The sequence below is a fragment of the Eutrema salsugineum genome, unplaced genomic scaffold (genome assembly GCF_000478725.1).
Source record: "Eutrema salsugineum unplaced genomic scaffold, Eutsalg1_0 scaffold_17, whole genome shotgun sequence".
Classification (NCBI taxonomy): domain Eukaryota; kingdom Viridiplantae; phylum Streptophyta; class Magnoliopsida; order Brassicales; family Brassicaceae; genus Eutrema; species Eutrema salsugineum.
In genome coordinates, this window is record NW_006256852.1 from 1,606,403 (window position 1) to 1,678,491 (window position 72,089).

General features: G+C 34.4%; 3 protein-coding genes across 3 annotated transcripts; 1 reads left to right on the forward strand and 2 right to left on the reverse strand.

The window, feature by feature from the left end:
- Positions 1-7,961: 7,961 nt before the first annotated feature.
- On the reverse strand, positions 7,962-9,460 carry LOC18020532 (RING-H2 finger protein ATL16). The gene has a single exon (XM_006403176.2). It carries the CDS (start codon positions 9,311-9,313, stop codon positions 8,180-8,182), a length of 1,134 nt encoding a protein of 377 aa, XP_006403239.1. The 5' UTR covers positions 9,314-9,460; the 3' UTR covers positions 7,962-8,179.
- A 26,391-nt stretch (positions 9,461-35,851) lies between these two features.
- Positions 35,852-36,322, reverse strand: LOC18020534 (defensin-like protein 122). The gene is made up of 2 exons (XM_006403178.2): positions 36,221-36,322; positions 35,852-36,081 (listed from the first exon to the last, which is right to left on the reverse strand). Exons 1-2 carry the CDS (start codon positions 36,267-36,269, stop codon positions 35,909-35,911), a joined length of 222 nt encoding a protein of 73 aa, XP_006403241.1. The 5' UTR covers positions 36,270-36,322; the 3' UTR covers positions 35,852-35,908.
- A 28,433-nt stretch (positions 36,323-64,755) lies between these two features.
- Positions 64,756-65,160, forward strand: LOC18020536 (ethylene-responsive transcription factor ERF096). The gene has a single exon (XM_006403180.1). It carries the CDS (start codon positions 64,756-64,758, stop codon positions 65,158-65,160), a length of 405 nt encoding a protein of 134 aa, XP_006403243.1.
- Positions 65,161-72,089: the final 6,929 nt, after the last annotated feature.

The following is a 72,089-nucleotide window of genomic DNA, read 5'->3' on the forward strand; positions in this document are numbered from 1 at the left end:
CTGGAGGAAGCAAAGAGAGCCAAAAGCGCAGAGGTGGCGTTGCTTAAAAGGCGTATTGAGGCCAAGGATGCTCTGTTCGAAGCCAAGGTCAAACGTGCGAAGAAGAAGGCGAGGCGAGAGCTGACCGCTAAGTTTTAGGAGCGCCTCGCCAAAGTAGAGGAGGGTCTGGCCAAGCTCAAGAAGGCCAAAAATGACGAGAACGATCTGGGGAAAATCAAGGGAAACCTTGCGATGATTGCCGTTCTGAAGAAACCAGACGCCCCAACGCTCGATGATAGGAGGCGCAGCTAAAGAGCTGGGAGAGCGAATATGCCGACGACGACGCGTATGAGCGCATCGCCTCCGAGATTCGAGGCGAGCTGGTTTTCTCGCCCGTATCGCCGGACTCGATCGACACCAGCCTTGGTAACGAGCCGCTCGAAGAGACAGCGGCCAACTTAGGCGTCGTAGATCCGAATGGATCGAACGCGGGTACGCCAGTCCTCTCGAACCTCCTTGCCGAGCGTGAAACGCGTTCCACGGCCTTATACTCTCTGCTTTCTCCTATTTTGTCTCACATGCTTCTGTAATTTGGATTTTTATCTGCTTTTTGAACTCATATGTTACTGGTGCCTGGATGGCTTTATCCACCTGACAATTGTTATTTTTTTGGCATTTAGTTATGTTATTCTTTTCCTTAGCCGTTTTCGGATTCAGTTGTTTCCGTGAGAATGTTTACGAAAACTGTTGGCTTAGAAAAAATTGTCAAGGATGAAAATTGCTGTGTCGAGAACGATTTTGATTGCTTCCTTAGCCGAAATTTTTGAAATTGATAGAAATACGGGCTAAGGGGTGAGTTGTTTTGAGGATCCCGTTTGGATTCTTAATCCCGAGCTGGGAGGTAGTTTTGTAACGCGTCTTTTAGGTGATTCTGGAAAATTTTTAAGTGATAATGTCGAGGCAAATTTTTGCTGGCAATGCCGAGCCGTAGTTAACGACAAGGCGTTTTCGCTGTGTATGGTGCCGAGCCATGTAAACGACGAGGCGTTTTCTCTTTGCGTGGTGCCGAGCCGTGTAAACGACGAGGCATTTTCGCTTTGCATAGTGCCGAGCCGTAAGAACGACGAGGCGTTTTGTCTTTGTTAGCCAAGGATGATTTGGTAGTCTCATTGAATTTGCTATGGACCGGCGTTTCCGAGATGATGAGTATTTTGTCCGGGTTTTAAGAGTTTACTTCGGTTTTTGAGAAAGCAATGTAGTCTCGACTTATAATCTCGTGTGCGATAATAAACCGTGGTGACCTGATACGTTTTTGGTCTGATATTTGTATAGCGCGCTTAATTTTTATCCGTGGAGGATGTAACTTGCACCCTCGTCCTAGGAAATGTGGTAAAAGTCCGTTTAGAGAACTTTGTATTTGTTGCCCCGTTGTGGCCAGCAACGAGACGAGGCGTTCGGAGGCTTAGTTTGCCAAGCTGAAACTGAGGACCAATAAAGGTCCGAGGTAACTAGGTCATGATATCATGCCGAAGTGGTATGATCACTCGCCGAAGTGATGAGTGAAAGAATTTAAAAATCCGAGCTTGTTAAAATAAGTTATTGATTCAGAAAGAATGAGAAACTAGCCGAAGCGATAATGAACGAACTAGAAATCCAAGGTAAACATGAAATAAGTAGATGATTCAAAACGAACTGAAAATGGGCCGAAGTGGCGATGTTCCTAAGTGAGCAAGCCAAAATTGTAAAGTTAAAGGAAGTATGTGTATACGTACCCACTGTAACTTTGGCAACCCTTTGCAGGGCTGCCTACGTACGGATCAAGCCGTCCCGTAGTTCATGCTGGCCGTGTTGTAGCTTTAGTGATAATACTTCTTTAGATGCATTGCGTTCCATGATCTTGGAATCGCTTCGTCAGCTAGTGTCGCGAGTTCGTAGACTCCTGGACGAACCACTTTTGTAACCTTGTAAGGACCTTCCCAATTTGCCCCGAGCTTGCCTGTGTTCTTCTCGGCAGTGTTTTGGAAGACCTTTCGGAGGACGAGCTTCCCTGCTTTGAATCTTCGACTACGAACGTTTTTGTTGTAGTATCGCGTCGTTGCTTGTTGATAGTTCTGGATTCGAATTAAGGCTTGGTCGCGCTTTTCGTTGATTAGGTCGAGCTCATCTAGCATCATTAAGTGGTTCAAGCCCTCCTGTCCTGGTAGAAGTCTTCGTCGAATACCTGGGAAATCCACCTCGGGGGGAATTACGCACTCTATTCCGTAGAACAAAGCGAATGGAGTTTCCCCGGTGGCTCGGCACGGAGTTGTCCGATGAGACCAAAGGACTCCTTTGAGTTCGTCTGCCCACCGTCCTTTTTTGGCGTCGAGCCTCTTTTTCAGACCGTCGAGGATCGTCTTGTTGGCTGCTTCGGCTTGCTCGTTTCCTTGACGGTATCTTGGCGTAGATTTGCTTAGGCGGATTTTCCACTTCTCGCAGAAGGCTTCAAAGCGTGTTGAGATGAACTGGGATCCGTTGTTGGTGACTATCTCGTAGGGGACCCCGTGTCGGCAGATGATATTTTTCCAGACGAAGTGTTCGACTTGAACATCTTTTATGATTGCGTAGGAATCGGCTTCGACCCACTTGGAGAAGTAATCCGTGAGGACGAGCAGAAAACGCTTCTGCTTCGAGCGATGTAGAGGTCCGACGATGTTCATCGACCATCTCATGAACGGATAAGGTGACGAAATTGACGAGAGCAACTCCGTAGGTTGATGAATTGTTGGAGCGTGCCGCTGACACTTCTCGCACTTCGCCGTAAATTTCTCGCAGTCCTTACCAGAAGTAGCCGTGCCGTTTTATCTTGATTTGTGTGAGCCAAAACTCGCACAACCAGAAATTTGTTTAAGGAAAACTAAGGGATCGGAAACTTCTAGGGTTTATCGTCAAGAACAGTAAGATCGAAAGAAAGTTTTTCTTGCTGTAAAAGTGTTTAGCTCTTATCGCTTAGGGTTGCCAAAGTTACAGAATGAATTGTATACATTATCTATTTATACTAATTCTCCGAACCGCCTAGCCGAGAATCTCGGGAGAGATTTTCGGAATATTTCCTTAGCGTCTCGTGCGTCTCACCGCCTTTGTATTTCGCCTAGGGTTTTTATGGGCTTCGTCTCTCAAGGCCTTGGTTCAGCCCATCTGAACTTTTCCACGGCTCGGCCCATTTAACTTCTCCACGGCTCGGCCCACTTGCCATTTTAGTCGAGACATGATCTGGTCCACCTCACCGAGGCGCGGCTCGGCCCAAGCATGTTGGAGTGGGGCTCGGCCCATTTTTTACGATACGGCTCGGCCCATCTATCTTTCTTCACGGCTCTCCCACTTGGTGACCGCGGCTCTCCCACTTGTCTTGGTGAGCACGGCTCTCCCACTTGTCTTGGTGAGCACGGCTCTCCCACTTGGTGACCACGGCTCTCCCACTTGTCTTGGTGAGCACGGCTCGGCTACTTTGTCTTGGTGAGCACGGCTCGGCTACTTTGTCTTTCTTCCATACTTAGTCATTTTGAGATGGTTTTATCTGCTTGGGATGAAAACCGACTCCAACACCTTCAAACAAAGGAGTCAAGAGCTTATGTCAGCACTACATCTGGTACATCCAGGGCAGAGAAATGGTTCCACATTCGGTACATCCAGTGCAAGAGGCATCCAGGGCAGAGAAATGGTCAACACAACAAAAGATTCAAAAGCTATTCAGGTACATGCAACACAGAAAAGTGCTTCTAGTGTTGATGTCCGCAATGTAAGAGAACTTGCAAGGCACGGGAATGATGTCAGAGAATGGTCAACACAAGAACACTTGAACAAGTTGTGATTACTTGAAGTTTGTTTCAATATATTTTCATTGTGTATTATTGGCATTGTTTTGGTTTATTTTTTTTTTTTTATCTTTTCTTCCTGTCATTATTATTTATCCTTGAGATGTGTTGTTTGGCCTGTGTAAATTAACTTCGCATTAAAATGAGTTTTTTTTTTCTCTAATTAGTGTATTTTATGTTATTGGAGTTTATCTATTCAGCGGCCGGAAAATTGAAAACTGTCATAAAAAATATATATATCTATGAAGCTCTTTGTTTCAAAGTATCATCGTATTCTACTTGCATTCTCGTTTGATAAAAAATAAAATAAAAAGCATATGCCAAATCAGTTTGGATATTGATAAACTTATACATTACAATATACCATTAGAATATAATACAATCAATGTTATCAAATCTTAATAGAGAATCAAAACAATGCACTATAAAAACAGACTTGAATCCATTGTTGAATGGAAAAAAAACACTAGTCTTGTTTTCTGTTTTAAGTGTTTCCTTGATCAGCCTGATTAGTTTCTTTTTCTCCGGTTTCAGCCTACGGGTCCGATTCAATCCTGATAGTAAAGAAGAAAGAAGTTTCCCACTAAAGCATTCTAGTGATTTCTAATTGAATACTACATTTATGTCCACGCTTGTCTTTTTTAACTATGCTTTTGACTGAACTCATTAACATATAATTTTAATAGAAAAATCACTAAAAAGTTGTATGGAACTTGAATTATTGACATATTACCTAATAGATACTAAAAGTTCAATGTACTTTAGGAGACTTTAGGAATGGAAACGGTTTGAAATACATACTACTATAATAAATGTTTGCACAAGTGATGTACAAAATGGTTTTACATAAATCATGACGCTTGGCTCTTGTAAAATGCAAATATATTTGCAATGATCATTACGTTCCAATAAAAATGACTAAATGGATTTATATTGTCTAACGACAAGAACATATTGATTGAATGGATTTATATTGTCAACGACAAGAATATATTGCTCATTTTGAATGAGCAGACCAAAATGATTTTTTGTCGTATGTACGTTTTGCCCAACTTGATATGAAAATATTGACACAATTTATAGGAGGAGTGAAAACAAAAACAAAACTAAGGTCAATAACTTTCAGGAACATATTAAGACAATGAAATAATTTTCAAAAGATCTAAAGACAAACCAAAACATAATTGGCTATCTTCAAAAAGGTTCCTTTTTTCATCATTTTATCACAAAACATTAAATTTTTCCATGATTGTGAGTCTATCTTTGTCGCAATGACCGTGATCAAATACAAAATAGGATCAGAAGGTACTCAAGAAGAGCAATATGCATTTGATTCGACGGCATTTCTTAGTTTAAATGACATTGAACAAACTCTTTAGTTCTATCTTTAAATTTCCCTTAGAAAATTATGTATCTACAGTCTACATATCGTGAAATATATGAACTTGCTTCCTTTTTTTTTTATGGTAACGCCGATAATTGTAGGGGATGGATAGTTGTGGTATATTGGGTTTGGACAGAACCAGATTTGAGTTTTGGATAAGCTGCGAAGCAAAAGAAAAACATTGGCCGTTTTTCGTTACAACATGATTCTAAAATATAAAAAATAAAAACCATTTTGAAGTTCAATACTCGATGCTTATTTAAAGGGGTCATATTGAACTCAGTAGTAACAAAAAGCCAGTTGTTTTCTTTTTATTAAAAAACAAAACTAAAAACTGCGTGTGCGCAAACTCATGCTTAGACTCAGAATTAGTTAATTACTAGTTAACTTTCTCGCACCTTGTGCGGACTGATATAATTTTCCATTTGGTTGTTTGGAAATCTAATAGTACTAGGGATTCATTTGTTTTTTTATTCTATTGTTGAATATATTTATTTGTTAAATTTCCTTGCATTTTAATGTTTGAAAACATGATCATGAAAACAATATAAAAGTGAGTAAATAAAATATATAAGTATCTAAATAATTTAGTTTAAATAGTTTGAGATCTTTTGATCATTGTTCTACGTATTTTAGACGTAGTTTTTTAGTACCGTAAGAACTTATTCGATTTTGATTACTGTTTTATGTATTTTAGACATCACAAATATTATCATTTAATTAGACATTCTATTGATTGATTTTTTTTCGTTAAATTTAACTAAATATCGGTTTTATTGAATTTGAAAAACGATATTGACCATAAAGTGAAGTATTAAGCCATAATAATTTAGACCGATGTGATTTAAGTTATTTTTTTATTTAATACTTGTTTAGAAAAATATTAGTATATATTTACCTGATGACTCTATGAGTTTTTAACTAGAACGAAAAAGAAGGAATAAGTTAGACAAATTTGAAAGTTGTGAGAGAATTAGAGAAAAGTGGCTGATATTTATACTAAATCATAAGAAATCTAAAACCCTATAAACATAAGAAATTGTAAGCACTAACCTATCTATTATAATAATTAGCGATATTCTATTAGTTAGAGATGTTTTTTTGTTTTTTTTTTTAAACAAAATTCCATTAGTTAGATATATATATATATATATATATATATATATATTCTTTTTTTTACTTTTTTAATTAGATATATTTTTTTTAATTTTGATTTTTTTTTTTAGTTTTAAAACGATAGTCCATTACTTTTTAAAAAGATTCCATTTTTGGTTTCTTTTAACATTATTTGTTAGATTTTTTTCTAAATTTCGAAAACATAAGAAATAATAAACACTAACCTATATATTATAATTATCGAGAACACTAATCTAGATCTAATTTTTTAAAAATGGTTGATAGGCTTTATACACCATTCTATAAGATATATAGATTCCATTTTTTGTTTTTTTAAGTTTTTGTTAATTTGTTTTCTAAATTTTGGTTTTATATAATTTGAAAACGGTTTGATTGACTTTGGAATTAAGCATTAAATCATAATAATTTAGATTGATTTGTTTTAAGTTTTTTTTTACACATCATCAGATAGATAAGAACCAATAAAAAATGACACATAATTACAAAATGGAGTTAAATGGTCTTTTTGTAGCCGAAACTCATTCGGGAACTACACATAAGCGAAACGTTGTAAAACTTACTGTGAGCGCAACACATCAGCAAATCACTACACAAATAAGTATATAATAATAAATAGATGGTAATCTGATGCAAAACAAAAACAAAAATTCAATGATATGGTCTCTTTTTAAGTCCGCCCATACCATAACTTTTTCTTTCTGTTTAACTACTTTTTGGATTCTTATGGTCCCTTAAGTCTCTCCACTTCCAAGTCTCTCCACTTCCTCTGACCACTCTTTGTCCCTCCCTTTTATTTGGCTGGACATTTGGTATTAGGTTCGGTTCTCGATCTGGTCGGAATCTTTTGGGTATCGAGATTTTGTACCCAAATAGAAACTGATAGATTTTTGGTTTGGTTTCAGTTTAGTACCAATCTGTTCCTGATTGGTTCGGTTTCAAGATTTAAGAACCCATAAATATCCAAAAACATTATGATTTTAAATGGTTCAGATATTCTTAAGACTTGAAAACCCGAAATAGATCCAAAAACCCAAAAATATATCCAAAAACCTGAAATTATATCAAAAAATCTGAAAAATATACCCCAAAATCTAAAAAAATATACTCAAAAACTTGAAAATATAATCGAAAACCCGAAAATGTAACCGAAAACCCAAAAATTATATATATATATATATGAAATACCAAAAATATACTTAAAATCACGTAATATATTTAATATTTTTTAGATTTATAATTATATTTCGGATAATTTTGGATATCCGATCGGATATCGGTTCGGTTTGGATATTATCCGATACCCATGAGTATTAATGAGGAGGAACCATCAGGTATTTATAGGTTTCAGTTCGGATTCGGTATCTCTATTTTGGTTCGGCTCCAGTTCAGATATTCGGGTCCGAGTTTTTTTCCAGGCAGATATTTATGTTTTTTTTTCCTTGATAACTTTGGATCACATACATATGTACAGATTTGGTATACAATACAGCTACAAAAATACGATTGTTGAAAAGTTTTGCAATATGATGTAACATCTTGTTATGAAATTAATGTAACACTAATAAGTATGTTCATATTCTGTCATTGACTAAGTGAGATTTTTTGAGTTTTTTCAAACTTAAAAAGTCCAAAATATATACTCAATGTCACAATACAACTCATCAACTCTTTGACTTCTCAAAATCTCTACCCACACCTATTTTTCTCTCCTACCTCACCGACCAAATAATTAAAAAGATCCATCTCAAAAACATTGAAAAAATAATAAAAAAAAACAAATGTAGAAAGAAACAAGAAAAATAAAACAAAAAAACAAAGCCGTCCATTAGGGTTCAAAATAAAGTGGCAATATGGAAGAATTTCTAGAACGTCTACTACTCCCAAAAGAGAAGAAAGATCTCTTCACTCTGTGATTACTAACACTGCCACTACTACTGCAACATCGTCCTTCGTCTCCGACCACCAGAATTTCATGGTTTTTCCGGAAAATCGCCTCTTGAACTGCCATGTAAAGTTGTCGATCTGCAGACGAATCCATCGAGATTGATCTCCTGATGGGTTGAACACTACCAAACTGCTCGTCTTTGTCTCTTCTAATGTCAATATATTCGTCACCCATACTCGTGACCTTGTGAAGCTTTCTTCCTTTTCTCTGAAACCCACCTCGGTCAAGCTTCCTCGAAGATGGACTGATCGAATTTTGAGGGTTTTCAGTTAATACATGACCCGAATTTGACCTTTCTTGAACCACAAGTAACCTTCTGTCTCTCGGACTATCTTGATCACTACTGGTGCTATTATCATTCCCTAGACCTAGTTCAATTACCACATACTCATTCTCGCCTCTAACTACGGTGGTATCCGAGTCTAGAACTTGATTCTCCGGGGAAGAGCTTAGAGCAGAAACTCGATCCGGAGGGAAACTTACGTCACAAGAAACCCTAGTTCTACACAAAGGGCAATTGGCATTGTTCTGAAGCCAAATATCTATGCAATCGATGTGAAACAAATGATAACAATTTGGGATAATCCTCAGCTTCTCCTCTTCTTGAAACTCATTCAAACAAACAGAGCATTCTTGAGAGGTCTTCTCTAGTCCATCTTGTCTCTCCTTGAATTTGAAGATTGGGATTGCTCTAATGACGGATTCATCGAGACCTCGGTTCCTGAGCTCTGGAGAGTACACCATTAAAGGATCTTGCTCGTTGCGTCGCCGTCGAGATAAAGAGAATCTTCCAAGAATGTCGATTCTATGCCAGTTGAGACAGCATTTGATAACGAAAACATAATAGCTAACAAGTAAGAAAGCTGTAGCTAAGATTCCGATCACGGCAACGATTATGATCGGAAAATTCGTTCCCGCTGAGCTAGCACGGTGGATAATAGGCATTGGTGGTGGCGGCAGCGGCAGAGGAAAGGCCAGATCCCTGAGAGGGTTGTGACGGTTTGATAGATCCATTAACTATACGAATAAGCTCATCCTCTAATAGAGAAGAAAAGAGTAAACTTTGAAGATCTTGAGTTGTTAATTCGAAAATATTTGGGGAAAAAAATGATTGATAGTGAAACAGAGGATGAGAGAGAAGATCAAAATCGAAACTTTGACGTAATATTGAATCTAGTTTCTTCTAAGAGAGAGAGAGAGAGAGAGAGAGAGAGAGAGAGAGAGAGAGAGAGAGAGAGAAGAAGAAGAAGAAGAAGAAGAAGAAGAAGAAGAAGAAACAAAGATTGGAGTAAAATGAAAGTTCTGTGAGATTTCTAAGCTCTTTATATGATTATTTTAATTTTTTTCTTGATCAGAGTGACTCGTTTACTGTAATATGTTATATTGAATATAAAGTATTAACCATGATTGGTGGAAAAATTGAAAATTTGTTTGTTCATTTGTTTGTTTATGTACTAGTGGGAACCTTTTTATATAAGGAAAAAACCTGACACATATTCGCATTAGTTATGATTTATAATTTGTTTGCATTAATCATCATTATGTAATTTGATCTAACTTTTGGTGTTGGAGTTAATCTGATTTGATCTTCCGATAGAAAAAGTTCTCTAAGTAGATAAATGCGATGGGAATCATGATGATATGATCTGCTTTACTAAATGTATTATTCAATCGTAAAACCCATTTATGATTGTGATTTATGATCTAACCATGATTGTCGGTAGCAATTTATTTGTTGTAGTGAGGTCACTATTATTGTACCTTTCAATTTTCAAGTGAATCCCACGTACACAGAATTTTTTTTTTTTTTTGTAGTGGATGGAGTCTATATGCTTTCTCCGTATCCAATCTAAGCGGCGTTAATTATGAGATTGATGGGTTTTCTTTCATCTGATTAAATATTAATTTAGAATGGTTTACAATATATATAAAAGAGAAGCAATAACTAAAAACTCGAAAAACTTAATTCTTCAATTTCATAAAAATTGTTATTTTGACTATTTCACCTGTATGAAAAAACTTTAAAATTAGATTAATATATCCGATTTATTCAGAAATATTTAAATAAAAAGTTATTAGTTTAGGGTAAAAAGTAAATTTGTGAATTAGTTTTAAATGTTCTAATAAAATGTGAAACGATATATTTTTTGAAACAAAATGTTAACTCTAAAACGACGATCTCTATGAACAGAAGAAATATTAAATAGAGGATGATATTTAGCATTAATGCGACATAAGCTTGATGAAAGATTTTTTCGAAACTCTGATATTTGTAGCCTGTAGGCATTGTGCACAAAAAAATGGCTTGTAGGCATAGATTAATGATTGGAAACGTTAAAAGATAAAAGGGTTAGGATGACTTTTATAACACGTCCATTTCTAGTCAGCATCTAATTACAAATTCAATAACAGAAGAAAAAAAACAAAAAGTAAACTTTGCGCACATGCATTCCACCACGTCCATAAATATATATACAAATTACATAATAATACATACAAGTTATACACTTTTATTTCATATTGTTGGTTTAATTTTAACAATAAAAAATTGTTGGTTTAGAAAAGTAAATGACAATGGCTATGAAGTATGAACGATGACATGATAAATTTGATGTATGTTAAATATTATATAAATCAGCTGTTTTTTTTTTATAAAAAAAGAACGGTGACATGATACCGTGTGGAGCGGTGTGAATGTGTGATTAGACGGCACGATTTGCACGGTGACGAGTTGGCCTCAAATTTTTTTTTATGAATTGAGACGGTTATTTGTTTTTTCTTTAAAAGAAATTAATATTATCAAAATTAAATTACAAAATCATTCATTTAAAATCTTTTTTTTGCTACATGTATTCAAATGCTCAATCAATATCAGTTATCATTATCTTAACATTGGATACTATCTTTTAGAAAAACATATAGGACATTTTTGTTTTCCGTTTTATAAATTAAGGCAATGATGCAGTATTATGAAAATAACTCATATAACTTTCTTGGTGGGGTATAAAAAGGAAGACCATAAAATTGGCTAATTCTTGGGGGAGAAAAGCAAAGAAAAGTCAAATCTACCAAACGAGTCCAATCTTCGTTTCCTTTTTGATTCTCACCTTTTTCTATCTAATTTAACAGAAAAAGCAAATGAAAAAGAATATAGACCGACACTGTTTCCGTAGCCTGTCGTGTGGGTATGTTCTTATCACACAGCACCGATAATAAACCATTTTCTGCATAGGAATTCTTGTTTTTTTTTTTCGTTTCATACTAGTTACGGCTTGTCACAAAATAAAGTTTAACTTTTGCTTATATGACCCGGCAGAGGAATCTTAGGTTCGTTCGTTCCACATTAGATAAGGATTAGATGGATGTCCAAACTTGAAAGTAATCCAAATAAATTAGATTGCTCGTACATTAAAAAAGAACATTGCCCAAAAGAAATATCGAAAATAAAAATGTTTGTTTGTTTAATAGAGCTGAAAATATAAAACTATAAAAGTTTCATATGCATGTATATCAGTTATAAAATATTGATTCACGTCCCCAAACATAGTATTGTTTATATTTTTCTATATAAATTAGAAATTTTTTTTGTAGAGATGCAGAAGGAGTTTATGTAGACGAAAAGAGAGGTTGCCCAGATGAGATCTATAGTCAAACACACCTCAATTTATTGTAGTAGTGTCATGGTACAATGTTTTCCCGACCACATTCTAATCCAAACCGGAACTACAAAGACAAACCCAATTTTTCAATTCTTTTGAACTGTGATTTTCTATGATATTTATATGAGATTTTTGCTAAAAATAACCTAAAACTTTGACTTTGAATACAAAAGTAGATCCCTGAAAAAACATTTAGTAGAAATAACCTAAACGGGTAGTAAAAAGACTATTTAATCATTTATGAGTAAACAAAAAATAGATGTCCTAATTACCGTTTACACCCTAACAAAGTCTACTAAAGGAAGAAAGAAGTCTAATAGTAGACTTCTTTTTTCGAAATGAAGTCTACTAAATAATTAAATCTGGAAATTTGATTTTAAAATTTAGATAAAATTATTTTGGTATCAAATTTACATTTATAAATTCCGTAATTGTAACCCAAATATACATAAATTATTTTTTCATATTTCTAAATAGAAATTTATGTTTTTAAATTAAGTAGAAGAAAATTAATTATTTAGGTTTTAAAAGTTGTAGACTTCTATATTAAAGTCTGCTAAACCGAATAAAACCAAGATTTAATCCGAAATTGAGATTTAACCGAAATTGAACCACACTAAAAAAAAAAAAATTCTCTATCATATAAAATGTATTTTACTAAAGAGAAAACATTGTTGATAAGAAACCCTAGCGGTTTCACTCAAGCTGTAACAGGCGATTTCTTTGATGTCGCCGAATTCCTCTGGTATGCCGGAATGTTAGCTCGCCGGCGCAAAACGGTAACTCCTCACATGTCTTCTTTTCACCGCCGATGAAAACTCTCTCAAGATCTGTTTTTTTTTTGTAGATCTGCTTGCGGCCACAATCGTTGGGTTTGTTCATGACCCAGATTCTCCCCGAAGAACAAACACAGGTAAATCCATTACCTAAGAACTTTAAGAACGATTACTCTTCCTCTTCTCACTTCTCTTCAGCGTCTTCTTTTATCTCCTCTCCTCTACAAGTCTCTTCAAAGTTTCTTGGAAGTCTCTTGGGTTATCGGATAAAGTCTTTGTTGCTCTTCGAGATTCTGGGTTCGATCGACCATCTCTTACTCAGGTAAAGTTTTCAAATTTCGAGTGTTTGACAGAGAATTTGTGAACTATTTGTTGATTGTGAAATAATGTGTCGATTTTGCTGTTTTTTTTTTGAAGTTTTGGATTTTAAAGTTTTTGATAAATTTTGTATCTTGAAGTTTTGAGAAATTGGTTTGGTTCTCAAATGTTTTATCGTGAATCTGAGAGCTTGGTGAAGCACTTGTTGATTGTGAAATGATGTGTTAATCTCTGATTTTGTGAAATTTTGGATTTTTAAGTTTTGAGAAATTTGGATTTTGAAGTTTTGAGGAATTGGTTTGGTTCCCAAATGTTTTATTGTGAATCTGGAGACTGATTCTTTTTACCGCCTAAAGTACCTATCTTTACCTCTGTAGGGACTATCGTAGATAAGTTTGGTGAGGAGATGGCTCCTTATGCTTTTGGATTATGCCAAAAATCTGGTAAGAAAATGGGCTATCTCATGTGTCTAGTTCTCTTTGATGGCAAGATATGTCTTTGTTTAGACGAAAATATTTGTGTAATAGTAACTAAATTATGTTGTCTTGTAGTAAGTTCCAACGATCTATAGTTTACACTAGTTTCTTCTTTTCTTTTTCTTTTTTCTGTGTGCAGCTTGTTGATTTGGGAGGAATGCTACAATGAGACTGCATCGACGAGCTTCCTCGAAGAGGTTCCAGACTCGGCACTGATACCCAAGGGAATGAGAAATTGAAGACATTGAATCTTAACAGAAGAATGAAGTTTAGTTATTCTTCACTGATGTAAGTCATGACCTGATGTTAGTCATGATCAGTCATGACCTGATGTTAGTCATGATCAGTCATGACCTGATGTTAGTCGTGATCACTGTATAAAGAAAATAATAGTTTTGAACATTTGTAATGGTCATAAAGTGTAATGGTCATATTAGTTTTGTGGTTATCAATTGTAATGGTCATAAACTCGATCTGTATATAGTTTTAAGTGTAATGGTGATACTATTTTATACAGGATGTTTCATTTTTCTTGTTATAGTCTTTAAGCAGAAAACATTTTTAAAAATCAGTCACAATTCAAATACAAGTTAAAAGGCCAGACACAATTCACAAGAGTGAAGAAAGATAAACACAAGAGTGAGTTTGAGAATAGGATAAAAACAAGATGAGAATAGGATAAAAACAAGACTGAAGAAGAATACAAAAGCACTGCACAAAAGACAAGTTTTTTTTTCATTCTCAATTGAAATATTCTCTATAAGAAAACATTAAAAACACAAAAAATCATATTAGCAAATGTAATTACGAACCACATTATGATAAACACATAAGTAACAAACACGCAGACTTCTAGTGCAGACTTCTCGTACAGACTTCTCGTGCAGACTTCATCCGTATACTGTAGAGAAGTCTACTTTTACAAGCTAACTAGCTTATAAATCAAAAAATTTAATTCTAGAATAAATATCGATTTAAATCAAATGAAAATCACTGGGTAGTTCAACTACTTGCTAACAAACATGTCAAAACCTAAAAATTAAAAAACAACATTATAACTATTTTAGAAAAGTGTTTTTAAAATAAATACAAATAGTAGACTTCCCATTTAGACTTCAATAGCAGACTGCTGCAGAAGTCTACTTTGATGAGCTAAGTAGCTTAAAAATCAAAAATTATGATTCCGCAATAAATATCAAATGAAATGAAATGAAATTCACTGGATAGTTCAATCACTTACTAACAAACATTTATAATCAAAAAATTTGAAAAAATACTTTATAAATTTGCCTAAAAACGCGTTTGTTAAAAAAATGCAATAAGTAGACTTCTACAACAGACTTCAAACGTAAACTGGAGGAGAAGTCTCTTTTGATGAGCTAAGTAACTTAAAAATCAAAAATTCTGATTCCACAAAAAATATCAAATGAAATGAAATAAAATTCACTGGATAGTTCACTCACTTACTAACAAACATTTTTAATCGAAAAAATTGAAAAAATACTTTATAAATTTGTCTAAAAACGTGTTTGTTAAAAAAAAATGCAATAAGTAGACTTCTACAACAGACTTCAAACGTAGACTGGAGGAGAAGTCTACTTTTTCCCATGAGAAGTCTGCGAAAGAAGTCTACGTAAAAACAGGTTATTTTTGCAATTGACCAAACCGTTGACTTTTTCTTCAGTAGACTTCAAAAGTAGACTTCCGACCAAAAAGATTACTTTAGCATTTGACCGAGCCATTGACTAACAAAGTAGACTTCTATAGTAGACTTCAAGTAAGAGTAGACTTCTCTGACAGTCTACTTTTGAAGTCTACTTTTGTAATAGAAGTCTACAGGAAAAAATATGTTATTTTTGCAATTGAATTTTTTGAGTAGACTTCACTGTGAAGTCTACTCAAAAATAGATTCCTTCTAAGTTTGACCGAAAAATATAAGTAGACTTCCCAAAGAAGTCTACAGGTTTTAGACTTCTTTGGGAAGTCTACTGAAGTTTTTCGAAATTTTTTGAAATTTTTATTTTTTAAAAAACTTTAGTCAAACACTAAAATGACCTATACGTTTTTGGTCAAACTACAAAAATAACTTAAACGTAGACTTCTTATGCAGACGTAAACAGTAGACTTCATAAGGAAGTTTATATTAAAAAGTCAAAATATGGTCAACTACAAAAATAACCTCTTTTCTTTCGTAGACTTCTTATGCCTTCAAACGAAGTCTACTAGGTTTTTTTGTTTTCAAAAGATATTGAGTAGACTTCTCGTGCAGTTTAATGAAGTCTACTTTTAAAAAGTCAATTGCAAAAATAACCTTATGTTGACTAGTAGACTTCTAAATGAAGTCTACTTTCGCGATACATATATAGATATTACCAAAATTGAAGTGTATCATTACCTATATCGGTTTTGAGTTTGTTTTTAGGTCTCTCATGCACCCCACAACTCTGAATTTGACCAAAGAAAAACAATCCAGGTCTTGATTAAGTTGAAATCCCCAAAAATGCATAACTTTTGACATTGTAACTCAGCCTAGAAATTTTAGAGAAGAAATTAGGAAAGAATATAAAAGGTTATGAGTGTATGAGCTTTCATATTAACTTATTACAGCTTTAAAATTGGTTGAGAAGCATTTATTCTATTTTTTGGGTTGTTCATGGTGGTTGAAGGTATTGAGGAAGATGACATTATTGTAATAAAAAAGGTTTTAGGATGTTCAAGGAGACTTTAGTCAATATTTAAAAAAATCGAAATAATGAGTCTATAATGGCATTTTCGTTAATATATTGAGTGAGAAGGATAGAATTGTGACAAAATGGCTAAAGTTGGAAAGAGAAAAAAAAAGAGGTTAGTTTGGCGTTTGACTTTAACATTCAGGTTAAATATAAAATTCTCCTTATTTATATTAATTATTCCACAGTTTCATTTACTTCTTCGTTTGCAAATCTTTAAAACTTCAGATTTTGGATTTACATATTGATTGATGTTTACTATAATTTTGTTATAACTGTTTTATTATTATTTTTTGCATTATATATTTAAATTTAATATATATTTCAAAAACTATTTAAAAAAAATTAAGAAGTGTTTGAATCAAAAGCCTAAGAATTTCCTGACAAATTTTGAAAATATTTTATTATAAACAATTTATCTCTTTTCTCGAAAGTTTTCTAGTTATTGGCGTTGGCGATGGATTTCTTACACACAACGCTGCTGTTAGATAATTTTGACAAAAAAGTCATCGAAACTTTATCTGAGTTTACTCAAGAAATAGGACTAATATTATTGTCTTTAAATGCTTCATATTCCTAAAACTTTATGATAATCTTTTTCTATGATTTTCCGATGACATATTCTGTCAATAACTTTTAAAGAAATTTTCATAAAAAAATGTTTTCTCGAAATGCTGCTTTCAAACGATTTTGTGTTTCTTAAAAGTCTAGCCTCTGACAATATTACAACGAGACTAGCCGTCGGTATATCTGTAATTTCTTGTAGTGATCATATAATGATGTTTTATACAAATATTCCATCTATATTATTTTTTTCTCTCTCTGTTCCTCAAAGATAAATTTTTAGCATTTTTTCTTGTTTCTTAAAAGAGAAATGTTTTTACGTTTTCAATACTTTGTATTATATCAAATTTTAGTTTTCAAAAAATATTTACTGAAATTATTATTGATTTAAAATCATAGGAAATTGTTTAGTCTCAAAAAATTATGCGTTTATGTTTGAACATTAATATACTTTTTAATATGTGTGAAAATTCTTTTAAAAACAATATCTCTAAAGAGCAGAGGAGTAGTATTTATGTTTCAGTTTATGGTAATTGGCAGCTTTCCTTTTCATTTTGGACTACAATTGGCGTATAGCTTACAGGTGTCTTTTGGGCATTTTAATTGAACGTATTGGTCATATACTCACAATTAATAGGACGCACTAGAGACCAAATATGTCATAGATTCAATTCTAATTTCCAAAAAGGTCTCTCGCATAGTCGCATGACTCCTTCACACGGTCAAAGAAATGCGCAGAAGAAGCTTCTCCAAAAAGTAGGATAAGCAGTGTCGACAGTCGACTAGTTCTGAATTAGGACATAAAATAAGCAAATTTTCTGCAAACTTATGTACTGTCAGAGAGCACATAATAAATTACTTACACGTAGACAATGAAATTAAATCCTAGCTTTGAATTGGCAACCTATAATGGGATTTAGATTTTTAACAATATTCATTAATGTTTATCCAAAAAGCTAGAAAATGGGAAATCTTGAAATGAGTTTATTGACTGAGTTGAAATTGTACCAGTCGTTGCATGTTAATACAAGAGAACGTTTCAAAACAACTGATGATTTGGAGCTAAAGCGTAAGTTGAATTGGGCTTAATAGCTGACGTGGATGAGCCTAGAGACGAGTCAAAGAAGCGATAGCTGAGCTGGACAAACATCTTGAGAAAGATTTTGTTTGAGTGGCGCATCTGGTTAGCGATGAAGATCTTATTGATAATCATGATGAAAAAAGTTTATGTGTTGTGTTTAGGGGTGGGCACGACATGGAATTTTAGTGAACCCGGCCCGGATCTGAACTAGCGGCCGAGCTTGAAAAAAAATTACAGGGATCAGTTTTAATTTATAATTTAATATGAACAAATTTTACAAAGATCATTTAGATAAATTATCAATATTTTATCTAATTTTTTCATAAAAATACAAGTATATATAAAAAAAATTTGGATTCACCTGGGTCAATTGACCCCCTCCCAGCATACTCCCTCCACCACTGATCTGGACCCAAAAATCTATTATCTGATCTGAAACTCTCAATATCTGCATTATTTGGAAAATAATATTATTAAAAATTTAAAATAATCAGTTAAATTTAAATATTAATAAATAAATTGAAAGTATATATATATATATTTATCAAATCATATTTACTAATAAAAGTTGAAGCTAAATGTCTCTAAGGATATCCACATAAGATTAAAAAGAATAATTTTATTGTTCCACATCAATATTCTAAAATTAAGAAATTTTCCAAAAATTAATATTATTGTAAATAAAATATATATAAAATAATAAAGAAATTATGTATTAAATTTCTATTAACAACAAAAAACTAAAATAATATTAAATTTAATTTTTTTAAACAAAATACAAATTTACTTAGATATAAAATAATATGCAATCAATTAAGGAAAGAAAGTAAATTTTTAAAATTATTTTTCAGTTTTCTTATAAAACTGATATAAAAAATGAAATTGAAGATGATGAAAAATCTTATTTTTTTTAATTAGAAAAGAAACATATACTAATTTTTTCGTGTCAATACTATTTGTATTAAATAATAATTGATTATTTTGTTATTGTTTTTAGTTATCTTTTTATTATATTAGCCTAAAAGCATTAGAAAAATTTAAAAATATTTATACAAGTTGAAATTATAAAACAAATTAAAATAATATTTACTATAACATAAAGAAACAACTTATATATTAATATGTGTATTGGTGGTTTAAACATAATTTAAGGGTAACAATGAGTTTGAGAAATCTATTTTAATATATACCCAAAAAAAAATTTCTTTCTTTCAATAAAGGGTAATTAAATACTATCAAGTACAATTTATACTCATTAAAACAGTAAAATAGAAGAAATTTTTTGCCCTTCTTGGTTGTCAATAAAAAATCATTTAGAAGTTATCACACACAATATGTTACTCGACAAAAGGTTTGGTATTTACCAATTTAAGATAAAATTGACTAAAATTTATATCAAATTCATCGATTTTTGTGATTTGAAATTAGTTTTAAATTTTATTTTATATTTATTTACTGAAATATATGAAAACAAAAATTATGTATATTAGTTCATTTTTTAATTTAGAATAAATCAGAAATTTGTATCGACTAAACTAGTTAAGGAAAGAGAATAATTTTTAATTTTATCATTTTTGTCCATAAAAAGCATACATAACAAAAATGCAACTGATGAAAAAAGCTTATTTTTTTAATAAGTGATGTATAGTACTGTATTTAAGTCTTAATACTAACTAAATACTACTTCCTCTGTTCAAAATTATTTGTTGTTTAAGGTTTTTCACACAGATTAATGATACATTTAATTTTTTTCTACACTAAAAACATTATTTATAATTCATTTAAATATCATTCAGCTAATAAGAAAACAATCTGCAGAATATAAAAAAATTAAAAACAATAAAAATTCATTAAATTTTACATTGAAAAATGAAAACATCAAATAATTCTGAACAAAAAAAATCTCCTAAAACATCAAATAATTCTTAACAGAGGGAGTATTTAATTACTTTGTTTAGGTTGATTTTGGTATACAAAATGTTAAGCGTTCAACAAAATAATATATTTTTTAAAAGATACATATATAAATACAAACAAAATTGTTGAAACCTCAAAATCTATATATAATTTTGAGATTAAAACAGAATTATTTTTGATAAATTTTATTCTAATAAATTAACATCAAAATAAATATAACTGCTTAAATATGATTTTTATCAATATGATAGCATTAAAAAAATTACCCATGTATAGAATGGATGTAAAATTTAGTTATCTTATTATATAAAAGAGAATGATTGAAACGTAGTAACTCGCAAGATGATGACACGTGTCAAATAAAACGATCAGATTTTTACACATGTTTAATTAAATAATTTAACTAGATTTATATTTTGACAAATCTTAATTTCAAAAAAGAAATAAAAAATCATAATTTTTTTTAAAAGATGAAAACGTGAAAAAGATAAAAACGTTTATAATTAAATTAAAATTATAGTTAATTTTAAAGGTGGTTCCTATCTTAAAAGGTAAATAAAAAAGGATAAAAATGTATAATTAAATTAGAGTTAAATTTTAATTTCAAAGTTGGTTCTTATCCTAAAAGGTAAAAAAAAAAATTTAAAAAGGATAAAAAAGTTTTTAATTCAGTTAGAATTATATTTTGACAAATCGTAATTTTAAAAAAGGAAATACAAAAAGTATATATTTTTGATAAAGGATAAAAACGTGAAAAAGAAATCAAACATATTAAATTCAATTAAGATATGAAAAAAAGAACTTTAGTTCCTAAAACTAAGATTATTAAAAAAAAAAATTAAAAAGGTCATACAATTCTAAAAGGAAAAGGAATTCTAATTTCTTACCACTATAAAACATGTTTGATAGCTTCTCAAATTCACAACCAAAATTCTCAAATTCTCACCACTATTTCTTAGGCATCATCGTATAATTCTTGGTTAGACATCAACATTTTTTTTTACATCTTCTTAACAATATAAATAACAATATAACTAAAATTCTCACTACTATTTCTTAGGCATCAGCGTATCATTCTTGGTTAGGCATCATCATCTTTTTGCTACGTCTTCTTAACTATATTTTCTCTGTTGGATGCATTGCTATAAAAATTATCTAGGGCTACGTAATAATTTAATAATTTTATATCTAAACTATTTTTTATATTGTTTTCAGGAATATCAAATATCAAAAAAAAAAAAACAATGAGTGCTGAAATTCTAAACAACAACAGGGAATATTTGACATTGGATCAGTTAAACAGAAAACGCTCCTACCGTCGTACTGTAGTTCGTCTAATCAGAAAGTGGGAGGCAAAAAATCTGAAAAGAAACAATGAGCTCATAGGAATTAATTTCCTATTACTTGATGAGAGGGTTAGTTTTATTGTTCAATTAAAAAATATGTTTTTCTAATTTTAAAACTTATTATCTAACTTTAATCCATTTTTTTCTATAGAATAATACTATTCAAGGTACTGTACACCATTCTCTTCTGGAAAAGTTTGCAGATCAATTGTGTGAAGGAAATCTTATTGAAATTTGCAATTTCAATTTGCAAGACTGCAATAAGAACTACAAAATTTCTGATCATAAATTTATGATTAGATTAACTGAGAGAACAAAAATAGCCTCTGTAGGACAACAATTTTGTCAAATAGCTCATGAAAAGTTTCGACTTAAAAATTACGAGGATTTGGCTAAACTGAAAGATACATCTGAGGATTTATACGGTACATTCTTGATTTTTTAAATTTAAATTTTTAAATTTTATAGATTTATATGTGTATTTGATTTTTTCATAATGTAGATGTAATCGGCTATATCAAAAATATGGACAAAGCAGATGTTCGTAGTCAAACAACAGTCAACCTAAGAAGGGTTACTCTGACTATATTGTTAGAAGGGTAAGTTTTTTTTTATTTAGATTACACTCTTATAATACTTTTAACGACAACTATTGTTTTGTGTTTGTCTCTTATTTGTTCGTCTTTTTAAATGAATTAACAGTGGAACAGAAATACCAGCAACAATATGGGCAGAACAAGCAGAGCAGTTGGAAGATAAATATCGTGGGATGGAAAGTGATAACATTGTTCTCATCATGACAAGTGTTTTGATTAAGACGTATCAAGGTGCAATTTGTCTGTCAGCATCTTCTGGAACCAAATTCTATTTGAATCATGATTTTGATTCTGTTACTGCGTTTCGAAAAAGGTATATTTGTTGTTTTTTTTTAGTTTCAAAATTACTAATTTGTTGATACTCAATTTATTTAACTAATTATAATCATTGTATCTCTTTAGCTTCAAATACGATGGAGGGTGTATTGTTAGTTTAGGCGACATGACTGAATAACAATCAATTGATAATAAAGATTGTGAAGCCCAACATTCAATTAATGATCTTTGGGATTTTATCTCATCTGATGTCCCTCAGGTAATGCAACTACATTCAATTGATAATTTATTGCATATCTTATTAAATCTTAGTGATACTAAGATAATTCTGAAATATTTTCAACCTTATTAATTGCAGGATAAAAAATTTGTTTGCAAGGCAACTATTACCGAGATTGTGTCACGTAAAGGTTGGAATTACATATCCTGTTCAAGTTGCTCAACAAAGTTAAGTCAGGATCATCACTTTCTTGCCAAAAATGTGGTAAATCACAAGCCGTAGGATTGCTGAGGTATTATTGACAGTATTATTATGATATTTAAAGTTTTACTATCATTAAGTTTTGTAGATACTAACCCATTATTTATCTTCCAGTTTCAGAATTGAAGTAATAGTAGACGATGGAGAAGATTCTGCAACTTTTGTCATATTTGATGAAGATGGTGCTAAAATCACTGGAACAACGGCAGAATCCGTAAGAATGATACATTATGCACATATATTATATTTATATTGATTTAAATTTTATCTAATAGTTGAACTAATTTTGATACAGATCAAAAGAAACTCCAGCGAACAAGAATTGTGACAGATTCCCAGAAGTGTACAATCTATCGTAGGTGAAACTTATTTATTCGAAATAAAAATTAAGAAAAAAGATTTTGAAGGATCATATCAGAGTTTCACAGTATCAAAGATTCTCAACCACATAAAGGTACATATAAAATATGCCAACTTTTGCTTGCGTTATTATATTAAGAATATATTAATTAACTTACCATTTGTTTTCTTGGTCGTTTGTCTTCAATTCTTCAGCCAATTTCGAACGACAAGAATTGTGAAAGCAATCACGAAGAGCAGGAAGAACCAACTGGCAATCTCAAGAAAAAACCACGAATTGAAGTCTGAATCTTATTATATAAGATTTTTTTCCACCTCTTTTTAAAGAATAAGCTGTTAGTTTTTTTTTTTATTTTTTTGGTCAAGTTTGTTAGGTTGCTTTTAAATTTTTTAATCTTATCTTATTATAAACACATAAAGTTATACTATAGTTTTGGTTTCTATTTTTTCACCTTTTATCCTTTAATTATGTTTCTTGATTATAGATAGAGGGAATATGGACATATTACTCTGATTTTGATTGCTCATTACGCCCCACGTGTATAACAAATACTTTCCATACAATCTGAAATTTTGATACAAAAAACAGAGTAATTACCCAAGCATTATAATTATACCTGACTCATCAATTGCAGTTTGCAAAATCTGATGGTTAATTTGGATAAAGAAGTCAAATCTAACAATTAATAATTACATAAACTAAAGCAATTAAAAAAACGAAAGTGCTAATATAGTTACTTTAAAAAATATTTACAACATTAAAAAAGGGTAAAAATAACATAGAAATTCAAATGATGAAACATCCAAGCTGCAAGTAGACCAAGACTTGCTCTTGCAAAACGATGAAAACTCTGAAGAACACATTGCAAAGAGTACATATCCAGATTTCCATGCTTTCTTTAAAGACAAGAATTATCTAATTGAACGTGCAATTCTTACTCCTAGAAACGAGACGGTAGATAAAGTGAATAACTACATGCTATCTTGCCTAGAAGGAGAAGCAAAGGAATATTTGAGTTCTGATAGTATCGGAGATGACAAAGAAGAAGTGGCGAATCAACATATTCTTTACCCTACAGAGTTTTTAAACACTCTGAAATTCTCAGGTATTCCAAACCACCAACTAACTCTGAAGATAAATGCACCAATCATGTTACTAAGGAATTTAAATCAAAGAGAGGGGCTTTGCAATGGGACAAGATTAATAGTAACTCGCATGGGCACAAGGATTATCGAAGCGGAGATACTAACTGGAGATCAAGTAGGGGAAAAGGTTCTTATTCCTAGGTTAATTCTAACACCAACAGATGCAAGATGGCCTTTCAAACTAAGAAGATGTCTATTCCCTGTGCGAGTTTGCTATGCAATGACTATCAACAAAAGCCAAGGTCAAAGCTTGAACAAAGTTGGTCTATATTTACCAAATCAAGTTTTTTCTCACGGGCAACTATACGTTGCGTTATCAAGAGTGACAACAACTGCTGGACTCAAAATTCTTAATGTTGGAACAAACAAATATGACAATGATATCTTAGATAACATTGTATACCAAGAAATTTTCAACAACATATGAAATTTTAACAATTAGTTTAGTTCGTTCAAAATAAAAATATAAGTCACTTAATTGAGTTTAGAAGCTTACTTTCATTGGATTCTCTTTACTTCTTCTGCTCTACCAAATATGAAGCGAATCAAATCTTCTCTGTTTACTCTCTCTCTCTCTCTCTCTCTCTCTCTCTCTCTCTCTCTCTCTCTCTCTCTCTCTCTCTCTCTCTCTCTCTCTCTCTCTCTCTCTCTCTTTCTCTGCCTTCTTCATTTGCATCATCATCACTATCAGCGATTGCCCATCTATATGCAATCTCTCAGTACTTCGAAAACTCTTAACTCCGACAACATCGATGTCTCCGCCGTTTTAGTATTGCGCCTTACTCTTTTTAATACTGCCCAATTATATTGTTTATTAATGATTTGGACTACTTTCAATTATTGGGCTTATTAAAAAAAAGACTTCCCCAACTAGAAAAAACCATAACAGCTGTATTTGTTTTTAATTTTTACTTGCTTTCTAAGAACTATATTGGTCCTTATTTAACTCAAAACATTAAAAATATTAAAAAACATTGGTCCTTATAAGAACTATATTTAACGTATCTAGCCATAATTTAAATTCAGATATTAAAAATATAGAATATTAAAAAAAATAGGTATGAGAAACACAGAGAGATTTAATAAGCCAGAATAATAATATTTGAAACAAATATTTAAAATTCAAACAGAAATTATTAATGAATTAAACCCGTGCAACGCACGGGTCCTAATCTAGTTATACATAAAGACGGATCCATAATGTTTAGTTATTCGATATCTGTAGATATCCTATGTTTTGATCAAATTAGACTAGATCTTGGATCAGATCAGAATAATATTTCTCAAACCCTATTTGTATTTTTCGCCGCCGTGAAAGGAAAAGAGGTCATCGAGAAAAAAGAATCATATGGGTTGGGCCTACTGAAGTCAAAAGTGGAGTTGATAGCAATATGGGTTTTAATCAAATGTTTTTGTTAGGCGTGTGTGATCTAGAACAGTCATGTTTGGCCTCACGTTTACAATCAGTGAAACGATGGAACGGAGCTATGCAGCGTAACAAGGATAGATCATCAACGATAAAGATATTTAAATAAAAGGTTTGAGTTGTTAAAGTAAACTGAAGAAGCTCTTTAGCCAAAAAAACCGAAGAAGCTGAGGACCTAAGCAGGCTCGATTTGGGCCGGCGCTGGACGTAAGCTTTAGCGATGAAAATAGGGAGCTTCCATTGCTAAAAATAATTCAAACCAAAATTTACATAAAAACTATAAAAAGTTTCAAAAACTAGAAATAAATAAATAAAGAAAAATTGCAATGAACAATAGTTTTCTGAGAATAAATTGCAAGAATAAATTTTTATTTATTTATTTATGTACAAAAACACAATACACCTTCAACTACCCAACCTTATACCATCCATTTTAAACCATAACAACCTAAATTTTTTCTTATCTGACACACTTTACTTTTTAGTATCTTTTAACTTTTTGAAACTGATATTTTATTTCTGATTTTCATATTCAGCATTTTAAATTTTAAAATCAATTCCATCATTTCCAAAAGTTCTCCTTATATCCTAATTTATCTGTCGAAATTAAAGAGCCTTTTTTACTTTCTCGACATGTATCAAAAACATGATTCTTTAAACATTGATTTGGTTAAAACTTGATCCACTTAGCCAGAGTCTCATTCCCCATCTACGCTATCCGTCGAGCCTGAATCTTCATTGTCTTCACCGTCGAGCCGCCGTGCTCCATTCCTCAACGTCTTGGCATTTTATCCTTCGGCTTCTGAACGCAGTTCCTAAACCACGACCACCTCAGCCTCCTCAAAAGGCTTACAACAATTTTTCTCAGTACTTTCCGACTTCTCAAAGGCTTCCAGTAGTCGCTAATGTCATGACTGAGGTGTCTCATGACAATGGTCAAAATCAATATGTTCAGAACCAGGACTTTACTCAACATATGGATCTCCCTTCGAATACTGATCACTTCATCAATCAGATCAGTACTCAACCTCACCCTCAATATCAACATCAATCTCAACATCAATCACCTTCAATCACTAATCACGGTGTTATGGCTTGCCAATCTACAGCTGGTACTGTTTTTCCTCTCTTTTCTAGCTTTCAATTCGAACAAAACCACCCTACTTTTCAGCACCATTGCTTATCATCATTAACTACAAATTTGCCTAGTGGTGCTTGGATAATAGATAGTGGAGCCACTAGTCATGTTTGCTCAGACTTAACATTGTTTACAGATACTCGACTAATATCTCATAAATCAGTCTCACTTCCAAATGGTACTAAGGTTGACATCAACCACTACAAGAAAACAATCGTTTTCCAACGGTCCATTACGACGGTTTTAAAATTATCGCAAACTTACAACGATTTTACGACGATGTTACGTCTAATTTAAAAACCGTCGTAACACCGTCGTATAATAAAATCGTCGTAAACCCGACGTACAATTTACGACGAATTACGACGAATATACATCGATAACGAGAGATTTGCTAGTAAATGTAAAATCATCGTAAATTCGATGCAAAATTACGACGAATATACGACGACTGCATTTTGATGTACATATTACGATGATTTTACGTCGAAAAAGAAGTTAGGTGAAAAACATTTCAAACATGTTTACCTAACAATTGTAGATGAAAGATTTTATCGCATAATCATCGTAAACTCGTCGTAATATTATTGTTGAATGTAAAACCGTCGTAAAAAGTCGTCGTAAAAGCGTTGTAAAGCCCGGAATTTTCCTATAAATACATCTTCATTCATTCTTTCAATCACAACACATCATCATTCAAACATAAGAGCATCTTCATCTTGGAGACCCATTGTAGGTCTCTTAAATTTTAGTATAGTGTTGTAAATCCTTATATATTGGGTTGTCCATTGCTGGAAACCCGAATTAGGAGTTATATTACTTTGAAAAAAAGAAGTAATAATATTATAAGGTTAATTTACTCCATTCACGTGGCTAGACGTGACACAAGAGACCACCTCCTTTATTGTCTAATCAATAAAAAGAGATAGTATTTTGAGTTTATTTTCAAGATGTCTATATACGAGCTAAGAAGTTGGATGTATATGCGTAAAGATTCAGATGGGGCGTTGACAGAAGAGTTCAAGAACGAGTTAGAAATATTTATGTTTCAGGCTACAAATATGGAGAGAACGAAAGATAGTGGGAAGATGTTTTGTCCTTGTTTGAAATGCAAGAATACGAAGTATACACTAACCAAAACCGTGTGGACGCATTTATTAAATAGAGGGTTTATGCCGCAATATTTTGTTTGATATCTACATGGAGAAGGATATGGCAGTAATACTCATGGGAATGCTGGTAGTAGTAGTAATTATCAAAGTCATGTTGATATTGATGAATCGAATTATGGTCATCAGCCTAATCAGTATCAATATGATCAAAGTGTAGATCATGATAGGATGCACGAAATGGTGACTGATGCATTTCATGAAACGCATACAAGTAATGCTGTTGAGGAACCAAATGTAGATGCCAAACGATTTTATGATTTGTTAGACAATGCTAATCAGCCAATCTACGAAGGATGTAGAGAAGGCTTGTCTAAATAATCGTGGCAGCTAGGATGATGTCAATTAAAAAAGATCATAACCTGGCTGAGGTTTGCATGGATGATTGGGCTGATCTTCTGAAAGAGTATCTACCGGAGGATAACTTGGCAGCGGGAACATACTATGAAATTCAGAAGTTGATTTTTAGTCTTGGTCTACCTTCTGAGATGATAGATGTATGTGTTGACAACTGTATGATTTTTTGGAAAGATGATAATCAGCTGGAGGAATATCGATTTTGCCAAAAACCAAGATACAGGCCGCAAACTGGTGGGCGTAAAAGGATACCGCACCAACGTATGTGGTATCTCCCTATAACTGATAGGTTAAAACGGCTTTATCAATCTGAAAGGTCAGCTGCATTAATGAGATGGCATGCGAAACATACACAAGTAGATGGAGAAGTTGTTCATCCATCAGATGCAAAGGCATGGAAACACTTCAATATGGTATACCCAGATTTTGCTAAGTTCAAACGGAATGTCTATCTTGGTCTGTGCGCTGATGGTTTTAGTCCATTTGGTATGTCTGGTAGACAATATTCATTATGGCCAGTAATCCTAACTCCTTATAACTTTCCTCCAGATTTGTGCATGCAAAGGGAATTTCTTTTCCTAAGTATTTTGGTTCCAGGTCCAAATCATCCGAAGCGAGCTCTCGATGTATTTCTGCAGCCACTCATACATGAGTTGAATCAGTTATGGTATACTGGCGTTCGTACATATGACTGTTCTACGAGGAAAAATTTTACTATGCGGGCTGTGCTTATGTGGACAATAAGCGATTTCCCCGCTTATGGTATGCTATCAGGATGAACTACACATGGGAGGCTATCTTGTCCTTATTTTCTTCATCGAACTGATGCGTTTCAGCTAAAACATGGTAGAAAAACTTGTTGGTTTGATTGTCACCTAAACATGCGTTTCATCGATCAGTCGTAATATCGTCGTAATAGTACGACGATTTTACGACGAGTACACTATTTCGTCGTAAAACCGTCGTAATGTTGAAATCCAAGAATTTGAATCTTTTATATCTTATTGGTTGTAAGGTATTTCACAAAAGTTTTTGATTGGTTATCTTATGTTATATGAAATGCTATCAATCTGATCAAAATTAAAAATTTGAAAAAAACATACATATTTACAAGTTCATGCATGTTTTCGTAAATGTTAAGTGAAAGGTTATATATTAGATTTTGGAATTTCAATATTTACTATATCATGTCATAAATCCATCATACATGCAAAGTTGTAAACCTTTTGTTATATGTTAGGATACAATAACCTTTGCATTGTTCTTTATGCAATATCCCTTTTTTAAGATTTAGGGTTTAATAACTTTAAAAAAAAACATCGTAAAACCGTCGTAATATAATCGTAACTTTACGACGGTTTTACGACTAAGTTCTCTAAAACCATCGTGGAACCGTCGTAACGTTTGCACTGGATAGGCTCTTGATCCGAGGTACGAGGTTATAAATGTTTAGACGTTACGACGGGTTTACGACGGTTTTGGGTAAAATCGTCGTAAAACCGTCGTAACGGTCAAACGCTCTCATCATGACACGTGTCATGTCATGCAGTGGACCGAATGATATACAACCGAATCGTCGTAAAATCGTCGTAAAGTTACAACGCTTTTACGACGATCACAAAATCTATATAAGGGACGCGAGTTTTCCCCCTTTCGTCGCTCATTCCTCTCTTCTCCCTTCTCTCTCTAGTAAACTTTCTCTCTCTAACTCCCTACTCTCCTAAATCTCTCCCTCCATCCCAGCCAAATACTCTTGTAAGTTTTTTTTTTTTAAATAATTTCATTACATATTCTTTTAGATTTAGGTTCGGAATTTAGATTTAGGTTCGGAATTTAGATTTAGGTTTCATAGGCTCGGATTTTATAAATAAATATTTGATAAATTAGTAACAAATGTTTTTTAATTTTGTAGATTACGTTGCTATGGCTCCTCGGGCTAAGAGGTTTCACTACCGACAGCTTGTAGATTCTGACGGTACGGCCCCGTCTACCTTGGCGACCGGATCTGTCATTCCGGAGTCCTCGGGAACACAACGGACGGTTTCCCAACCGGCCGTTGTACCACAGCTGGCACCGCCTCCACCACCACCAGCCGAACCAGCAGCCCCCGCAGCAGCCGATCCTGCAGCTGATCCGATCCAGTCTGTACCGTATGCTCAGTTTACGGTACAGGATCTTCTAGCACAACCGGGTCGTGAGAGTATGAACAAACTCGATCCGGATCGAGCCCCAGGAACATATTGGTACAAAATTTTTTTAAAAAAATATTTAAATTAATTAATATTTATAATTTTTTGAAATTAATTTACTTTCTCTTTGTATTTGACTAGGTTTACGACCGACAATGCAGTCGGTCGTAACGTTGCAGATATCATCAAAGGGTTTTTCGTACAACCCCATACCAGCTGGAAGAAGCTGGATCAGGCCACATTGACACTTGGTTCAAGTGTTTTGCGGTAAGTAATTTACAATTTCGTTTAATTTTAATTTTAATTTTTAACTTTGTACAATAATTACTAACTTTTTTTTTCTAGCAAAACTGGCATTGAGAAACATCCGCATACGGACGTGTGGAGACGGAAGTGGGAGGTTGACGGCGACAAGGCCAAGCCGGCGCCTATGGCCAATTCAGTCTGGCGGGGTCTTGTCCAGTACTGGTTGGATCCGCACAACCAGACTACTGCCGCCAAGTGTTCCGGATCTAGATAAGTTAATTCCCTTAATAATTACATTATCTGTTTTCATTTTTATAATATATTCTAATGAAAATATTTTTCAGGAACGCTACTGACGATGCGGGAAATCGGAAGAACGTCCCGCACACTTCCGGCCAGATTCCTTTTGCCGGAAGACGCCTTATGATGGTAAGTAAATTAAAATTATTAATTTTTTTGTTTTTAAATAATTAACCCTTATTTGTCTTATAAATATTTTCATTTTGATTTTGTAGGTCGAAGAAAACGGAGGAGAACTTCCTCCGATGACGAAGGTTTTCGCCGAGACGCATAAAAAGCGGAACGGCGAATTCACGGATCCTCGGGTGGAGGAGATCTACAACACCGCCTGTGCGGCGATCGAGGAACGGCAGACGCAACTGACTCAGCAGGCGCGTCCAACGTCTCCCGGAGGTAGCTCGGTCCAATCGACCCTGGCGCTGATGGTGGCGGAGATGGACCAGATTTTCGAAGAGGTAAATTCAATTAATATATTTAATTAATGTAATTTTAATTTTAAATTAAATTTCTAACCTTAATGTTTTTAATAATTTTTAGGTTGCCCCAAAGAAAAAGGGGCGGGTATTAGGGATAGGATCCATCCGTGATACTTCGAGAGCTAAGGCGACAGGTCACGTCCGGGCCCCGGAACCGGTTATCCGCCAGGAGATCAACCAGATGCGGACCCACTACGAGACGAAGATCGACCAGCTGTACGGTCTCTTCGAGATCATGGGAGCCGACAACCCGGTGTTGATGGCGCAGTTGGACAGGCTGCGGGCTGATGGAGTTGACGGATCGTCTGCCGGGTCATCTTCTAGGAGGCAACCACCGGTGCAGACGGACGAGGAGATGTTTCGGTCTCTCGGGGTTGATCCTCCTAGAACCGGAGATCAGGCGCCGGCGGAAGCATCTAACCGAAGACCCGGCAAGGAACATGTCGAGGACGATGGGGAGCAGGCCGGTGACGGGATCGACGATATTGATGTAGATTTAGATTTAGAGCTGTAGGGTTTTTTTGTAAATTTTTTAATTTAATTTTTAATTCGAATTAAATTTTTTTTTTAATTTTCAGTTATATTAAACGTCGTATAATCGTCGTAATATAATTATTATTATTTTATAAAACCATCGTACATTCGTCGTAAATAGTACAACGAATTTACGACCAAAATGTACGACGACAAATACGACGATTATACGTCCTTGTTTTACGACAATTTTACGACGAAATGATTAAATACTTTACAATTGATTTACGACGATTTTTGCGTCGTATATTTTACGACGATCTTACGTCGATTATTAACGACGGTCCAGGCGAAGACCAAGTCGACGCAATTCGATGTAAAATCGTCGTAAGCTGTACGACGCATTTACGACGATCTTTTTCCCTCGATGTTACGACGAAACGTAACCGTCGTAAATTATACGACGATTTTTCTATTACGACGATGAGTTTACGACGATTTTGAAATCGTCGATAGTCCGTCGTAATAGCCCTATTACGACGAAATAACGACCATTTTGGCTGTTGTAAAATGATGTTTTTCTTGTAGTGAACATAATAGGCACCATACATTTAAATCCATCATTGACATTGCATGATGTTTTGTTTGTCCCTTGTTTTAGTTTAATCTCACTAGCGTATGCACTCTTCTGCATCATAGCATGGCATCTGCTCATTTTTATCCTGATTTCTGCATCATTCAGGACCTTACTCGTGTCTTGACGATTGGTAAAGGCACTCTTCATCATAGGCTATACATACTTGATCATACATTGGATTTACCTGCTTCATCAACCAATCTTTGTGATTCTTTAGTCGTTGATGGATATCTTTGGCATCACCGCCTTGGACATCCGCCATTGGCCAAGCTTACTCAGTTGTCTTCCAAACTTTCTTTCTCCACATCTAGTTTTCATAGGGATCTTTCTTGTTCTGTCTGTCCCTTAGCTAAACAGAAGCGTCTTCCGTTTGTATCTCACAATAATATGTCTAAGATTCCTTTTGAGTTGATTCATTTAGATGTTTGGGGTCCCTTTCCTCAAGAGTCTGTAGATAGTTTTCGTTATTTCCTCACAATTGTAGATGACTGTACCCGGGTTACTTGGGTTTACATGATGATTAATAAAATTGATGTTCATTTTATTTTTCCATCGTTTATTCATCTTGTTGAAAGTATCAAGCAACTGTTAAATCCATTCGTTCTGACAATGCACTTGAACTCTCATTTATTGATTTCTTAAAGAGTAAAGTCATATTTCACTTTTATTCGTGTGTTGACACTCCACAACAGAACTCAGTTGTGGAGCGTAAGCACCAACATCTCCTTACTGTTGCTCGTGCTCTCCTGTTTCAATCGAATTTGCCATTAGTTTACTAGTTTGATTGTGTTTCTACTACTGCCTTCTTGATTAATCGTATGCCTTCACCTGTTCTAAACAATAAATTCCCATTTCAAATGCTTACTGGTAAAGAACCTAACTATGATTTCCTGTGCACATTTGGATGTCTCTGTTATGTTTCTACCTTACCAAAGTTTAGGACAAAACTTTCACCTCGTGCACGTGCCTGTGTTTTCATTGGATATCCTGTTAACTACAAAGGTTACAAAGTCCTTGATTTAGATACAAACCAAGTTACCATTTCTCGTGATGTGGTTTTTTCATGAAAAGGTTTTTCCTTTCAAAGATTCATCATCTGTTCATACGGATCTGTTTCATTCTTCCATTTTACCACTTCCCGCATTGTTCACTTCTACTCCTGCAGATGCATCATCTTCGCATACTTTCTCTCCAGATCCTGCAATGCATTCATCTTCTTTATTACCTATTTCATCATCACCACCATCTCATACTAGCTTGCATTTATCATCTGATCCACCTGCATCTCAACCGCCTGCATCCCTTAGTACCACACCTTTAAACAATGAGACTGATACCGATAATAGTTTAGTGTCTTTGAACAATGGTAGGCCTAAGCGATCGACTAAGGCACCTAGTTATCTGACCGAGTATCACTGTTACCTTACCCAGTCCACTGTTTTCACTACACCACCTAAACACACCACACCATATCCCTTGTCCTCCGTAATATCTTACGACAATATCTCTCCCTACTACAAAGATATTATCCTTGCCTTCACCTCGGAAACAGAACCAAAATCATTTCAACAAGCCATAAAGGATCTGAAGTGGACTGGAGCAATCCCATGTAGATAATACTCTCTTTGTGAAACTTTGAGACTCTGTCTTTATTGCTGTATTGGTCTATGTGGACGACATCTTGATTTCAAGCAACAATGATGGAGCCGTTTCTGATCTAAAAAAGGTTCTTCATCAAGCTTTCAAGATAAAAGACATGGTTTCTCCTCGTTTCTTCCTTGGTTTGAAAATCGCAAGGTCTAGAAAGGGTATCTCAGTTTGCCAACGCAAATATGCTCTTTCATTGATTGAGGATGCTGGCCTATTGGGATGCAAACCTAGCTCTGTTCCAATGGATCCGACGGTTCAACTAAGCATCACGGATGGAACTCCTCTGGATTCTGCTACTTCTTATCGAGAGCTTATTGGCCGCTTGCTTTACCTTACCATAACTAGACCTGACATCACTTTTGCAGTGAACAAGCTTAGTCAATATCTTTTCAAAACGATTGATGTTTATTATCAAGCTGCATTGAAGATCCTTTGATATCTTAAAGCTAATCCTGGTCATGGTCTCTTATATTCTCCTACTTCTGACTTGAATCTGTGTGTGTTTGCTGATGCTGATTGGAGAGCTTGCCCTGACTCTCGTCGTTCCGTTTCTGGGTACTGCGTGTTTGTTGGTAGCTCTTTGATCTCTTGGAAATCAAAGAAACAGCAAGTGGTTAGTGCTAGTAGCACTGAGGCCGAATATCGTAGCATGGCTAATGCCACCAAGGAATTTCTCTGGATTTAACAGCTTCTTGATGCGTTCAAGGTTTCTATTGAGCTTCCTGCTACTCTGTACTGTGACAGTAAGTCTGCACTTCATATCGCTTCGAATCCAGTCTTTTATGAGCGCACCAAACATGTGGAGCTGGACTGTCACACTGTCCGGGATCAGTTAAAGACTGGTTTCTTGAACACGTTGCATGTGGCTTCTGCGAATAACTTGGCCAATATTCTCACCAAATCTTTGCAACCTGCTGTGTTCACTTCCTTATTCCAGTGGATGTCTATTTCAAGCCTTTATCTTCATGAGGACAGCAGGAATTAAAAGCTTGGTTGGGGGGGGGCTATTATAATATGCTGAACTGGCATAAGTTGTTGCTAACTTAATATGATATACAGTATAAACAAACACTTTGTACATTCTATTATTCTTTAATTAGAAATTCATCTTTTGCACTCTCTCTCTTCCGCTCTTTTTTCTCTCTCTTTATTACCGTATCTGATAGTAATTGTCTACTTATTAGAGTAGGTACATATTAATATAATCAACTACTCCCTCTGTTTCATTATAGTTGATTTTCTGAATATTTACACACAGATTAAGAAAGCTATAAATGTTCAATTATTTACTGTTTATTTTTGTTAATTAAGTTATTTTTACAAATGATTTCATTATTTTATTATTACTTTTTCTTTTTTAACTGTGCATTAATGGAGTAAAGCAATATACATTAATATTATTTATTCAATTTAAAGAAGAGACATGTATTAATTAAATGTAGAAAATCAAATACTATTATGAAATAAGAAAAAAAACCTAGAAAATTAACTATAATGAAACAAAGGGAGTATCTAATTTGGTTATACCTAAAACTACTTTGATTGGTACCTAAACTGTATTTATCCAATTTTGTCCTATTCTTCGTTAATATCTGATTTTCTAAATTTTATAAATTTAGAATAATTTTTTTTATAAAAAAATCTAGAATAATTAACTGTTTTTAAATGCAAAATAAGATAATAGTAACTATATTGTTTATCGTCTACTCTACTAACCACCCATAAATAAACGCTAGAAAAAATTGCAATATTTGTTTTTTGGTTTCAATTCATTATTTTATTAATTATATTTGATGATACTTTATAGATTAACCAAAAAAACTTATTTATTGCAATTAAAAGTGCAGAGACAAGTCTTGCTTGATGGCATACACGTTCCTCTTCCTTTCCACTTCGCCGTACACTGATCGACACATTGGTTAATTTCACAAGGTCCTGTTCCTGTCATATACTCATGACACCTTTCTTGACCTTGTGTCTCTTTTGCCACCATCCCTAATATAAATATATTTATAACATATATTAATATCCTTTCAATTTTTTCGTTACAAATAAAAAGATGATGAACGAATACAATCAAATAATAGAGAATAAATGTGGAAAATATTTGATATTTTTGAAGTGTAGAGCAAACCTAGAACGAGAACTACCATGAAGATAACAAGAACAGTGGATTTAGTCATTTTTAACGATAATAAAATTGAGATGAAAAATTTAAAATAAAAAACGATGGGTGTAATGTAATTGTATTGTACTCGTGAACATCATATATAGGGTATATGTGATATGGTATCTCAGAGTCAACGATTCTGATGGAGTAGATTTATGAGATTTGGCATTAGAAATCTCATAAAATTAATTAGGAATTAAGGAAACAGATAAGAACGTAATAAATGACATTTAATAATATTGATGAATAAAAGTAATGAAAGTAAAATATAATTAAATAGATGCCAGAAAAAACTTGGGTGTTATTCAATCATGCATTTAAAGTGAATTTTCTAAGTTTTATAATCTTTAATTGATAAAATTTGGGTGTTATTCAAACATGAAAGATATTTAGAAATTTTTAAAAACGATAACAAACAAGAACTTATAAAATCATGAGTGATATTGTTAGGATCTTGTTAAGTATTCTTAATTGACAACAATTCTTTAAAATTTAAACGATAACATATAGTAGAATCTATTATATAAAAACTCAGTTGAGTATTACAAACCTGACATATCAGCATCTACCATTTTGACACATCAGCCTAGATAAAATCATATTAATATTATGTTTTATTTCTTAAAAATAATATTTGCACTTCACAAAATTCTTGGTCAGAAAACCAGTAAAATTTCACATTTCCAACTTCCATTCTTCATTTAATATGCCTCTTTAAGTTGTGTTACTCACCTTTCTCTCTTTCTAAGAAGACGTCTTAGACATTTTTCTTTCTTTCAAACTTTCATACTTTATTTATCCAATCTCTACTCACTTACAAGCATGTGAGTAACTGACACCTGAAACCTGTGTGAAGCAAGTAATGTGATTGTAGAGAAATGAAGAAAGGTGAAACGGTGATGAATTCTTCTACCTTTGAATGGAGCTACCTCTACCTCGGTAAATCATATTTTCAAATTCCGACATCTATATACATACTAAATTGAATAAAAAGTCATATTTTTTTTTAAGGCTGACAATAAAAGAATGAGGAGATCATTACTTAAGTGTCACAAAAAAACAATTTTAGGCGATCATGGAGAAAATAGATTGATCACTTAGGTCAAACACAATCTTACATGATGGTTCGAAAGCAATTCTTGATCTTCAAATAGGTTTAGAGAATGGTGCAATACTTTCATCGACTGGATCAACATAGAAACTATACTTCAATTAGATATGTATGCTTTATAAGAAACTGTTGCATAGATAAATATATATTGATCTATTGGTTGGTTAGTTTGCTTGTTTGCCCTTTTAAAGTATTGGTCAATTTCTCAAAACTGTTAATTTAGGATATTTAAGGCTATATATTTTCAAGTTTGTTTTTGGTGACTCTGATTTTTCATTAGTGATTGCAGATGATAAAAGTTGATAGTAATCAAAACAGAAGTTCGCCTAAGCTGCTGATGGATAAGAGGTTGATATTGTACTTGTAATAGTGGGAGTTATTGCCTTATTGGTGATACAGAATATATAATTCATAACTTGCGAGTCTTGGATACTTTATATATTAATTCATTGTTTAAATTATGTGTATTTCAAATGGTTGATCGTAATAAAAACTAAAAAAAACTAGGAAACTTGTGCTATATAGGGTGCCACATGGATCAGAATTTTGGAATAAAAAGACGATAAATACTTTGAAAATCTTTAACTCATCAATTCACATAAACAAATTTCTAACTTAAAAGGGAAAAATTAACCAGTCCAACAATACCATTGAGAAACTGAAAAAAAAAAATAGAAAAATTTTGTTGCTTCGAAGTAGATGTTGTTGTATTAGTTTGGGAGTCCAAATGTTGTTCCAATTACATTACGTTCAAATATGTTTTTCAATTGAATTGTATATTCAAAGAACTGATACAATACGATGAAAGGCAAAGAAATGTGCTAAAAAATGGAACTGTTAAATCATTTTTTGTTTGTTTGTCATTCTCTCCTTTTTTCTTTTAAATGCTTTATTGTGAGCTAAAATAACTTTTGGTTGTGATAAACATTTGAAAATGTGAACGATACATTATATACAGAACCATTGTACTCTCATTCATATATATGAAATTTATATTTCAAAATAAAAAAATTACAATTGGATTTAAAGAAGGCGAAGAAAAGAGGATGATTTTAAAGGGTTTAAAAAATATTGTCTTGAATAATGGACTTTGTTTTGAATTATAGATTATATTTTTCATTAAAACGACACTGTTGAAGAGTCAACAAGAAATTTAATGGTTAATTACAGAGTTAACATGGTGTTTGTATTGTCTAACTCCAGGACTAAAATAGTTTGGTCAACTCAAAGTTTGATATTTAAATGTGTAATAAAATAGTTAATTATTTAAATGGTTAAAATTAAATATTTAGAGATTTAAATAAATATTGGTTTTCGATAGGTTTATCATACACACATCCATACACTAAGCAAAATAAATTCGAGTAAATATTTGTGAAATTGTAGAACAAATTCAAAGCTTCCATGTTTTGCAAATAAGGTTGGTCAAATGACCTCAAGTTCTGTTCATGATCAAATATGTTGATGGGAAATTTCAATATATGTATCAAGTTAGCCAGAAAATAAAAAACAATTAAGAATATGTTGAATCATGGATCCATTGTAGAAAGAATATTTTTCTTTGTAGCGTCACCATATAAGAAGGTTATTTTTGTATGGACCGTCCACCTTTCGAATTATGCCCAAGTTTTATTTGTTACTTCAATTAAATATTAATGCTTATAGGAAACTATTGTATAGATTCATTTATTGATTTCTCAGTTAACTTAATTTGCTGTGTGTCCTCTTTCAAAATGGTGAAGGAGAAATTGATCCAGATTGTAATTATACCATTTTGTTCATGAACGAGTATGCACGAGGAGACCAAATGGAGTTCTGGCAAAAGGAAAACACTTTTGTTCAAAGATTAATTCATTCATTGAGACTAAATCAACCGGTTTAGCTTTTGAGTCTCTCAAAAGACTCTGAGACAATGTTTTTGCCAGTGTATTCAGCCTTAGAATTAGCTTCACGAGGCACAAATAGAAACAAGATTTCATCAAAACAGAAAGAACCTGAATTCTGAAAGAACATTTTGAGGATAAAAGATGAGTAAACTTTCTTACTACAATCTTCAGTTTCTATGTAATAGGGATGGTTAAATTTTTTTACTATAATTAACTAATTTGTCAGATTAAAATATATTTTAACAAAGAAACCTGCGTGTATATGCGGGTATTCATCTAGTTTAAAGTATTAAAGAGACACATCAAAATTTATTATCAATTGATAAAACTTGGGTGTTATTCAATCATGCATTTAAAGAGAATTTTCTAAGTTTTATAATCATCAAGAATTAATAATTGATATCATTGAAGAATTATGTAGATTCTAAAATCTATGCAATATACTTTAGATTTTGTTTCTAATAATTACTCATAAAATGCTATATGAATTTATTTGATATGACTCAAAGAGATAAAAAAATATTTAGTTTTGAAAACAGTGGATTTTAATGAGATATTTGAAATTTTGAAATCTTCATTGAATACCATCAAACTTTGAAATCTTCACTAGACACAGACATATTAAACAGTAACTAAATTACTTGTATTATTTAATGTTATAATTTTTTTTTGAATCATGTAATTAACTCAAATGATTCTCTCTGATTAAGATATGTATATATTTAATTTTTTGACTTTTTTTAAATTTTAAATTTATTAATTTATGATTATGTAATTGTTTAGTTAATTGTATACATTTTTACCTGTTTTTTTCCTTTGGTTGTTAATTCTATGCACTTAGTTTATTTTTTTAAAAAGAAAAATGTAAACATTTTGAAATTTTTGCTGAATATTTTTTTTTATTTCATGTAACATTTATTTGTAATATAATCAAAAATTAAAATTAAAATTACAATGGCTTCTAATTTTTAATTTTATGGATGATGCATTGCATGATTGCAAATCCAAAGAGAATGATAGTTTTTGCAATAAACTGATCCAAGTTGGTGAATATGGTGTTTACATATGAGCAGTGGCAAGGTTTTGCATTATATCTAGAGGAATTCGTGAAGAATAAGGTAGTGTTTACTTTTTTTTTTCTATTTATTTCATTCCATGCACAAACAACATAAAGATAGACTAATTAACACAAAGTGCTTGTTTCTACCCCTTAGATATTATTTATGTAAACTTAGTATCCTGATTTGGATTTTTGAAACGTTAGTGACAAAAAACTATAATAGGTTAAAACACATATCATATGTTTGGAAATTTTATTATATAAAGATGAACGCGCACAACATAAACATGACATATAGGATAATTATATTCATCGAAATGTGAGATGTGTCAATGGTATTTTAGATTATGACATATATCAATATAATAATAATATTTTTTAAAAATTTTTTTAGTTATTTAATTTAAATAGAAACAACTAACAAATTTTTTTTTTTTTAAATGGAAACTAATCAAATCAAAATAATAATATATAAGAGAAAAATAAACTACAAAATTAAAAAAGTAACTGATTAAAGTTAATAAAACCTCTAATTTATTTAGAAAAATTGTTTATGGTTAATTATGGGGATAAATTCAATTCTTTCTACGTGGACGAATCGAGTGTTTGCACGTAACGTCCATGGCTTTTTTGCAGGTACGGCCTCCTAGACCAAATTAGAACACATATTGGGCCTCCAGCCCAATCCCAATATGGTCTAAGCTTATAGAACCGGGCTTCGAATCATTTCGGATTCGAGAGATCCGGTATGATAGACCACCTGTTCACGTACTTCTCGTGTCTGACAGTGCAAACCACGCTATTAGAAACAAGGAAGCCAGAAACTGAGTGGTCAGGAGGAGGAGTGGCCACATTCTCTATGTCCTAAACCTAAGCTCGATCAGGAATGGTCAGGATATAAGGAAGTGTGGTCCGCACAGGTACCCAAGGAGCAAAGTCATCCATTCTCGACAGTTTGGTCCCAATATCAAGGGAACCAGGCTAGATATGAGTAGACTTTTTAGGCGGGAATACTATTCGAATTTCCTTCCATTCAACAATAGGAATATGCCTTAGTCTGATTTGATTATCCATACCCTTACAAACCCACAAGATTGGCATTTAATGCATCTTCCTTACATGTGTTAGGTGACAGTGACCTTTTGCAGGAGCCAGGAAAAAAAGTAGAGGTTCAGCAAAGACCCATACCGCGTCTGAACCGCCGACCCAACTCGTACACTGAAGGTGAAAGGGACGCGCCAAGGAACGGTCTCGCAGCAGACAGAACACGCAAAAAAAAAAGTTGGTAAGACCGTCAGAAGTGTGATGCCATTCCGAGATTCAAACCCAGTCAAGCCGAGTCGTGGGCCGACCCAACCGACTCACTATCTGCGGATCGACCCGGTATACTAACCCGGGTCAGGTAACTCTCTATACATACTTTGCTCTTTCAGACGGGAAAAGGGTTCACTTTTTCAGCCATCTTAGGTCTCATGATATCTCTCTAGATACTTGTGGTTCTTAAGTTCAGGCACTCAACATTTCTCCGACTACTATTCTGATCATTCCACTTCATTTCTCCTCCATGGCAGTTCCTAAACCATGGAGTTTCTTCACCCATAAACTCTTTGTTTCTTCTCTTTTCACCACAAAAAGCCCATTTCCTCTCAAAGTCCCAAGCAGATCCTACCTTTCTCAAGGACTCTTGGCCCGTTTTCTTCTACTCGTTTTTTGACTTCTTTTTGCTCTTCGATTAGCCACTTGGTTGTCTTTTTTGAACTGTTTTCTGATTTGAGCATCGGAGAGCCTTCGGAAAATACACCCCCATAATATCTTAATTTTTAGTTTTTGTGAATCAAAGACCTTGCAAGTAGATGTCTTTCCTCGATTTATAAAAAGTGATTTATATTTTAGAGATGAATCAAAGCAAAACAATGTAGGATTGATTTTTTTATTATTTCTTTGATTCATCTCTTGAATATAAATCACCTTTTGCTGTTGAGTTTATTAGTATTCTTATTGTTTTAATGAAATCTTTATTCAGGTAAATTAACTTAATGTCATATATGTAATTTGGTCACAAATGTAATATAATATGCTCATAATTCCTTCCAGTTTGCATATAAGTGTTTTTTTTTTCTTTCTTAACTCAAACTTATTAATATTATGCATGCATGAATATGATGCATCTATATTCATGATTTATGACAATGTAAATAAATAAGTTCAGTTCAATGCATAATATTTTTATCATGCTTTTATAAAGATTATAACTTCTCCTTTTAGTATATATATAAATGATCACGTTACTATTTTAAATATATAGCATAAAACATCATTTATGGTAAACATTATAAACGCGAAGTTAGATTATTTGAATGCAAAAAGATTAAAGATAAACATTTACTTCCATGCATCTTCTATCCGTAATAACTTTCAAAACAACTACTTATATTTTTGGGCTTCTTGCACATATGACCTCAAAATTGAAGTCAAATGCAAATCTAACCTCTATTTTCTCCCTCTTCAACAAATGCCATTTTCTCTCTACTATCTCCTCACAACCACATATATTCACGAAAATGCCATTATGTTTTCAATTTTTTTTTTCTGAAAAATACCAAAAATACACAACCATCCTAAAATATATCACTTATTTACGAAAATGCCATCTTCTTCAATTTTGCCAACCACCATTACCAACCAATTTTGAAGCTCTAAATGTTTGCCCAACCAATTTTGAAGCTCTAACTGCTCATTGTGTCGCTTATAACTTCATTTTACCTACAAATTTCTCTCCAATTTCATCTAAAAAACTCTTTCATGCTCATTTTCATAATTTTCAATTTCATAAATCATCTATTTTTGGAGATTCTTGCATAACAACGACTTAGCTAGTTTGCTATCGGTGCTATACCAAAGTCTGGGTGTATGTCAAAGTTAAATCGAGTTTAAATTTGAAGTATGTAAACATCTACTTCATTTTTTTTAAAATTTAGCTCTGTTTCGCGAAAGCAGACTTCTTTTTCAGTCTGCTAGTCAACGTAAAGGTTAGATTTGCAATTGACTTTTTTTCATATTTTTGTAAGCAGACTTCTTTATTGTCCTTTGTAAACAAAAAAAATCATGTAGACTTCTTTTGCAGTCTGCGAGAAAAAAGGTTAGTTTTGCATTTGACCAAAAAAATTGTCGATCTTTGACTTTTATAGCAGACTTCTTTAGAAGTCTGCTAATTCGTAGTTTGAGTCGAAAGGTTATTTTTGTAATTGACCAAGAATTTGACCACTTTTGACTTTTATAGCAGACTTCTTTTGAAGTCTGCTACAAAAAAAAAATAGCAGACTTAAAGAAGTCTGCTATTAATTTAATTAAGATTCGGTCAAATGCAAATCTGACCTACAAGCAGACTTCTAAAGAAGTCTGCGCATAGCAGACTTCTTTTCGAAAGTCAATATTTTGGTCAATTGCAAAAATAACCTCGAGTAGACTTCTTTTGTAAAGTAGACTTCATAAGCAGACTTCTCTACTATAGCAGACTTCTTTTACTCGTTAGCAGACTTCTTTAGAAGTCTGCTCTAAAAGTCAAACTTTTGGTCAATTGCAAAAATAATTTTTTCTTCTCGCAGACTGCAAGAAGAAGTCTACTACGAAAAGTCAAATATATGGTCAAATGCAAAAATAACCTTTTTTTCTAGAAGACTTCAACGTGAAATTTTCCCAGCGGACTTTGAACGGATGTCTGCATTTTAAAAAATTTTTAAAATGCAATTTTATAAAATATTTGTAATGTTTTTTTTAATTTTTTAAAATTGTAAATGCATTTTAAGTATGATTCTTGCACCTGTATGAGTTTGATGTGTTTATGTGTTATAAATATAAAGTTATGAATTTTCTTGATTTAAAGGTAATTAGCACATCTAAGCAGACTTCTAAAAGAAGTTTGTAGACGAAATCTGTTGTTACGTATTAGTACATCATAGCAGACTGTATATGAAGTCTGCCTAATTATTCTTCTTAAAAATTCCATTTTGAAATATCTGTTACTTGTAAAAATGATATTCTTGTTTTGACATGTTTATTTGTTTTTTGTGTTGCATCTGTATGAGTTTGACGTGGTTATGTGTTATTTTTATAAAGTTATAAATTTTCTTGATTTGAAAGGTAATTAGCACATCTAAGCAGACTTATAAAGAAGTTTGTAGATGAAGTCTGCTGTTACATATTAGCACCTCATAGCAAACTGCATAAGAAGTCTACCTAATTATTTTTTTTTTTTTAAATCATTTTTAAATATTTGTTACTTGTAAAAATATTTTTCTTGTTTTGACATGTTTATTTGTTTTGTATGTTGCATATTTATGAGTTTGACGTGGTTATGTGTTATAATTACAAAATAATGAATTTTCTTGTTTAATTTAGCTTTTAGGGGATTTCTCTACTTCGTAATATGTGGTAAACGTCAAGTGATTGCTTGCTTATGCTTGTATCATATTTATGCAGGTTGTTTCAAAGATTGTAAAGTTAGGAATTTATGCAGGTTGCTTACTTATGCTTGTATCAGATTTATGCAGGTTGCTTACTTATGCTTGTATCAGATTTATGCAGGTTGTTTCAAAAGTTAGGTTATTAACATAAAGTGTTGTCTTGAACTTACAAACATATCTTTATAACAATGTTTTTTTGTAATAGAATTTTTACTCAGAAAATTATGGACTAACGGATGTGTCGTAGTTCATGGATCAATTTTGAGCATGTTTTGTTTGTATAATGAATGTTGTGCATCATAAGCCAAGAAGATTAGTCCCTTTTTTGTCTGATCAATCCCAAATTCATTTCTTGGGCATCCACCAAAAACCTCACTCTTACACTAGAGAATAACATGTAATTTGCAGGATATTATTATTGACGTATTTCACTACTACAACAGTCTGATGTTAAAAGACATACACAGGTAAATCCAAATCCAGCTACAAGATAAAACAAATGATTAACAAGGATCATATATAGACAATAATTTCCATTGGGAGAGCTTTCATTCAAAGAATGTTCAACTGAAGATCAGAATAGCCTACTCGAGCCTTGTGCCTCTCAAACAGATCCTTAAGCGCTTCCACAAACTGGCCATGTAACTTAGCAATCTGAGATGCACAAAAAAACACCACAAAGCTGATCAATCCTACAACTTTTACGAAGCATTCTACACAGTAACGTCTAATAGCAAAGCCGCAATTCCGTCCTGACTCCACTCTAAGAAGTAGCTAAAAAACAATACAGAAGAACATGACTAACCTCTTCATTACTTGGCTGCAGAGTTTTTGAAACTTCTATTGGTTTACCAACCACCACGTCCATAGGTTGTCGATACGGCAAGGGAGATCTACAAAACGAAATGGGAATAGTTTTACCTCTTTCAAGATTTTTACAGGCAAAATCAAATGTACCTAAGAGAAACCAACCCACTTACCCAAAAACTCCCCAAAAGCAGATCGGGGTAAACCTGATGGCTCTCGATAATTTCAGGTAGAGTTTCCAGTCTGGCTTCCACCATTTGTACAAGTGTGACTGCGGAAGAAACAAAAGACATGATGAATCGATAAAAAAAACTGGAAAAGCAGAAACGGTACAAGATCTAAATCATGCATCTGACAAACCAAATCAAGTTTTGAGAGTATCAGTTACGTGAAGACAACTACATAGAGCACAACATTTCTGTGAGCAACTCTTTTCTCTACCTGACCAAAGCAGAAAACTGGAACCAGAGTGTCCCGTGTTCCATGGCTATGCGCACAAAACAGAAACAGTCAATCACAGAAATACGATACATTCAAACTCTCGGTACCAAATCATGTCGGCCAAATTTTATACATTCAAACTCTCGGGTAACCAAATCCTCGTCGGCCGAATTTTCGGTGTGATTCTGACGACCGTTCAAGCTCCCGTTTGAGTTCAATAACACCTTCGATTCCAACATATTCAACAGATCTGAAATCCCGTTGAAAACCAAAATCAGTCACGAATTTGAACAAAAAACGAGGAGACAGCAAATCTGAAGAAGAAAGAAAACGAACCAGGAAAAGCTAGCAGAGAAGCCATGAAAGAGAGAGCACAGCGCCGTTTTACAGAGAAAAGAGTCCGAGGGGTTTCTAGTTTTAGGGTAACAATTAGTATGTTTCAATTTATATAATAGGTTTAAAAATATCGCGGTTAGGTTACATTATTTTCGGGTTTATGTACATTTTAATTTTACTTCGGGTTCGGTTTATGCAGACGTCCTAAATTAGTCTGTAACCCTAATTTAAAACCTATAATAAAGATATTGATCTGGGTTTGTTTAATAGGAATTGGTTATATTACTTTTTAATTGATATACATCAGCATTGTTTATATTTATTTCATGAAACCAAATTTCAGCTTAAATGATTTTTATATAATTTTTAAATTAAAATATAAAGTTTAAAAATAGAGTAGACTTCTTTTGAAGTCCGTAACCCTAAATTAGAATTATTCACTTTGATGTTTATATTAGATGGTTTAAAATGATTAATTTTTATTAAATTCTAATTTATATAGATCATACTTATTGATATTTGATTTATAGAAACACATTTCAGTTTATATTATTTTTACATAATTTTAAAATTTAAATATAAAATTTAATAATATAGCAGACTTCTTTTACGGTCTACTGAGCAGACTGATAAAGAAGTCTGCAGCCCTAGTTTAAAACTTTTCACTTTTTATGCTTATCTTAGATGGTTAAAAATGATTCATTTTTATTAAATTATAATTTTTATAGATCATACTTGTTGACATTTGATTTATAAAAACAAATTTCAGTTTACATTATTTTTATATAATTTTTAAATTTAATAATATGATTTAATAGTATAATAGACTTCTTTATCAGTCTGCTGAGAAGACTTCATTAATATTTGCAGACTTCGCAAGGTTATAATCGTAATTGAGACATCCGTTTTTTGTTTACTCATGTAGGAGATAATAGTAATTTCTCTACCTTTCTGACCTATTTTTGCAATAGGTTGAATTTGGGGTATACTTTTGCATTTGGAATCAAATTGTGGCCTATTTTTAACAATTCCCCCTATATTTTTTTGCCATTTTACGATTATTTAAGAATATATGTATTTGAAATCTGTGAATAAAGTAAAAAATACATATCCTGATCGGCTGATCCAAAAAAAAAAAAATCAAAAATGTATATTCTCAATCTGCGATATCACAAGATTAGTAATTCAAAAGTACATGCATAAAGAAAAATTTACCATGTTGAGTATAGTTTGAAAAAATGATGAGGGATGTTATTTAAATGATTGATTTAACAAGATGCGCCAATCAAGAGATTCAGTGGACTTCAAAAATGCTGAATGATTCATACATAGAGTCAATACATGATGTCACCAAAAATATTCCACTCTGTTTATAGATTAAAGTTAAACAGAACTTACATGAAAATATAACATAAAGACAAAAATTCAAAGTTATCACCTCTTAGTTATATTTTTCATGTTATTCACTCTTCTCTTAGCACAAGAGTAAATAACATCAACAAGATAAACGAGAAGCTTGGAATTCCGGAGAGTGAGGTGCAAATAGGGATAGAGCTCGATGACAAAACCAATCTTTTTGAGAAAGATGGGTTACAACTATAAACGAACAGAGATGGGTCACTCACGCTTTGAACAAAACCAATCCTTTTGACAAAAGTGGCAAATCGGTTGTCCTATGTAGTGCTTGCTTAAGGCTGTAAAGAGAACGCCAGAGGAGACACACATGGTTGGGCTTTGTCTTGTCCACAAATTTTAGAGGTTGATGCATGTACACTGTTTCGTCAAGATCGTCATGGAGGAAGACAATTTTTACGTCGAGTTGGTGTAGGGGCCAATTTGCCACTGCAACATGGAGAACAGTGCATATTGTCGCTGGCTTGACCACTGGACTAAATGTCTCCTCACAATCCACGCCAAGTTTTTGGGATTTGCCATTTGCCACTAGTCGTGCTTTGTATCGCACAAACTTTTCATTAGCATCGAACTAATTATGCCTGAAAGGCCACATAGATCGAACAATGTTAGTAGCAACAGGTCGTGGAACAAGTACCACGTTCTGAGTTTACTAAAAGCGCTATGTTCATTGGTCATGACCCCATTCCAATGAGGATCCTTTGCCGCCTATACATATATCAGTGGGAGTGGTGACACAATAGATGTGTGGAGACATAAACGTTGTCTCGGTTTGACAATACCATGTTGACTACAAATCACCATGGGATGGGTCGACAACGTTGGAGGAGGCAGAGGAGGGGCATCAACATCTGGAAGTGGGAAAAGCTTAGGAATTGGAGGTGGAAGAGGAGAATAAGTGGTGTCAGAAAATGTATTTGGAGGAGAGGCTTTTGTGGAATCTTTGAATGGAAAAGTGTTTTCATAAAACTGGACATGGCGTGAAAAAATAATTTGGCAGGTGCTTAAGTCAAAACAGTGGCATCCATGATGATCTGTTGGGTAGCCCAGAAAAACACATGCAGAAGACCAAGGAGCAAACTTGTGCCATCGCGGTGGATCTGGTTGTTGCCGCCATCGAGCAGTGAACAGAAATGGAAGGAGAAGGTAAAGAAGAAGAAGAACAGATAAAATCCTGAGAGAGAAGAAATAAATTAGAAGGATCGACAGAAAAATCTTCGATGCTCTGATATCATGTAACCTGGGATAGAGTTCGATGCCCTCCCTGTGATATTGATGTTGATATATATAAGGATTACATAGGAGATCTCATACGATCTCTGTACAGGATATACAAAGGGAATATCTCTAGATAATATCATAACATTTATATTTGACTATATCTATACTAACATGAGGTACATATAGAAAGAAGTAGACTTGAAAACCTCACAAAGAAGGCAACCATTTCAAGATCATCAGGTTCTTCCCACATTGGTGTATGATAACCATTTCCAATTATAAGATTACTATTTATAATTTTATGTATTGACTATAAACAATGAATGATCACAATTTTATGTAAAATTTGTGCACAAAACCTTTTCTCTAACTTCTCAAGTCATTGGGCCAACTATAAAAGATTTATATGGTTTATGATTTGCTTTTACTATTGAAGGAAAATGTTGATATATACAATAACATATTTTTTTTAAAAAAAAACATTCTATGGTGTTTTGCTAAAGAGAGATTTTCTCTCTTCCATGCTGCTACCTCAACATCCAATTGTGCCCCATTTAAAAAAAAAATCTAAATGAATATTAAAATAAAAATATACAAATATATTCACACTAATCTTGCAGATAAATTCCTCTTTGTGCCATGAAAAAAAATCAAAAGCGAAAAAATCAATATACAATGTAATAAAGAATTACAATCAATAAATCAACTATTTCTATAACAATAAAAGTCTCTAAACAATTTGTATTGCTTTAGCATCTTTTTGCCACCTCATCCTCCACCTAAGCATCCACCAAAGCATCAAACCATTTTACTAAAAAATAACCTAAAAAATGCTCAAAAATATCGACTTACATCTTCAAATATAGATTATATATATATATATATATATCCATTAAAAATAATTCTAAATTACATAATTGAATATAAAAAATAAACCTAAAAAATTTGTTCAGATGGTCCATAGAAAAAAAAAGAACAAGATATTAAACAAAAAAATAAAAAGAAAATAGAAAAACCAAAAAATATAGGATACAAGAAAGATAAAGAATGATTTATGGGTAGGGCCATAAGGGCACATTGATGTGTGAGATAAAGAAATAAAAAAAATTAGAAAATGATGGAAATAATATATAATTTGATTCTTAGAAAAAAGAATGATCTAACTTAGTTTTTAACGTTGATGATAATGCGTACAAAGAGAAAGCCATAAAGATATGTTAAACCTCATTATATTATGACGGTGAGAGGTAGCAACCAAAAACGAGAAAAAATAGTTGATAAAGTTGATGTCTATTTCACTAGGTTTATATACAAATGTTATATTCAATTTGTTTCATTATACTTTCAAATTTGTATGACAACATAAGAAAATCAGTAACTTAAAATTTTTAAGAAACTAACATAAAATTTTTTTTTTTTTTAACAATAATTTACATACAGTAAAATTTGATAAATATAACACATAACATGAATCAAACTCTAGTGTTTTATAATAAAAAAATCTATTAATACTATTTTTTAAACAAAAGTTAGAATCATTAGTTGAATAACATTGGATTGTGGTTGGATTTAAATTCTATCAAAACCATGATTGAATTAAACCCCCAAAGTCTATTTCGATTCGAGATAGACATATAAAAGTTCTCATTTTTAAAGAATTTGGAAACCAATCTATTCAATAATAAAATTTAAATGAAATGGTTTGCTGTTATTGTTATTTTTTTATTGCGAACTTTTGTTAATGGTTATTCAATATTTATGCTACAATTGGAATGGAAGCAATGCATTTGGAAACCAATCTATTCAACCAAGAAGCTTGATGTTTAACAATTAAGGGTTAATTGTTACTCGTATAAAGCTCTAGCACGTCTTCCCCTGCGTATTCCTGGATGCAACCTACACTCATGTAGATATCAGATATGTCTCACCATCATTGGCCCCCATTATTGACTGTCTTTACATATGTACACGGTAAATAAAAATCTTAACAAAAATACATGTGTGATTCTGTTTTAGTGGATGTTCATATCTCTCAACCTCATTACTGTCGGGTTCTTGTTTGATTTTAATCACTTCTTGTCAAATTCTTATTAATTATAAAGAGAAGCTGGTATCAATTGCTTATGAAGTAAGCTCCATGCTTTTCAGTTTTTTTTCAAGATGTATGATTCTGTTGATATGTATGGTTTCATGGTTACAAAATCTTCTCTTGATATGTATGGTCCTTCATTCTTCAATTTCTATTGATCTAATATGTTGCCTTTGAATTTATCTCTTTTTGATGATTATTGTTCCAGGACTATATATTTCTCAGAACACGACCCTTCTTTGCATGGTAGATATAGTTTCCTACCAAGTATGGAGTGTTTGGGTGAAAGTTTGTTTATTTTCTTATAGCTTCTACCAATTGTAACTAGGATTTATAAGAATATGTGAGTCTGGTTAAAGAACTTATTGGTGGAGTTGTTGCTATCATTAGAACGGTTAGATCCAAGGGACTGAAGGAAGAACACTTTGTCATAGATGTTGTTCTAAATCGGGCGGTTTGTAGATCAATTTGACGAAGGTGTTGGTCAATGATTTCAATGGCTAAAGTTGGATTCAGGTTTTGTGAAAAGCATGATATTGAATATAAGAATATTGTGTTGTCTTATTTCATATGATGAGAATTACAAAGGTATATATAGGAAAGCTACAGAATCATATAATAAATGAGAGAATCATAGAGAATAATTGTATAGAGTAATTATAGGGATCTTGATAGATATTATCCTTAATATGCCCCCTCAAGCTCAAGGCGGAGATGAAGTGAAGACGGAAACATTGGCTTGAGATTGAATCTTTGATAAACTTGATAGGAAGAAAGAAGAAACATCACGTTTGAACCATGCGGTAGACGGATTTACCGTGACTGATGGGAACACCTCAACGAACGTGTATGTGGAGGTTGAAGGAAGCATATAGCTTAGGAGAAGTCATTATGGACTTAAACAAGTGATCAGACGACATTGGTCGTAAACGACTTGACCGCATATCATATTAGGATGGGCGGCATACGGTGGAAAGATTTGTAGAGTTTTTTTTTTTTTTGTAAATGAGATGAAAGAAAACGAAAACAAAAATTCAAAAATAAAGAATGGAAAAAGTGCTATGAAAAAAAAGGAGCACAAAGCTCTATAAGAAAGTGAAGAAAAACGTGTTTTGAGTTAAACAATATGAACATAGATTGAGTTTGATCGGTGGATCAAAACTCACACAAATAACCTGCTCTGATACCATATTGAATATAAGAATATTGTGTTGTCTTATTTCATATGATGAGAATTACAAAGGTATATATAGGAGAGCTACAGAATCATATAATAAATGAGAGAATCATAGAGAATAATTGTATAGAGTAATTATAGGGATATTGATAGATATTATCCTTAATACATGACTCACAGGTATTTGGCTAAAGATTATGAAACTAGGATAGTTTCATCATTTCTCAAGGCTCAAATTTTGAAGACAATTAGTCTAATTTTGAAGACAATTAGTCTGATTTCGCTGCAATTACAAGGTAACCCTGTGATGATTTGTATTGTTGTTTTTGGATGCTCATGGTCTATGTTGGGGTCGGTTTTCACCCCTACGAGTTTAACAGCAAAAAAAAAACTAAGAGTCAAAATTGGACTTCGGAAAGCCCAATTTCGTGATTTCTCTGAAAAGGGACCGAATAGAAACGCAGGATATACTGTAAACCGATCCAAATTAAAACCAGCCGAGTGATTGACTCGATTGAACCGAGCCGAACCGAACATTGGTTCGGACCGAGCTTAATCAAGAACCAGCTCGGAAAAACCGAGCCAAATCAAGGAATGTCTTAACCGGGCCGAGCTAAATCATGGCAAAGATGAAGGAACCGAGCTGAATCGGAGGATTCTATACGTATTGGGACCGAGGAGTAACCCAGATCTGGAAGGTGGGCTGGGCTGAAGGAGAAAGAGAATGGGCCGAGCCAGAGGTTCGATAGCGTAAACGGGCCAAACCAGATAGACGCGGAGGCTCGATTAACGAGTCCAAGAGATTTTACCCTAGAAAGGATTAGAGTTGGTAGCCGCACAAAAGAAAAAGAAAATTTCTGGGAGAGATTCTCGCGAGATTCTCGGCTAGACGGTTTGTAGACTTAGTATAAATAGTAGATGTAATTCTTTCATTATGTAACTTTTACGCAATAGCAGAAACCCTTAGCAATAAAACTACTTTTCGATCTTTGTTCTTGAGATTTTCACTTAGAATTTTTAGTTCCCTCTTTTTCCTTCACAAATCTTGATTGTGAGAGTTTTGACTCACACAATTTGGCGCCGAGAGAGATAAAGCTTTCTTACACGAGATCCGAGAAGATGGTCGAGGACGAACAAAGAGACAACCAGAACAGCAGCGGAGATCCTACCCAAAGTAAAGAGAATCCTCCTCCGATGCGTGAAAGGTGTAGGCGCGACGGCGGAATTCCTGGATGAGGTGAAAAAGATGCTCGCAGCCATGATGGAAAACTTCGACGTGTAGGAGAAACATAACAGCTCTTTTTGCGGAAAGACTCAAAGCATTGACAACGGAGAACCAAATCAGGAGCCAACGCCTCGGAGTGCACCCAACGACCCTCGAATTCATGACACCCGCTAACGGGCTTGGAGGCGTGCCGCAAAATCCTTCCAGTTTGGTAACACCCGCGCCGAGGAAGACCACGCCGACCAAACCACTTATCCTAGCTCAGAAAGGGAGGGTGCTCAGAGATAAGCACGGCCAGCAAACCGAAGGTGATGCTGCAAGAAACCTCGACAAGGAAAAAATCACCGTCGACGAAGGAGACGATCAGGAAGAAGAGCGCGTTCTTCAGCCGAGCCGCACCTCAGGATGCATCACGCGAGCAGAGTTTGTAGCAGCCTTGGAAGGGACAAAGATAAACGAAGGAAATGACGATGGTGAAAGATTGCAAGAAATTTTCAGCCAAGTGTGAAAAATACCAAAGGCATGCCCCAACGATTCACCAGCCGACCAAACTCCTGTCATCAATGTCGGCCCCCTATTCGTTTATGAGATGGTCAATGGACATCGTCAGATCTCTACATAATTCTAAACAGTAAAGATTTCTACTGATCCTAATCAATTATTTTTCTAAATGAGTCGAAGCCAATTCGTATGCAAGCATAAAAGATGCCCAAATTGAGCATTTTGTCTAGAAGAATATCATTTGCCGACATGGGGTCCTCTACGAAATTTTCACAGATAATGGATCCCAATTCATCTTTGCTTGGTTTGAGGCTTTTTGCGAAAAATGGAAAATACGGTTGAGCAAATCAACACCGAGATACCCGCAAGGAAACAGACAGGCCGAAGCAAACAATAAAACAATCCTCGACGAGTTAAAAAAGCGGCTCGACGCAAATAAGAGACGTTTGGCGGAAGAGTTAGAGGGAGTATTGTGGTCCCATCGAACAACTTTGAGACAAGCAACAGGAGAAACTCATTTCGGCTTGGTTTACGTAGTATAATGTGTTATTCCCCCTGAAAAAGATTTTTCAGGAATTTGTCGAAGACTTCTCCCCAGTCAAGAAGGCCTGAACCACCTGATGATGTTGGACGAGCCGGACTTCCCTTTATAATTATAAGCATTATTTCGAAGTTCTTTTCTTTGGTTTTCTTTTTGTTTTTCAAAGTACAATTTTTTTATCTGAATTTTTTTTACAAACAATCGACTATTACCTTACACATTTCTCTCATAACCCTCGCATTTAGTATCATACATTTGCATTTTCTATCTCGTTGATGGCCATAACAGATAAGTTAAACAAATTCTCTAAACAAATTTTAACCATTTCTCTTATATTGACTAGGGTTCAATGATATCTTTCACAGCATAACAGCGCGCTATACAATTCTGTAAATCGATCTCACAACAGTTTATGTTCGAAATGGGTAAGTAAGTCGATATGCACCGCGAATCCTAATATTAGCGTAAACACTTAAACCCGATACACGCACTCGCCTATCGGACCTCAATGCCTCGGTATCAATACTGAGCCATTTTCACAACGTTTTTTACACTCCAAATTCCAAGAATAATGAAAACATGATTGGAATCTCAGGAATGCAAGACCAGGCGCTTTAATAAGTCCTAAATAATTATCATTTGCCTTCGAGGCATAAGTCATTCTGAGCATCTCGATCGGTAGTAGAAATGAAACAAACAAAATATAGTTCGGAAACAGCAAAAGTGGATAAAGCCATCCAAGCAACAAAGTCTGAAGAAAAGAAAAAAATACATAAGATAATTAACTCAGAAATTTCTCTCAAGGAGACCTGCCAGAGCTCCTCCTCTCTTTGACAAGCTCGGCGACTTGTGGTGTTTCGATGTTGGAACCTGCCGGTTCGGTCACACCAACCCCAAGCGCAGCAGCTTCGACCTACTCGTTTCCCAGGTCAACGCTAACCAAATCCTCAGAGACAAGACTCAAGGTTTAGTAGTGACCTTCTCGAACTCCTCATCGGCTCACGCTAGATCGGCTCGCCACAGCTTCAGTCTCTCCTCTTCGGCATCAAGAGTCGGGGCGTTGTCTTTCCTAAGAATCTCGATGATCTGAAGGTTGCTGTCTATCTGCATGAGGTCCAACTCATTTTTCTTTGCCTCTGTCAAGTCCTTGAGATTTTTCTCCGTGCTGTTGAAGCAACCCCGCACCTTCTCGGTCAAATCTCTCCTTGCGGACTTTACGGCTTTCCTGATGTTCACCTCGTGAAGAGCATCCTTCTCCGCCAGCTGTCTCTGCAAAGAAGCAATGTCGGCTTCTTTCCTAGCCCTCGATTCCTCGAGCCGAACCGCCATGTCTGTCGCCTTGAAGCATTCATCCTTCAGCGTCTTGAGAGCTTTGATCCAAGCCTTTGCCTGGATCATAGCGGAAAAAAGTTTCAATTCGGCGTCTTCCAGTTTAGTCAGAAGCATAGTGGCGTCCTTCCTTTCCTCGTCGATCCGCTGCTGATCCTTGCGAGCATCCGCCTCATATCCCGCGATCAACTTGTTTATGGAAGCCACAAACTGCGAATATAGCAAAATTGAAAGTATGAAATCGAAGACAATACTTAAACAAAAAAACGAATGAGAGCTTTGAGAACCTATCCTGGTGCCTCTCTAAGACATACTTGCATAGGATTTTACTTTCGTAAGAGAATCCGCAGGCGGTAGCCGAACCCTTTTGTTATTGATCTTCGACAGAAATGGTGCCAAGGCAGAAACATCATCGACGAGAGAAGGCGAGGGTTCGCCATCGATCGGTATGGTACGTCTCTTCTTTGGTGCAGCAACATCATTTTCCTTATCACCTTCCAAGACAGAGCGCTTCCCGTTCGAGCCAACTTTGTGCTTTGTCAGGATCGAAGCAAAAGGTCTCGATCTGCTCGGAAAACCCAAAACAATGACACAATCTTCGCCACCGGATATGGGAAACTCAGATGATCCGATGGTATCCTTTCCTGATATCACGGAAAATATCTCAGGGACCTTCTTCGAAACATGAGTGTCGGCCGGGTTAGTCTCGGCAGCCTTAGGAGTTTATTCGTTGTTGCCCCAGCTTTGGCATTCGACTTTGGCCACAGAAAAGGTCGGCTCGGCTTAAGCAGTTGATGTCTCCGCTCCTTGGGGTCGGCTCGCTTTCTCTTTATTGGCCCTCTCCTCTTTCTCACGAAAAGATAATCGTACCATCTTTCTGATCATATCGTCTGAAGAAGTGGATGAATCGGAACTGACAGGAGCTCTGGCAAATAAGGCTCTTGCTTTTTCGATTCTCCTGAACAAGAAATGCTTTGTCCAATTAACTTTACGAGCAGTAGAACTTCCTTGGTCTGAGCAATATCCTCGGGAACTGGTGGAAGGGAATCGCGGACTGCAAGAACAAAACATAAACAAAAAAATCGAGAAAGAAGAAACAAGTAAACAAAAAACTGCGAGTCGGCTACCGAGTAATCACCAATCTGTCTTGGTCAACTTAAGAAATTTGTTTCCGAAGAAAGCCTCGTTAAAAGGGATTTAGAAAAAATAGTTATCCCAAGAGTTATCTTTGCTCGGAAAACCCTGATGATCCTCCAAGATCTCTTATTTGAGATATAATATCTCCTCAGTTTAGAAGATCATTGAATCTCCAGAAAATTGCAAAATCGGTCGACCCCGATTTCGACGCCGCACTCGTAAACTCGGACCATTCCGATCATATGTTGGAGACCTCGCAGCATGATCTGTCCTAAGGAGATCCCGTGCAACCAGAGATATTGCAATATCAGCTCGGGCAGCATAAACCACAGATAACACAGCTCGAAGAAACTTTCGTAAACTGCGAAATGGTTTGGCGGAAGATCGTCGGCTCGGACAAAAGGTTCGGGCGCGATAAACTCTATCGCCTCGGAAATCCTACAACATTGCATCAGCCTTTGTAATGATTCTTCTGAGGAAAAGAGATGAACCAGGAGGATCTGGTTTCTTCTTTTTCGGCTTCCGAGAGCCTTGCGGCTTCGAGGGACCTGCTCTAAATTTATCCTATGTGATTTTAAGCTCCCGTCTAGCCGCGACAGGATCGAAATCAAAGTCCTCAGGTTCAGGCTTTACGTCATCGAAAGAGTTTGTTGCTTCGGCATTTCGTAGAGACAAACCATCAAATGAGCTTGGTGCGAGATCCATCATATCTCGGTTGATGCACGGTGAAGAACTTGCGGAGTCAACAGAACTGCTCGACTCGGTTTGGTTCGACATCTCGGATCATGGAAGACTTATTCGGAAAAGACAGATGGATCTAAAAAATGAAGTGATGTCAGAGGAGGATCAGGAAGTTTGAAGGTGGATCGGAAAACTCTCGAGCAGATCGGAAATATCAAAGAACTCGCCAAACCTCGGATGAAAAATCCTAGGTGGCGCGGCGGACCAGAAGACTTAACCAAAAAAAAAAGAGATCAGAGAGGAGAGAGGAAAAAACAACCTTTTGGAAATTTTTGAGAAGTGAAGATCGTAAGAAGGAAGGAAGGGAGCTCAAGTTTTACAGAGACTTAGGCGTGTGGGGGCCGAGAACTACAATGAGCTTAGGGAAGCAAAAACAATTCCCAAGGCCCAAGCCCGAGTCTTGAATATGTACATTAAAATAAAATTTTTGCATGTTCGGTTTGGCAAACTGTTGGGCCTTTGCACGTTATCTTCCGAAAATAGCTCGGCACTCTCTTCACCTCGGAAGCTCCTCATCTCGATAACTTTCGTCATCTTGTCTATTCGTATAAAAATCTCGGGAAAATTAATCGTAATTTTGTTTGCCAAGAGCAGCTCGTCAAGCCAACATTGATACCTCGACAACATCAGCCGCATCGATCTCCTCTCCTCAGCTCGGCGACATCAGCCGCATTGATCCCCTCTTTGCCTCGGCTCGGCAACAAAACAGTCCTAAATCTCTTCACTTCAGCAATTCGACAGCACGACTTCACCTCAACCGACTTGGGCTTGGTAAAAACAGAAGCAGCAGTGACATTTCAGCTCGGATTGCCAAAAAATACACCTTTTTAGCTCGGCAAGTTGTATTTGCGACACCAGCTCGGTACCGCATTCTCGTTTTGGTTTGATTTGGCTCGGCAAGAACTAAAAAAAATGAAAGAAACGAGCCGAGCCAAAAAGCCTTGTGTCTCCTCGGCAAGGGGATTTATCACACGATCCGTCATTTAACCTAATTATGTGAATTTAACCTCAACATCTTCGTATACGAAACTGAAGAGCTGGGAGAAAACTGTTGGGGTCAATTTTCACCCACACGAGTTTAATTGCCTAAAAAAAGACTATGTGTCAAAATTGGGCTTCAGAAAGTCCAATTTTACGATTTCTCTAAAAAGGGTCCGAATCGAAACGCAAGTTATACCGTAAACCAACCCGAATCAAAACCAGTCGAGTGATCGACTCAATTGAACCGAGCTAAACCGAACATTGGTTCGGACCGAGCCTAATCAAGAACCGGCTCAGCAAAACTAAGCCACATCAAGGAATGTCTCAACCGGGCTGAGCTAAATCACGGCGAAGATGATGGAACCGAGCCAAATTGGAGGATTTTATATGTACCGGGACTGAGGATTGACCCATATCTGGAAGGTGGACTGGGCTGAAGGAGAAATAGATTGGGCGAGCCAGAAGTTCGATAGCGTAAACGGGCCGAACCGGATAGACGCGGAGGCTCGATAAACGAGTCCAAGAAATTTTACCCTAGAAGGGATCAGAGTTGGCAGCCGTACAAAAGAAAAGTTAAAAGATTCTTAGTTAGGCGGTTTGTAGAATTAGTATAAATAGTCGATGAAATTTTTTTATTATGTAACCCTAAGCAATAAAACTACTTTTCGTTCTTTGTTCTTGAGATTTTTACTTAGAAGCTTTGATTTTTTTTTTTTTTTGCTTTATAAATCTTGATTGTGCGAGTTTCGACTCAGACAGTCTACATGCTCAAGGGAATGGAAATATTGGTTGAGCAAATATGGTTGTATGCTGATTATAAAAAGGATTGGCCAGGTTGTATTGGTTTCCAATTTTTTTTAACTCTGGTTAAATCTTTGTATAATTTTTTTTATGCGATTGCTGTTCATTTTTTTTTTTTTCTGAGGGAAGTAACACACGTGAATCTCATAACTAAGGAATGCTTTAGAAGTTTAAAATATGTGTGTTGGTGGCTGTTTAAACATCAGTTAAGGTTTTGTGATTCAGGTTATAAAGACAGTTGCAATTGAGTATGAAACAAAATCAAGTTAATATAATTGGAACAAAACGGGTGGACTTTGAGTGTTTCAAGGTTAGCTAAGTTTGGAGAAGGTTTGATTATTAAATCTGTCTCATCTCAGTGATGAAGTATCATATTCTTGTGAAATTTCCAAACTCGCATGTGTGATGATCACGGCTCAAAATTAGATCACATGGAGCTTGTAGCAGCAAGGGTATTGTCCGTATAAAAATGGTTACAGACTATTGGGTTTGTTGTTGTTTATTCATTAAAAACTTGTTTGCTGAAACAAATTTGTGTTTATGTTGGAACAGCCGATGGATTGTATTCTTTAAGAATGTAATCATTGGAACCCAACAAATTAGTGAAACAGAAACAAGTGAACCACAAGAGTGTATAAGTTGGAGCATAGAGATAATGTGTGAATTACATACAGTAGTTTGTTGCAACATAAGGCTTATGTGGGAACAGAAGGTTAGTGAGGGTTTGATAAGTTACCAAAGAAAGGCTCATGTTTGAGTTTTTTGAAATGTCACTATCACGAAGTTTTTTGCAAATGAGTGACGATGAAAGACTTGATAAACTGATGGAAAAATCAGTGTTAAAGAAACCAAGAAGAGTGAACAAGGTTATACTCTTGTGATTCAAAGTAAATGAGTCTAAAAGAGAGATGAGATTTGCTGGTTCTACGTTAACTTGACATAGAACTCAAAGTCTCAGGACATTGCTCATGATTAAGTATACAAGTTCTAATGACATAAAGTCAGAAAGTATACGAGTTCTAATGAGTAATGACATAAAGTTTAAAAGGTACGTGAAAGAGTTTAGATGTCTGAAGCTATAACATTAACATGTTACAACTCATCAAAGGTAAATATGACTAAAGGAAATTAATGCATGATCAGTTTGGTGAACATCAAATAAGAGCTTCAATCAAAGTAAACTGAAGTGAAGCTGAGTTTGTAAAGGCGCATCGATGGTGTTTGATGTCACATGGTGTCTAAAGTCATATTCAGAATGTATTGAATCAGTTTAGGATTTTTCTTATCTGAAAATCAACACTTGTTGCTAAAGCTAATTGAGTATAACCCATGGAGGTACAAAGAATCAATTAAAGATCAGTGGTTAAGGTTAGGGTTATAAGTTATTGAAGGTGTAGCTGTACTTGAAGCAGTTATTGTACCAGATGAAGTGAAGGATGGAATGCCACAAGCATGAAGTACGTGACAAGCGAAGCATTTGGAGTGAGGATCTAGACGAGTATCTGAGCTGGACCAGTAGGAATGGGAGTCTTAGAAAGAAAGCAAAGCTGGATGGGAATAACGGAGCAGATCACGAAGAATGGAAGATTTCCTTAAACATGCAAATAGGAAATATGCACCAAGCGACAAAAAAATGGAAGCTGTGGTGTAGGGTTTTCGGCGTGTATAGCCGCTTAGTTTACTAGATATAAATAGACGTGTTAAAGCATTGTATAAGCTTAACATAACTACTAGAGAGCACTTAGCATAAGGATGAGAGATTCGAGTATTAAGGTCTGCATCAAGGGTTAAGAGTTTTTCTAGGGGAGTTCTGAGATCAAGTACAGATTGAAGAACAGAGATAGCTAGAGCAACAGATCAAGGTGTGTCTTGAGTCTGTTTTAAATCGTGTTATAAACTTGTAAGGTGTATTAACATATTTACTAGCAATAAAGTTCAGTTAAAGGAAAAACTTTGTGTTAAGTTGTGTTGTTGTTCTTGAACTAAGACTCTTGCGGTTACAGTTATATCTGAGAGAGAAAGAGAGAGATGTGAGAGAAAGTACTTCAATTCTTAGTGGATGGTTGAGAAACCATTTTCCCTCCTCATATAAGACGTATGTATATTATTTAAAGAGCTGAACTCAAGATGATTAAATTGCTTTGTGAACAAATTAAGTTGAATCTGTGAATCAATTGTTCATGGAATGTGAAATTGAATATCGATATGTAACTTTTTTATCCATTAAATTTATTTTTTTTAATCTATTTAGATGAACATTTTGATTAGACAGTAATACAAAACTTTTTGGTTTTGCTTAGGTGGACATTCGAAAAAAAGAACGTTCTCATAATATTTATGATTTCATTTTAGTATAAAAACAAATCGATAAATTTTGAATACCTGTCTGATAAAATAATTAATGAATATATATAATTTTAAAACTCACGATTCGAAGTAAGCGGGACCGTCGTGACGACGTCGGCTATGTACATTTGCTAGATTATTATTAATAAATTTGGTTCATGAATGAAGACTGCAAAAGAGTTGCACTGTCTATGTTGGTGACCCCAAAAGTTACACAGTCACCAAAAGAGATTCTGATTCTTGTTCAATCTCATCCACAGAATCTGTTACTATTTTTTTCCTTTCATTATTAATTTAGAAACAATTTTTTTTCGAACAAGTTGATGTTAAAAATATAGATACCATCGTTTGATTTTGTAGGTTTTAGATAAAAATTTATTTCGAAAAAAAATTATCATTACGAAAATAACTTTCTAAAACTGTGATTTTTACAAAAATATCAAGTTGAAATATATATCATAATTGATTTTTTTTTTAAATTAATGAGAATTTTTAACTGAGTCATATCATTTTTTTTTAAAGTCGATCATGTTATCTTTTTTAAACCACGTCACAAATTTTTTGCTCAAAATGTTTGTGGAGCGGACATAGGTCGAAGCAAAACTCCAAAATTCACTTCGCAAATAATGTTTAGGGGTGAATGTTAATTTCCTTTTCTGTTTTTTTTTTCCTTTTATTTCTTGTGGTCTTGTAGATTCATCTCCCCTGTGATGCTTAAGAAACGGCATTCTGTCACTTCGTTATATAGTTACATATGAAAATGATATATCAAGGGCACATATAATTTGTAACTTGTAAGTAAAAGTACTAGTATTTACTTAAAGTTATGTACAATATAATTTAACTGACTCGTTGCCGTCTGACAGTGTTAATATGTTTTCAATCTCACCATAACTTTTGTAAGCCTGGCCCACACTCATGTGTTATAATCGAAATCAATTTTGATATATCATCAGTTAATCTAAATTATCTTATTCTTTTTAACAAAAAAAAATTGCCTTGCGCAATTACATTTTATGAACTATGTGTGTTTTTTTTTGTTATATGGCATAGTGGTAACTGCTTAAATAGAAAAATGAATAGGCACATAATAGAAATCCCTACAAAGATCAAATGGTTCGTATTGAAATTTAATTTTAGAAAAAAAAATTTAATTAATCTGATAGAACGCTTAAGCTTGTACTATTGTCGTTACGCTGATCGAAATGATGTTTTTTTTAATTTATTTAGCATATATGTCCATTGTATTGGTCTCGATCATCAGAAGTAATCTACAAATTTACTTTTAGCATATGATTTCTTCATTATATGTCAACGTAAACATTTTTGAACCAATCAATGTCGAAGTCGAGTATGGATTTTACGACTTAATGATCGAAATCGTAATAATTGTAATTTCTACTATTTATTTCCGTTAGATTAGAAGTAACGTCTTAATTAACTGATAAATGTCAAGTTTTGGAGATTGGTCTTAGTTTTGGCATGGTATTTTCCGATTGAATAAAGAAATGATCGTTATCATCATGATATTTTAAGGTTATATAACTCAAAAAATGATACTAGTGTATAACATTCAAAGGAAAGGTGCTCGAAGATTTTTTGCTTTCATTCTTCGATCAATCAAAAGGAAATAAACATACATCTTTTTTTTTTGCGAAAGAAATAAACAGACATCTTAATAGGAGCTATATGTCTATATATAATATATACTAATATACATATCACACGCTAATGTTTGTTTTACAACCAGTCCGGATCAACAAGAACGTTGGATTTAATAAACCTATTTAAAAGAAGAAAAAAAAGCAAATCTTTTGGTCAATTGGGAAAAACTTGAAAATAGTCAACACACGTGCGCACAACCGAAGTCAAAGATACTCTCCAACGTTGCCTTGCAAGTGAGCCCACGACGGCCAACAGTTTTCTCTTTATTTATTTTTTGAACAGCAAGTTTCTCTTTATTCACTTGAACAAATTTTCTGGTGAGAACTTCATTTTGTGTCGTTACCAAAACAAAATCCATATAATACAAAATTAATAATCAATAACATTATATATTGACACAGCAATCAACAATGCTCTTTAAATCTAGTGAATAGCTAGAGTGAACGTAACTCAGGAAAACATCTTCACTTAAATTTTTTTTTAACCTATCTTCATTTAATTCTTCAAGTATTTGTAATTAGTACATTTAATCTACAAGACTACAACCACGATAGTTGGAGAATTAATATGACAATTCTAAATACTTGAGGAATTAAATGCACATTTTCACTTGAAGCCAACGGTATTAAAACAATTTTTAGAAAATTTGTGCTCTAATTTCTCTACTAAAATTCATGTTTGTCTATTGCAACTGCGCCTTCAAGAAAATAAAATAAAATTAGAAATTTTTATGATATCCATAAAATTACGGTCTACCAATTTGAATAAATATATTTCAAGACAACAAATATACGTTAATAATATTTTGCATGTACATCGGTGCATGTTTGCAATTATAGATTGTTTTTCTTTTTTTGATAAATACAATTATAGATTGAGAACGGTTATATAACAACTTACGAAATAAACTTCATTAATGTGGTTACCGGTTGACATGACTATATGTATCCAGAAGTCTAGAAATCCTTTATATTTAAAAGATGAAAATTCAATTGCGAAGAAAACTCAATGGACTTATAATATTCTTACATTATACATGTCGAGGGCCGACTATTAGGTTTTTGTTAGGACCCACATTTGTTTCCCCGCCTATGTATTTCGCAAATTAAATCCCGTCAAACACATGCAACAGAAAAACGCACAAACACGTATACGAACACACGCAAGAACAATCCTTGTTCATTGTTCAATATTACAAACACTATACACACACATACATAAAAAAATTATGGACCAAGGAGGTAGAGGTGGCGGCGGAGGTGAGCAAGTAAAGTACCGGGGAGTTCGAAGACGGCCTTGGGGAAAATACGCGGCGGAAATACGAGATTCGAGGAAACATGGTGAACGTGTGTGGCTTGGAACGTTTGATACCGCAGAGGAAGCAGCTAGAGCCTATGATCAAGCCGCCTACTCCATGAGAGGCCAAGCAGCGATTCTGAATTTCCCTCAAGAGTATAACATGGGAAGTGCTGGCTCTTCCGCGGCTATGGTGGCTGGATCTTCCTCCTCCTCTGCTTCTTCTTCTAGGCAAGTTTTCGAGTTTGAGTATTTGGATGATAGTGTTTTGGAGGAACTCCTTGAGGAAGGAGAGAATCATAGCAAGAACAATAGTAACAAGGGTAAGAAGAAGTAAGTGAAATATTATAAGTTATCATTTCTCACAAAAGCGACGACAACATTTATGTAATTAGTATATGCAAAGAAATTACATGCAATGATCGTATGATCATGTTTAGAGCAAGAATCAATGTTTTGGACTAAAATGGAGCGAATGATGATCTATCTATTACTTTTGGAGGATTATATATTTATTTGAAAATAATGAGATCATAGGAGAGCTAGCAGCCTTTGATAATTGTTTTGAATGTAAACTATATGATATCCGCTGATATGTTTTTTCTGTTCCGCTAACATACACTTATCGCTTTGTGTGTCACCAATCGAATCCAAAGCATAACATCACTAAAACGAAATTGGAATAACTAGAAGATACAAAATTTACAGTAATGGATAATGGTTAGGTAATATTATTTCCAGTACCATTAACTTTTAATGCTGTATTAAAAGTGATTTATATCTTACCGGTAGGCTTGTAAATTCGGATATCCCTTCGGATTCGAGTCGATTTTTCAGGTTTTAGATACCTAAAAAATAGAGGTTTAGAATCTATTCGAATATTTCCTATTTTAAGCCAGGTATGGTATCCCATTGTTCAATTTAAATATTTTTTTAACAAATATAAATAAAGACTTTCAAATATTTCGAGTAGTATGGCTATTTTGATCTAAACATAATTAGTATAATTGGTTTATAATTGTATATTTTGGATATTTTGGTTATTTCAAAACTAAATATAGATAGTATTATATCTATAATTATATTTCTATATTTTGTATATTCAGGTTTCGGTTCGGTGTCAATTTGGTTTGGATACCCAAAATATTTATAAGAGGAACCAATATTTAGAACTATTCGATAGGTTAAGTACATTCTAATTCAGTCTATTTCCAGTTTGGTTTTTCGATTCCGAGTATTTTACCCAGGCCTACTTACTGTGCGCTATGGTAAATGTTACCACTCAACCTTGATCATTTTTATGTTTCAATAGAACATTGAGATCGATCTACAACTAGAGTCGGCCATGCATAAAATCTTTTTTCTAAAAGGCAGCCGCTTAACCATCTAGTTCTGCATGACATTTCCACCATGATTTAAACCTAATCAAGTCAAGAAATAATGATGTCCAATTAACATTCACCTTGATTAATTTCAACTTATGTTCATAATTTTACTGAGAATAATAATATATTGGCCTAATAACTTTTTCATGTACTTTATGCAATTTTAAACACAGTATTGTATCAAAACTATAAAGTATAATGGATAAACATATTAAAAAATATTAAAAAATTCAAAAAATATTATTTCCAACTTTTTTGTTTGGTGCTAAACCTATTTCAACCGTTTGACAAGTGCCTAGCGAAATTGAAATTTTGAACAAAGAGGAAAATAAAGAAGTTATTCCACTCAACTTCTGCCATTTTCCGATTCTCAAAGAAACTAGAAGTCCTGAAACCTCTCCTACGCAACCTATGTAAGGAGAGATTTGGAAACTTGGTAAAGAGAACGAAGGAGACGCATACGGTTCTTTGTGAGAAACAAAACGAAACTCTGTTACACCCCTCCTGTCAGGCAATGAATGATGAGGCTGAAGCTTTCAGCAGATGGCAATTCGTAGCAGGTCTGGAGTAGAGTTACATGCGTCAAAAATCAAAGCTACGTTGGCTTTCGGTGGGGACAACAATAGCAAACAGTTCCACATCGCGGCGATAGAGAGGGTAATGAAAAACACGATAAATGAAATGCACTGTGCTAATGGAGATATCGTGAAGACAAGCACAGGGATCAAAGACGAAGCAGTTAGATTTTTCACGGATTTCTTACAACACACGTCTACGGAATGTGAGGGTATCTCAGTTGACCGACTGCAGGGCCTGTTACAGCATCAGTGCTCTGATGAGATTCAAGAATCACTTGTCAAAGAGGTAACCGACGAAGAAGTGAAGAGAGTTCTATTTCACATGCCGAGTAACAAAGCACCAGGCCCGGACGGATTTACATCCAAATTTTTCAAAGCAGCATGGCCTATAGTGGGAAAAGATTTCACCGTGGCAGTGCAGTTTTTTTTCCTTAAGGGTTTTTTGCCGAAAGGAGTTAATGCTACAATCTTAGCTCTCATTCCAAAAAAAGAAGCAGCTAAAGAAATGAAAGACTTCAGGCCAATCTCGTGTTGCAACGTGATATATAAAGTGATATCCAAAATCATTGCAAATCGTCTAAAGGACACACTCCCAGACTTCATTTCCCTAAACCAATCCGCGTTTGTGAGGAACCGGCTTCTCATTGAGAATCTTCTCCTTGCAACTGAATTGGTGGAAGATTATCATAAAGGCTCTATCTCGTTACGGTGTGCGATGAAAATTGACATAGCAAAAGCTTTCGACTCGGTACAGTGGACTTTTCTCCTTAACATCGTTGAGGCATTACGATTCCCAGCGCAGTTTATCCATTGGATTAGGCTCTGTATTTCGACGGCATCGTTTTCAGTACAAATCAATGGAGAGCTCTCAGGACTGTTTCAAAGTGGCAGGGGGTTACGACAGGGCTGTGCACTCTCCCCCTACTTATTCGTCATAATTATGAATACTCTCTAAAAAATGCTAGACAGAGCTGCTTATGAACAGCGCATAGGGTATCACCCGAAATGCAGAACCTTAAGGCTAACCCACCTATGATTCGCAGATGACTTAATTGTCTTTGCAGATGGTAAGATGAGTTCGATGGAAGGGGTTATTGAGGTTTTCAGAGATTTTGCATCATGTTCGGGTCTTAAGATAAGCCTCGAGAAATCCACAGCTTATGTGGCTGGAGTTTCATCTGATACTCGAGCAGTGATCGAAAATCGCTTCCCGTTTGCCATTGGTAGTCTTCCTGTGAAGTACCTTGGGCTGCCTTTAACAACAAAGCGCATGACAGCAACTGAATATGTTCCCTTGTTGGAGAAGATAAGGCCGCGTATCAGTTTGTGGAAGGCTCGGTTTCTGTCTTATGCTGGACGACTGCAATTAATCAAATCGGTTATTGCAAGTACTTTCAATTTCTGGTCATCACCTTTCTGCCTCCCTGGAGTGTGCGTTAAGGAGATCGATCGCCTCTGTGCTGCGTTTATGTGGTCTGGACCGGATCTAAGGTCGAATAAAGCAAAGATAGCTTGGCAGGTGCTCTGTACGCCAAAGGAGGAAGGTGGATTAGGTTTACGGATGGCAAAAGAGGTGAACAAAACATGCTGCTTGAAACTCATCTGGCGGCTTATCAATCCAACGACCTCACTATGGGCACAATGGCTGCGAATGAACATACAGATGAGCAAATGTTTCTGGTCTCTAGAAGAGGAAATGAGTATGGGATCATTGATGTGGAGGAAATTGCTAAAGCTAAGGGATGTGGTATGATCAGTGGTCTCAATTAGGTCAACTTGTTGACCAAACTGGAATACAGGGGTTCATTGACATGGGTATACCTGCACAAGCATCGGTGCATTGGGTGGTCACAAGACACCGATGCCGGCGTCGTTGGAGAACCAACCTCAACGAGTTAGAAAACATCATCGACATTCTGCAGATAGATCAAAAAACAGAGGAGGATGTGGTATTGTGGAAATGTAAGGGAGACAAGTACAAACCCAAGTTCTTCTCTGTTTCTGCTACGATATTGTTTTCAAATTACAGTCCACAGTGTTTGGAAGGAGAGAAATAGCAGGAAGCATGGGGACAGGCCGAAACCAAATTATGTGTTTATGACCTGGCTCTCGATCCATAATCTTCTGTCCACCGGTGACCGGATGATGCAATGGAACACTGCTCCACCAGCCTCTCACGCTTGCGTATTTTTTCAGCACCCAGTAGAAAACAAGAGACCATCTCTTCTTCTCCTGCGGGTACTCATCTTAGATTTGGAAAGCACTCGTTCTCGGGCTTCTTGGAGTGCAATACACCTCCACCTGGAATGATATCATGACGCTGATAAGAACAGAGGACTGGACCGATCCTACCTCTCTGTTTCTGCTACAATATTATTTTCAAATTACAGTCCTCAGTGTTTGGAAGGAGAAAAATAACAGAAAGCATGGGGACAGTCTGAAACCGCCAGCTCATCTCATTCGGTTCATAGACAAGGGAATTCGAAATAGAGTATCCACAATTCAAAATCAAAGGGGTATGACAGATGGTTTGGAGCGATGGTTTAGCACTCGGAGCTAAACTCGCGATGCTGATTTTTATTCCAAATATACTTGCTTAGAATCAAATTAAACTCTTTAAACATTTAGCAGCTTTTTTTGTACAAAGGTTTTTTTTTGGATGAATAAAATTTTACATTCTTTCAAAAAAAAAGAAAAAAAATAAGTTTTTTTGTATTAAAAAAATAAGAGAAGTTTTGGGCTTAAGTTTTTAATGTTTCTTTTACTTTTAGACTTTCAGTTTTAGGGGCCAATATCTTAGAGAGATAACCTGAGACACTCCTCTAAGAGATTATTTATTCTCTCGTCTCATCCTTCATTCTAGCGTCTCCCTTGCGGCTCTCTCACCTTTTAATGGAGCTTGGAAATCTCAAATTTGTCCTTGTAATTTTGGAAGAAGTAAATTATAACAGAAAATTGAAAAATTGGCCAGTCATAGATAAGCAGAGATAAACCAATCAAGAGCGGCGAAACAAAAATTCGTCCAATGAGATATAAGCATGAGTAGCCAATCAGAAGCGAGCTTCTCAAATTTTAACCAATCAGGAGCGTGTCGACATTTTTTAGGCGCCAAAAATTTAGCCAATCAGAACAGGCTTTGTCTTCTTGTCGGGGACCGGGTTGAAAGAGAAACCATTTTTGACCAGCTCGCTCGCTTCACCCCAGCGATCGCTAGAGAACGAATTCTCAGAACTCGAATCCTTCTTGACATTTTGCTGCACTCATCCCTCATCGAAGCTTAATCGAGGTAATTGACATTTCGTTGGATATTCTTTTTTTATTTCGTTATTGGAAAATCGTTGCCTTAGTACCACGATTGGGATTAAATTCGATTATTGAATAGGCAATGATATACTATGGAAATGGTAATTGATTGCTAATCGACTGGGTATTTATTGGATTGGAGTTTTAGATGTTGTAAATCGAGTTAGATTAGAGTTTCTCCACGAGTTGACAATTAGATCTAATTAAATGAGAGAGAAAGAGTTACAATTGGTATTACCTGTGTATAACTGGAAACAAATGGAAACATTTTTTATGCGGTTGAGTATGGAATATGTGTTATTTTTTCAGGTGATAATGATAACGAACCTATTTTTTGATTACGGGGGATATTATTCAACTTCGGAGGATAAATGGATTTCATCTCCAGCGTCCATGTATGCTAGAATGTTTAAGTCATCAAGTTTGGAGGAGATTACTTATTCTGATTTAGTGAAAAAGATATGCACGAAGGTTGGGATTGTTGAATCTTCGAGTAAGTTGATACTGAGTTACATTCCGGTACTAGTGCAAACTCAGAAACAATTTTATATTTCGAATGATGATGACCTAGCTGCGTTTCTGACCTCACTAGATAAAGAGGGACGCAAAAGTATTATTAATGTAGAGGTCATCAAAGGTGTTAAAGTTGGAGAGGGATTTTCCAGAGTTGAGAGGGTAAGTTCAGTTGGTATAAATTATGGGGGGTTGCGTTTAGGTAATGGTGGATCAAATAATGGTGTACTTTCTATTTACACACGCAACTGTTCAGCAGGACAACATCACGTGAATGTCCCATTGATAGAGGAAGTTGACGGTGATGAGGGAAAAAATGGTGATGATGTTACACGTGATGGAGAAGATGGTGATGATGTTACACGTGACAATTGAAAAGATGGTGATGATGTTTCCCGTGAAAATGCTGATGGAGTAGATGATGATGCTAAAGCCAAGTTTGATAACGAGGAGGAGGAATACATAGGGTTTGATTTTGATTATGGTCCCCTTCCTGAAGTTGTAGAAACACAACATTTTGAATGGGAAGATGGTATGAATCTGAGAGTGGGGCAACAATTTGCATGTAAACAAGATTTGATAGATTTAGTGTATAGAGCTTCACATCAATATTGTTTTGGTCTGACTATAAAGAATTCAGATAAGAGGCGATATGTCGTGAAATGCGGTGAAACAGGTTGTAATTGGTATTTACGAGCTTGGAAGGATGCGAATACACCCTATTTTTCTATAACAGTATACCGGAAGATGCATACTTGTTCTCGGGCCAGTGCGAGTACAAACAACAAACAAAGGAAAGTAAGGATTAGTTGCATCTATTGTTAAGGAGTTGTATCCAGGTCGATTAGATACACCAACTCCTCACGCTGTCATGCTTTTGGTTAAACAAAACTCTTCTGTGAGTGTGTCATACTCCACCGCATGGAGAGGAGTACATCAAGCTAAATCTCTGGTTCGTGGTTATCCTGCAGACAGCTATAGAGATCTGTACTCGTATTTGTATATGCTACAAAAGGTGAATCCAGGTAGAAAACAAAAGGTGTTACTGGACGATTAAGGAAGATTCAAGTACTTATTTGTCGCTTTGGGAGCTTGCCTTGAAGGGTTTGTAGCTATGAGAAAAGTGGTAGTTGTTGATGCAACTTTTTTGAAAGCCGGAATGGATTGTCAGCTAGTCTTAGATGCTTGTCAGGATGGTAATCGTCACCATTATCCGATTGCTTTTGGAGGTATTGATTCAGAAAAAAATGATAGTTGGGAGTGGTTTTTCAGGCAGTTAAAAACGGTTATATCCGATAGTCCTGAGTTGGTTATTGTTTCGGACAGAAATTTATGCCTCATTAACGCAGTAGCTGAGGTGTACACGGAAGCTAAACATGAGTATTGCACCTGGCATCTTTCACAGAATGTGAAAATGCAAGTTTCAAGGGATAAAAAAATAGTTGCAGATACATTCATGGAGTGCGCAAGACAGTATACAGAGGCCG

Bases quoted from the DNA above. Each gene is read 5' to 3' on its own strand.
- LOC18020536 (XM_006403180.1), top strand. From the start codon at position 64,756: ATGGACCAAGGAGGTAGAGGTGGCGGCGGAGGTGAGCAAGTAAAGTAC.
- LOC18020532 (XM_006403176.2), bottom strand. From the start codon at position 9,313: ATGGATCTATCAAACCGTCACAACCCTCTCAGGGATCTGGCCTTTCCT.
- LOC18020534 (XM_006403178.2), bottom strand. From the start codon at position 36,269: ATGACTAAATCCACTGTTCTTGTTATCTTCATGGTAGTTCTCGTTCTA. The intron at 36,082-36,220 runs GTTTGCTCTACA...TATTTATATTAG, and splicing joins CATGGTAGTTCTCGTTCTAG to GGATGGTGGCAAAAGAGACA.